Source organism: Neoarius graeffei, chromosome 2, assembly GCF_027579695.1.
Source record: "Neoarius graeffei isolate fNeoGra1 chromosome 2, fNeoGra1.pri, whole genome shotgun sequence".
In the NCBI taxonomy this organism is placed as follows: Eukaryota; Metazoa; Chordata; class Actinopteri; order Siluriformes; family Ariidae; genus Neoarius; species Neoarius graeffei.
The window spans coordinates 36,811,532-36,883,620 of record NC_083570.1 but is presented as its reverse complement, the minus strand read 5'-3'; positions in this window follow the sequence as shown (position 1 = coordinate 36,883,620).

The window sequence follows — 72,089 nt, the reverse complement described above, 5'->3', positions numbered from 1 at the left end:
CCACTTTTACACTCCCCTGACTTCTCTCTCCCTTTTTTGTTACAGACAGATGCGTCGGACAGAGGGCTGGGGGCCGTTTTGTCCCAGCGGGTGGAGGGGGAGGACCGCCCGGTCCTATACATCAGCCAGAAGCTGTCAGTGCATGAGGGGCGCTACAGCACAATTGAGAAAGAGTGCCTGGCGATCAAGTGGGCGGTCCTCGCCCTCCGTTACTACCTGCTGGGGTGCTCTTTCACCCTCTGTTCGGACCACGCGCCCCTCCAGTGGCTCCACTGGATGAAGGATGCCAACACGCGGATCACCCGTTGGTATCTGGCACTCCAACCCTTCAACTTCAAGGTGGTCCACAGGCCGGGGGCGCAGATGGTCATGGCGGACTTCCTCTCCCGTCAAGGGGGGGGGAGTCGGCTGCGGGCCGGACGGGCGCCCGGCCTGAGTCGGGCGGTGGGGGTATGTGGCAGCGGGGGCGTGGTCAAGCGCCGGTCTGTGACAGGAGGGTGGAGCCAGGGAAGGTGAGTGGCAGAATCGCTACACCTGACAGTAATTAACCTGTGTTTTGTGTGTGTTTTCCCAGTAAACTGCTCCCTATTTAAGGAGGCTGAGAGATAGCAGAAGGAGCGCAACCCGGGATCGGATGCAGGGTGTATTTATATGTGTGTGTTTTGGCTTACGCTGCTTAGACTGAAAAGTTTGGGAAAATAAATAAGCCGTCTCTGCATCTAAACGTTGTCCTGCCGTCCTCTGTGCTCCACCCACACATTATCCGCGCTACACACATGTTGGTGGATTCCAGCTGTAATCAGATCTCAAACCACCAAAGCCTGGTTCAAGGTGAGGCACTGGGGGAAGTACGTTTGGTGAAGGTTTTTTGTGTGCATGGGGATGTTTCTGAATATCCACTAGTGTCCATCCACATTCAATTTTGGGAAAACATAGTGTAGAGGCAGTGGTTAGCCTATGCTTCACCCACCCACTGATTCTGGGGATAGATTGGCTGGGGTCTAAAGGTTTATGGAGCATGTAGTAGTGGGTGGGTCCTGCAGTAGCATATCATGGGGGGATCCCAGTGTGGCATTGTATGGGGAAGCCATCTCAGAGCTGTCCATGTCAGTACCATATGGAGAGAGGGAAGTGGCCCACCCCTCCTCTCTCTCTCTTTCTCTCTCTCTCTCTCTGTCACTCTCTCAGGGATTCCCTCGAGGATTTCCCTTTAGAACAAACACGAGATGAGATTCTGCGTCATGCTTTTGACCAAGTGAGAGTAGTCAATGGTCAGACTCTCCAGCCAAATGCAACACTGCCCTTTGTCCTCCCCATACTTTGCAATTATTAAAGATAGGTTATACCAAGTTATACCATAGGACACTCAGACCCATGAGAAGATAACTCAGTTGTTCATCCCAAAGAGCCATAGGGAACTCATATTCCATGTGGCTCACTTTAATCCTATGGCTGGACATTTAGGTCAGGATAAGACACTAGCCCAAATAATGGTTCAGTTCTATTGGCCAGGGATTTGTGGGGATGTCCGAAGGTGGTATGCGGCATGCCATGAATGTCAGCTGATGAATCCAGCGGTCATTCCAAAAGTGCCCTTGTGCCCTCTTCCCCAATCAAGACCTCATTCGAGAGAATTAGTATGGATCTCTTCGGGCCATTAGATTGCTCAGCATGAAGATATTGCTTTATTTCAGTCCTAGTGGACTATGCAATGTGATATCCAGAAGCAGTCCTGCTGTGTAACATTTCCACACATAATATGGCAGAGGCACTGTTTAAAATTATCTGTCGAGTTGGGATTCCCAAAGAAATCCTGATTGACCAAGGCACTACTTTCATATCACCCACATTTCACAAACTTTATGAGTTTGCAGGGGTTAAATCCATCTGCACTAGCATTTATCACCCACAAACAGACAGTTTGGTTGAACGGTTTAACCAAACTCTTAAAAAACTTTTATAGTTTATAAGTGAAGACACATGTAATTGGGATAAATGGCTTGAGCCCTTGTTATTTGCAGTACGAGAAGTCCCACAAGCCTCCATGGGGTTTTCCTCATTCAAATTATTATATGGGCATACAGTGGTGCTTGAAAGTTTGTGAACCCATTAGAATTTTCTATATTTCTGCATAAATATGACCTAAAACATCATCAGATTTTCACACAAGTCCTAAAAGTAGACAAAGAGAACCCAGTTAAACAAATGAGACAAAATATTATACTTGGTCATTTATTTATTGAGGAAAATGATCCAATATTACATATCTGTCAGTTGCAAAAGTATGTGAACCTTTGCTTTCAGTATCTGGTGTGACCCCCTTGTGCAGCGATAACTGCAACTAAATATTCCCGATAACTGTTGATCAGTCCTGCACACCGGCTTGGAGGAATTTTAGCCCATTCCTCTGTACAGAACAGCTTCAACTCTGGGATGTTGGTCGGTTTCCTCACATGAACTGCTCGCTTCAGGCCCTTCCACAGCATTTTGATTGGATTAAGGTCAGGACTTTGACTTGGCCATTCCAAAACATTAAATTTATTCTTCTTTAACTATTCTTTGGTAGAACGACTTGTGTGCTTAGGGTCGTTGTCTTGCTGCATGACTCACCTTCTCTTGAGATTCAGTTCATGGACAGATGTCCTGACATTTTCCTTTAGAATTCGCTGGTATAATTCAGAATTCATTGTTCCATCAATGATGGCAAGCCGTCCTGGCCCAGATGCAGCAAAACAGGCCCAAGCCATGATACTACCGCCACCATGTTTCACAGATGGGATAAGGTTCTTATGCTGCAATGCAGTGTTTTCCTTTCTCCAAACATAACGCTTCTCATTTAAACCAAAAAGTTCTATTATGGTCTCATCCGTCCACAAAACATCTTTCCAATAGCCTTCTGGCTTGTCCACATGATCTTTAGCAAACTGCAGATGAGCAGCAATGTTCTTTTTGGAGAGCAGTGGCTTTCTCCTTGCAACCCTGCCATGCACACCATTGTTGTTCAGTGTTCTCCTGATGGTGAACTCATGAACATTAACATTAGCCAATGTGAGAGAGGCCTTCAGTTGCTTAGAAGTTACCCTGGGGTCCTTTGTTCTCGCTGACTATTACACGCCTTGCTCTTGGAGTGATCTTTGTTGGTTGACCACTCCTGGCGAGGGTAACAATGGTCTTGAATTTCCTCCATTTGTACACAATCTGTCTGACTGTGGATTGGTGGAGTCCAAACTCTTTAGAGATGGTTTTGTAACCTTTTCCAGCCTGATGAGCATCAACAACGCTTTTTCTGAGGTCCTCAGAAATCTCCTTTGTTCATGCCATGACACACTTCCACAAACATGTGTTGTGAAGATCAGACTTGGATAGATCCCTGTTCTTTAAATAAAACAGGGTGCCCACTCACACCTGATTGTCATCCCATTGATTGAAAACACCTGACTCTAATTTCACTTTCAAATTCACTGCTAATCCTAGAGGTTCACATACTTTTGCCACTCACAGATATGTAATAATGGATAATTTTCCTCAATAAATAAATGACCAAGTATAATATTTTTGTCTCATTTGTTTGACTGGGTTCTCTTTATCTACTTTTAGGACTTGTGTGAAAATCTGATGATGTTTTAGATCATATTTATGAAGAAATATAGAAAATTCTAAAGGGTTCACAAACTTTCAAGCACAACTGTATGTCTCTCAGCATTTTGGACATGCTGTGGGAAAATTGGGAAGGGGGACTGTGGCAGCAGGGGCATGGCCAGGCAGTAGTCTGTGAATGGAGGGCGGGGTCAGGGAAGGTGAGTGGCTAAGTCATTCTACCTGCTGTCAATTAATGTGTTTGTGTGTGTGTGTGTGTGTGTGTGTGTTTGTTTGTTACAGGGACAGAGCATAAAAAAAGAGGGAGAGAGCAGAGAAAAGGGGCTCCCTCCCGACCACAACGCATGTGTGTGTTGAGTGAGTGAGTGAGGGAACGAATGAATGCAAGCTGAAAAGCTAGTAGTAAAGGGAAATAAAGAGTTTGTGTGTGACCATCAACTCACCTGCCATGCTTCTGTGCTCCAGCCACATCAGGAACTGCCACAGTGGTGCCAAAACCTGGGACGCACAAAAGGGAACCACCCCATGGAGTCCTCCCCATTCGAAGAGCTCATCCTTGCCCTCGCTACTGCCCAGCAGAACCAGCATCAAGCGCTGACCGTCCTCTGAAAGGAACAAGAGCAACGCTTCAAAGCCTTGATGCTGGCCCAGCAGGAAGATCGCTAGGCATTCTGGCACCTGCTCACATCAGCAGGGGTGTCAACCATCACCACAGCTGGCACCCCCATGAAGATGGGCCTGCAGGACGATCCAGAAGTGTTCCTCACCCTTTTTGAGCAAGCAGCTGAGGCGTGGGGGTGGCCGCTGGAGCAGCGCATGGCACACCTCCTCCCACTCCTGACTGGCAAGGTGCAGCTCGCGGCGCAGCTCACAGCGCAGCAGCTCCCTGCTGACAGCCGACTGGTGTATGCTGACCTGAGGAAAGCCATCCTGCAGCGGGTCGGTTGCTCCTCGGAACAACATCACCAGCGCTTCCGGACACTGGCATTGGAGGAGGTCGGCCGGCCATTTGCATTCAGCCAGCAACTCTGGGACACCTGCTGGCAGTGGCTGAGGGCAGAAGACCGCGACACAGATGAGATCATTGATCTGGTGGCACTGGAACAGTTCAGCTCTCGACTTCCAGAAGGGATGGCAGAATAGGTCCAGTGTCATTGCCCAGCATTGCTGGAACAAGCTGTCGAGCTGGCGGAGGACCATCTGGAGGTGGCTCTGATGGCAGGCAGATGAGGTGTCTCTCCCACTTCTCTTCTCTCTCTCTTCCCCCCATCTCTCATCCCCCTCCCCACCCCATTCCCCTGCTGCAGAGGCGGTGGCCAGCTCCTCCCCAGCTGGCCCGCCGTACCCATGGTGTCCTCCCATCTCCCTCTTCCATGTCTGTGTTGTCTCCTCTTCAGGTGAGTGACACCCATAACACCAGTGCAGAGGGAAAGCCTGGGCTGCTGTGCTGGCGCAGCGGGGAGTCGGAGCATCTCCAGACTCAGAGCTCCGCAAGGGAGGTGGGAGCTGTGATCCAGATCCCCGACACACCAGAAACCACCCCCGATCGGGCCAGAACATATCATATACCGGTAAGTGTTCAAGGGGATACATATCACACTTTGGTGGATTCCGGTTGTAATCAGACCTCAATTCACCAATGCCTGGTGCAAGGTGAGGCACTGGGGAGAACACAAGCAGTGAAAGTGTTGTGTGTGCATGGGGATGTTCACAATTATCCCTTAGTGTCCGTCCGTATTCTATTCCGGGGCCAAATGCATAGAGTAAAGGCAGTGGTTAGTCCTCGTCTCACCCACTCGTTGATTTTGGGTATTGATTGGCCAGGGTTTAAAAAGCGTGATTTTGTGAATGTGCACTAATTGCTGGAAAGCAGTATTTCATCTGTTTTTCAGGACCCAAAGCTCCACCCTTCAAAAAATAAACTTAAGAGCACGAGATAGGTCATGCGACCTCATGACGTATGTTTCAGAATAACACGGTGGCATAGTCGTTGCACCTGGACTGAAGTGCGGAAAGTAATTTGAGTTGATTTAGTTACTTACAAAGACTGAGTCCAGAGTTTTAGCCTACAGTCCCCAGCCATGCCTACTTGGTGTATAATCGCAGGTTGTGGCAATACATATAAAGACGGGGTAAGCTTTCATCGCTTCCCCAAAGATGAGACCATCAAAAAATTTGCGCCAAAAATGAAGTCGTACAGATATCATGGCATCCTCAGCAGGTAAGTTCATACCTCTCACTAATCTTGATAACTCAGAATGTTGCTGTTTTCATGCTGATAATAGATAACATCACATTCAGTATCAATATTAACAGCATCAACAAAATCATTGTTTCTTTCCTATCATTTCTATCTCAGGATTCATTTGGCAGCACTACACTACAATGCAAACAGTGACAGAGAGCAGGCAAGGACAAGTAAAGGGGACCTACACTATAGTATTCGAAAACCAAACTACAAGCCAGGAAGTGCTTCAGCTAAGCCAGTCAAAGAACCATGCAACTACTGTAAGTCAAAGGTGGAAAATGTCACGTTATGTAGGTTGTGATTTCCCCCATACATCTGTCACATATTGGCTTTGCACTGATTTGTAAAACGCTTTACCTAGTGTTACAAAACAGACAGCCCACCAAAACTAAAAGCAGTAATCTTCTTTTGAATGTTTGACACGTTGTTTTAATGTGTGTAGCCTATGTTGAGGAACTCATGGCTGATGTATCGGAGCAAGACTTTGACACTTCACCACCAGAGAGGCAGCCATCACCACCACCTTTGAGCAGCGGCCATGTGTACCCCCCCAAAGAGGAGATAATCCGATGCCATCACAGCCGATTTTCCAAAAAATGATTGTATTGTGCTGTATGTACACATCAGAGAAACTTTTGATGGGCAAATGTGTGTCATGTATGATCTTGTGCCTTTTTGGGTCTTTGAAAACTTTTTCAGTTCTATTTCAACACCATACATATTTATTATTATTATTCTTTTTTTTTTTTGTTATCATTGCTGAGGTTATGTCAGGCAAGTGTTAGTGTTGATTATGGACATATAATGTATCCACACTGGATTGGGAAGGATTGCTGTGTGAATCCTTTTCCCAGGTCTTTGGACCTCTGGTTTGTCTTTGTTATAGGGTTAACAAATGCATTAGAACAAATAAATCTGATTCAAGTATACATTCAAACGTCTTTATTTGCCACATTACACCACACCCTGGAAACCTGTATATTCAGTGGATGGGAATGTCTCCCGGATCTTTGTGACTGCACAGGATGGCAGTGGAACGCGAACATGACGGCCTAGGTACTCCCAGCACCATCTAGCCAGCTGCCGATATGCAGTATGTCTGAATTTCCTGTAAATTCAATGTACTTTGTGAATTTACTTTGTGTGTGGTTTTATTATTATTTTACTACAGTAGTGATGACTTTAGCTGCAGCAATACATGAAATCTTGGCACTTTTGTTACCAATCAGAATTCTAGGGGGACAACTCACTCATTTTCAGATGGATCCTGCCTTGCATGCCCACCATCACCGTTCAAACTACAGGGGTACTCGGGGGATCCGAGATCCCCTGAAACAGACAAGAGAGCCCTTGAAAACATGATTTGGGAAATGTTGGGGGGTCTCTAAAATATTGACAAAATTATGTTTATTGACATAGCAATTGTGTGTAACGGGAAGCATTTGCATATCCGAAGTGTTGTGGAAGATTGGTTGTTGACATGATTTCCAGTGATGCTTTGGTGCTGCTGTGGATCAGATGTGTTGAGTAGCCTGACTGTTTTTTTTTTTCTTGCGTGTGGTATCATTGTTGACGCGAGGTTGTTTTTTGAACATGCCAATGCGGACACGATTTCCCCTGATGAGTTATGACTTCAGACGCGATGCGTGTGTGGAGGTGTGGAGTCCGCGTGATATGTGCGTAAGATAGGCTTCTCATGCGTTTGGAGATCCGCGCTCTGAGACAAGCGCAAGCGCACCCCCCCCCCCCCAAGGGAAAAAAAGGGACCCCCCCCCCGAAAATATCGGCATAGTTCGAACACTGCACCATACTGCTGTACATACTGGTAGTGTGCTGTCTCCAGTACCCATCTATCCAGGCAGACTGTTTGAAAGCCTGTTGCTCATTGTAGGCTTGTATTTTTGCAGCCACTTCGGGGATCTCTCTGCAGCACACTGATTTGACGGCAGTCGGCATTGACGCACAGGCAGAGCATGTGCACCTGTGTCACGGAATGAAAATAGTCAACCTACAAATCAGGGCATTGAAATAACATCTTATTTGCTACACAGGCCTACACCTTTCGTGACACAATGGAAAACAATGCACAACAAAATGTGTCCCTTTTATTTCGATCCTTATCGATCATTTCCACAAAAACTGCAGGGACTTCTTCAGGTACTTTCTGCATTGTATTCTAAAACATACGTCATCACCTGTTGTCCAATCAGAAAGGGATATTTTGTAACTTCACTAAAAATATACGATTTTGAGAAGAACAACTTTCTTGCTTTACTTCCAAGTTGGGTTTTGTTTTTTTAGGTAAGAATAAACATATTATGAAAGTTAATTTTTTTTAACTTAGTTGACCTTTAAAATGCCAGCTACAGACATAAAAATAAAACTTAAGAGACTTATTTGCAAATGTGCAACAAGCAAAAAGCCATTTCTTTCTCACAAGTACATCAGTGGGAAATGGCTGAATTAATGTGCATTGAGCTCTATATGATGCCATTGTTCTCTATCTCACAGTAAGTTTGCAAACACTACTTACACTTCTGCATTTGTAAAAAATACAAGTGTGAACAAGGTCCATAGATTTCCACATACTGTGATTGTTGCTGTAAAAATTACTGTTGCTGGTTAGGACCGCTCCTAATATTAAGACTGATATTCTAGCTTGATCCCAGATCCCGCATCCCCCCCCCCCCCCCCCCCACACACACACACATCTAGCCAATGTCAACACAATTACATTTAAACTGGGCAAGTATGCATTTACACTTCCCCTATTAAAGTCACCCTGTATATGCATATTAAGAATATTTCATTATTCAGATGGCTTATGAAGAAAATTAAGCAGCCAATATTGCAAACACAATCCAATTTCTTTTGTCTAAAAATTGCTTCTGAAGATTAAAAAAAGGACAAAATGTCTTTTAAAGGTCTCCTTGCATCGTTTTTTCATTAATTGTGCGGTGGTCTTTAGTATGAATGAATGCCCTGTGAGCCGGTTTTGGTGAAAAAAAAATGCTGTGGTTCTCCTGTTTCAGGCTGTTCTAGTTTGCTGGAGGAGTGGGTGGCAGGAGAATGACAGAATTTCAGATCTTACTCATTAATATTCATGACATGTAAACGTATTACCTCTGATTGGCTAACAGCACTGTGACGCTACCTCCAGTGAGTCAGAACAAGAGGATGTGGGTGTCTTACTACGGCGAGAGAGAAGGAACAAACCACGAAGGGAAAAATACTGCGCGCTGACATCATTGAGGTGCGACGCGAGGAAATAAGAAAAATTCAACAAATGTTTGGGTTTTTACTGAACAAACAAATGAATAAAATGAACGAGTGACAAAAAAAGAATGTGGGTGTCTTTGTAAAAACTGTTTTGATTGGCTATTATGGTCTCGACGTCGATGTTTTGACCAATAACAATGTAGATAACACGAATTTTACATCACATTCAACGAGATTTAAACGAGACTAAAGATGGCGACTTACAAATAATTTGTAAACATCGTTGGAGTTAATAAAGTTTGAACAGCATGAAGGAACATACCCCAACCCCCCGAAATTAATAAAAAAAAATTCTCAACGGATTTGGCATAATATAAAAAGGTCGTTTTTTACTCAGAACAAGCGGAAAACTCTCATCCCTGCCTAGCTTGTGACCATGTCATGCATGCTAACGTGGAGAATATGAACATGCTATTTTGTAACAAAAACCTTCGAACAAAAAGTTCATGTTTTACTTACAGCTTGTGAGCTGGTGATCGATCGTCTTGATGGCACAGATCCAGGCATTAAATGCAACCTTGAAGCAAAACCACTACTGAAGGCACCGAAGTTTGAAAAGTCACTGTGGTTGAAATGATCAGAACACAGTACTAACGCTGCATTATACTTCGCTGGTGGTGTTCCAAAGATAAACTCCAATCATTTATTCTTCACCTCTTCTGTCTTGGGCAAGAAATGCAATGTTGATGTCTTACTGCCACAAATAACACAAGCACGAACTTGTTCAGACATGTTTTCAACTTGCTGTTAGGTCCTCTTTGTTAGCTACTGACAAGATGGTCTCTGCTCAGTGTTGCCAGATACTGCTGACGTTTTCCAGCCCAAAATATGTTCAAATCTGCCAAAATGCACTTAAAACCGCCCAATCTGGCAACACTGGCTCTGCTATCTCTCCTCGCGCTTAAATCCAAACTTCCTTCCCGTGGGCGGTCGCAAGACAAGGTGGGCGAGGCCATGAATACTAATTTACGAAGTGATGTAAGATCGTATGGCTTTTTCAGATCCGCTCGTTTTTCTGACTATTTTCTTTCATAAGCTAATACAGGGAATGGGGGTAGAATTACATTTTCACATGCAGCATGCATATGCAACTCAGAGTGAACTATGGTATTTCAAAAAGAGCCAGTATTAAACGTTTTTGGTGGAAGGGCACCTTTAATAAATCAACATAAAGTTAGGGTTTAGGTTTTTGTTTGTTTGTTTGTTTGTTTGTTTGTTTGTTTGTTTTAACATATTTTATTTCCATACCAGCTCTTATTTCCTTCATAATGCCAACATTGCATCTGCCAATTAAACCTACTATCTTTAGTTTTATATAAATCAAACTGCATCTCTCTCATTCAAAGAACAGAAAAGCAGCAAGCAGTAATATAATACAAATTTCATTCTGCTCACTGAATGGGCAATTATTTTATTTATTTTAACAAGAAATACCATAATCTAACCTTTGCCCATATGTATTGGATGTCAGTGTATGTTATAATTTATTTATTATTTGCAGTGTAATTTGAGGGGGCATAAGCATCATGTTTGCACCTGCCAGCACTCAAATCTCCACTTCCCACAGTTTACTGCAGCTTCCAAACATGGCCATCACAGACTACAGCACCCAACACACATCTCACCACTCACCTGATTATTGATTTCATGCATCTGTTCACAATCACCACAGAACCGCTAAAAGGACTTTTAGTTTTCACAACCAGTTGTGACGGAAGTGCTCAGTTCTGTGTGCCTGACTTTACCAAGGCTTTTGTTTGTGTTTTTGATATTTGCTTTTTGATCTTACTTCTGATAATCTGTTTGTGCCTCATCTGACTTTTGCCTGTTTTTGGATTTTGCCTTGCCTAAAGATTTTGATTTGTTTGCTTATGTGCTTTCAATAAATTCCTTTTTGCTTTTACATCTATCTGTCGCCTGCAAACCTGATAATGAGTATCTTTGTGTAACTTTCTGAGCTGAAATATTTAATTAACCTTTACTTCATGTCAGATAATAATCCAAATTGGCTATCCCAAATGGCTCATGGACATCATCTGCAATAGATGAAAGCATCATTAAAGAGAGCAAAATAAATAAAACAGCAATCTGCTCACATAATGTGACATAATGTGACAAAAACCCTTGCCCAATAATATCCAGGCCCTTTCTTGGTATCATTTCATTTTCACCTCACTTGTACCTCAAGTGTTTTTTTTTTTTTTTTTTAATAGCAGCAATGAAATAAACACTAGTGAGCAATTGTGTGTACACTTGGATAAAGAAATTTTTTTTTTCTAAGTTTAGATGCTCTAGGACGTTGCTTCCATTTTTATTTTAAAGTAAAAGCCAACTTTGCGCCCTAGAGCTAGCTATCTATGTTTGTGTGGTCTTTTACGCGTAGAGTCCTCGAGCTAGCCTATTACTGATAAACATGCTATTTATCATTTTAAGGAAGATAGCAACAGATGAATTGGCCAATTTCATTGCTGCTGACCAAGATGCACAAAATCTGACTCATCAAAAAACTACCTGTTAACTAAAATAGATGAATATTAAAGCAGATAAAAATGCTGACAAGTCTCTGGACATTTCACACTTTTTTGGGGTGTCTGAGGTGAGCTGCAGGAAATGTGAAGTTGATATTGCAACATCATGTCACATTTGACATTGGCTATGCAGTGAATCCTTATAAAATTGTAATTTCATGGAAAAAGGCAGAAAGAAAGAGACTATATCAAACTGAACCATTATGGATGGCTTATTATAATATAAACAGGTTAAATACAATTAACAAGATAGGAACAAATTTGCTAGCAATCCCTAACTACTTACATATATGATGATAGTGACCCAAAATAGCAGCATGTGTTAAAATTCCTTGGCCTTCCTCTTGAAGTTTGTAAACTGGAAATAGTCATTTGGGTCTTACATTATAGTACTGTTCAAATGAGATAAGACTTCCAGACATACCAGACATGCAAGAGGACATACTGTATGTAGTAATTATGATTGTCTTGTCACACTGAAAGCACTATGTATTCAAAATACAAACTGCTTGCTTTGACTTTTATTGTAAGAACTTGATCATAATTAAAATGTTTATATAAATGTGTTTGTAACAACTCATAAGCCAACTGCTCAATTGAGTGTGAACAAAGAAAATTAGCTACAATCATTGATATTGTGTAGCTTCCTGAAAGGAGATGTTTATTTTAACCTTTACAGAAGGAGTTTCTAGTGCCAGAGTTTTGTAACACTTGGTACGTTTTACATCAAGTTTGTGCTCGGAACTTAATAGCATACCTAAAACTCCCTTTCTTTCCAAGCTCTTTTAAATGTTGTTAATAATTTTATTGTTCTGCTTTTGAAACTCAGTCAATAGGTGGTTTCATTCTGGCTTTGGCAAGAGACAGTAGAAAAGAATAAGCATTTCCTAGAAAAAAAACAAATGTGCAAAACTTATTTTTCCATAGGATATAGCTAATAGAACCATTATTAACATGTCAATTTGGACAGGATATATTGTATATTACCAGTGATTGTTTTACAGGTTGTAAAAGATGGCATGAAATTCTATAGATACACTGGTAATGAGGTGTTTACTGGAATTTACTATAATTGGAAGTATTTAAGGCTGCTCTGATGAATGGAATAAAGAGCTCACATTGTGCCTTTTATGAGTCCAACAAAACAATACAATCTCAAATGAGTTAACCTGTGTGAGTTCTTGTCATTTTGTTGTGTGAGACTGTGTTGAACAATAACGATGTTATTACACTGCAAAGGCAAACTGAGAATTTTTTTTTACAGGTTATGGAACTGTTAGTCCACTAATCTGATTGGTCATTCAAAGAGTGCTGATATTTTCAATAACTATACTGGGACTGGTTGTTTCACTGTGTCTGTCACACAGCTTGTCCATGTTCATCAATTAAAATTCCACTTTGTAGTTGGAAATCATTACTACAGTAGAGTTACTGACATCATTAGTGGACATGGCATATTCAGGAATATAACTTTTGACTTAAAAAATAAAATATCATTAAATGAAAATGAAAAAGAAGAAGGGAAGCTAATTTCACTGGAAGCACCTTTAACGAGAATGTAAAAATCAATATGAGCTAGCTAGCCATCTAGCCAACATGCTATAAAGTGAGTGTGGTTTCTTCAGGAGCTGTTTCCGCTTGTGGACATTTGGTCAAATTGTGTCCAAAATATCACTCAATATTAATTTATTGTTTATTGAACTGTTGTATAAAGCCAATATCATACTTATAATCATATGGTCATAACGGATCTCGGCATGGCTGTGATTACCTACAGCCAAGTCACAGCTGTGCTGATATTCATTGTGACTGCATTATAAATATATTTTTAATAATTAATAATTATAAGTACATTATAACTACATTAAAATATTTAATGTGGATTAAAATTGTGTTGAATATTGCACATAGTGCTGTAGTAATTAGTGTTATTACAAGGCTTATTTAATTTCACTACTTGCTATACACACATAGTAGAAGCATTGATTGATTGATTGATTGATTGATTGATTGATTGATTGATTGATTGATTGATTTCTCTTCATTAAGTGCTTTATCCTGGTCAGGGTTGTGATGAATCCAGAGCCTATCCCAGAGTCAAAACACTGAGTTGCTAGGCCACCTGCTAGCATTTTGGGGATTTTTGGATGGTGGATGAAAACTGGAGAACCCAAAGGAAGAACCAATACAGAAACTCATGTACATTTGGTCATTTTACATGTTATCCCTTTGGCTGATACTTTTATCCAAAGCATCTTGCAGCCACAAACAGGATACAATTGATCAGTTAAGGTTGTACTATAAGTTAGAAATACAGAAAAAAAGGACATTTATTTAGGACGTTGTGCATAGGCTAGATATTTCTTTGGAAATTTAAATCAGTACAAAAGTGAAAATGGACAGTAAAAATATGGTCAGAAGATTGGCAGCAGAGATGACAGTATAAAACGAGCCCATTACAATAATTTACTATGTGGGAAATTGACAACTGAGATATGATGTTATTTTAATTAAACTTTCAGAAAAAAATGACAGGTGAAGTGAATACCATTGATTATTTCATTACATTGGCACCTGGCAAGGGGTGGGATATATTAGGCTACAAGTGAACAGTAAGTTCCCAAAGTCGATGTGCTGGAAGCAGGAAAAATGGGCAAGTAAAGGATTTAGGCAACTTTGACAAGGGCCAAATTGTGATAGCTAGATGACTAGGTCAGAGCATGACAGAGGCAGTGTTCTGCTGGGAAACCTTGGTGCCTAACATTTATGTGGATGTTACTTTGACACCTACCACCTACCTAAATGTTGTTGCAGATCAAGTACATCCTTTCATGGCAACTGTATTCCCTAATGGCAGTGCCCTCTTTCAGCAGGATAATGTTCCCTGCCACACTGCAAAAAATTGTTCAGGAATGCTTTGAAGAATAGGCACCTAAAAATCTTTAACAAATGAAACAAGGTGCCTTGCTTGCCTTGGTACCTTGCTTGGACTAATTATACATACATTATGAATCTTACTGGTGAAAACATGTCAAATTTGAGGTGTTTATTATTTATTTAGTATTTTAAGGGTAGCTAATTAACAATTTTAGCTGGAGGCTGAAATAAACAAAGCTGACATCCAGCGCCATCATTAACTTTATATTGCAGTGCATAATGATTAGAATCTTGCAGTTCCTTGGTCACCAAGACTGTATGAAGTATAACATTTTTAGACTTACATTTTTAGTAACACTAATAAAATATGCACTATGTGCTACTGTAGCTCATGTATGCAATATTGTTTTAACATAATCAGCTTTCACTTGAACAGTTCTTTCATCAAGCATTTAAAACCATTACAAGCCCACAAATGAGCAACTACATCTTAATTTTTATTGATGACATGAAAAATGTAGATTGTTCTCTACACCCTTTTCATTCAGTAGTGCAATGCTCTGAGGTGCCATGCTTGGCTTCACAATATCAATATCTCTAGATCCTAATTGGTCACATTTGTTTGCCTGTGCGTGTGCGTGTGTGTGTTTACAATTTCATTACACTAATTTCATTCACAGTTAGTGTACCACTGCAGCTGTTACTGTGCAGACTGTTAAGAACCAATACTGTGTACTTGATAAAGCAATGTACAAAGACAGGTAGAAAAAGCAACACAGCTTGAGGAGTAAATCAATACAAAGCAATTAAAGCTTACAGTTGAGATGAAAACTTAATACAATGAAAGCGTCCACCTGCATAGTCACACACACCTTGATAAATCATTCTGCACAAAGCCAGAAATATAGCCTGGAGTGGCATATTCTTGCAAAATGCAAAGTAACCTATGATGAGAACTATAGAGAAAGTTGACTTTTCACAGAGAGCAAAGAGCAGTGTATGACTGGCCACAAACATGTAATGAGAGTCACAGAACTAAGACTCAAGGCCACTCTAAATTCAATTCAGTACTTTAAATACTCACAACATAAGTCTGTGTTTGAGGTAGTCTGCTTCAAAATGCAACACTGTCCTACAAAACTTCAATTTATTTATAATCAGCACTTCATTACTTACTTGCATAGTTCTTATTTGTCATAACCTGATACAATTACAGGATTATCATATGATAATACCTTTCCACAAGCATTAACACACACCATATTCACAGGAATACTCTATTTCCCTCTGTTTGGTTATTGGCTGTAGCAGAAAAGCGCTGACTGTCAGTCTGTAGCTGCAAGTCATTGTGTGTGCTGTGTTTTTCTTAACCATGAGCTCAGCAGAAATTAAACTGTTAATTTTCTGCCTCTATGAGGAAGGGGAGAAAGCTGATTTCCTCCATCAGGTCTGAACTTGCTGGATAGGGGATAAATTAACAGCGTGTGCAACATGTTGAATATGCTCTGAGCCTGGATTAATGGGGAATATGGGGTTATGGTACTGTGAAATTGGGCTGGCTTCTCTGCTTTTAGACAAATGAGCTTACTCTTGGCTCGTGATGACAATGAAAACAGAGCTCATGGTAGACTCTCTTCTTTGGCACTTAGATAAAGGTATATGGCCTTTATTCAAATTGTGGTTCTCCTTTTTTCTTTTTTCCTTTTTTTCTTTTAGGGCCAGTGACAATGTCTGTCTCAAGCAAAAGACTAGTTTTCTTAATATTGATAGATTTCATGGAAATTCAGTTTTAAGAATTCAATTAAAATGTATTTCTATAGCAATTTTAACAATAGACATTATTGTCGCATACAGGGGATATAAAAAGTCTACACACCCCTGTTAAAATTGCAGGATTTTGAGATGGAAAACAATAAAATCAAGATAAATTATGTCAGCTCTTTATCCACCTTTAATGTGATACAACAATCAATGAAACGCAAGTGAATAACAAAAAGAAATTATTTAGGAGGGAGGTAAAAGGAAAAGAAAAAAAACAACAAACAATAGCCTGGTTACATAAATGTTCACACCCTTTTATAATAGGACATTTGACTCTGCTCAGAATCAACCAATCACATTCAAGCTCAGGTTCAAAAGTAATTATCATATGCTATCAGTGAAGTGATTCTGATAAACCCCAAATAAAGCTCAACTGTTTCTCTAGGATTTTCTTGGAATATTCATGGTTACAGCTGACTGCTGTGTGCCATGGTCCTCAAAGAGCTCATAAAGTATATACAGAGTCTCCTTGTGGAACTGTATTGATCAGAATAGGGTTACAAAAGAATTTTGCAAAACATTAGATGTACCATGGAACACTGTGAAAGCCACTGTGAAGAGAAAATGTGGCACCACAGTGACATTACCAAGAACAGAATGTCCCTCTTATCAGAATGGCTACCAAGGGACCTACAGCAACCTTAAAGGAGATGCAGAAACATCCGGCAAGTACTGCCCACCCTATATGTGGCAACAATCTCTCATATTCTTCACATGTCTGAGCTATGGGGTAGGGTGGCTAGACGGAAGCCCTTTGTCATGAAAAAACTCCAAGCCCATCTAAATCACCTCAACCATGTGGCAGAATGTGTTATGGTCTGATAAGATTAAGGTAGAACTGTCCATCCATCCATCCATCCATCCATCCATCCATCCATCCATCCATTATCTGTAGCCGCTTATCCTGTACAGGGTTGCAGGCAAGCTGGAGCCTATCCCAGCTGACTATGAGTGAAAGGCGGGGTACACCCTGGACAAGTCGCCAGGTCATTGCATCGACACAAACAACCATTCACACTCACAATCAATTTAGAGCCACCAATTAGCCTAACCTGCATGTCTTTGGACTGTGGGGGAAACCGGAGCACCTGTAGGAAATCCATGCAAACACGGAAAGAACTCCACACAGAAAGGCCCTCATCAGCCGCTGGGCTCAAACCCAGGGCCTTCTTGCTATAAGGCAACAATGCTAACCACTACATCATCATCCCACCCTAAGGTAGAACTGCTTTTGCTTAATTCTAAAAGATATGTTTGGTGCAAAAAAGGACAGCTTATCACACAAAGAACACCATACTCACAGTGAAGCACAGTGGTGACAGCATTGTTCTACTGTATGGAAGCAATTTTGTGCCAAAATGTTCATCCAATACTTTTGAAATATCAAACGAAAACGACAAATCAAAATACAAAAAAAGAACAAAAAGTCAATTTTTTTAGACTGGCAAACAAATTATTCGTGTAATCATGCAACATATCAGTCTATTACTCTTCAGAAACCTTTTATTTTTGTTCCGCGTCTTTCTCAGTTTTGTTTGACGTAATTTATTTTGGTTGCGATTCCAGCTTTCTGGATCGAGTGGACTTCAGTGGCGACTATGATATTGAATTTACACTTTGTTGAATTAATTCAATATCATAGTCGCCACTGAAGTCCACTCGATCCTTGTTTACCGTCAATGGATCGGTCACTCGTCAAACAGTCAGCCAAAATCCGAATAGGGAATGGCTGAGCGTAGCTGTCAGTCAAACACAAGTTAGCCAATGGGAATGCATTCCTGGACAACCCACCCACACGTGAAGTTTGTGCCAAAACTGCAAGCAAAAAGTCAGGGAGCGCAAACGAGAAAGCTGGAATCGCAACCAAAATAAATTACGTCAAACAAAACTGAGAAAGACGCGGAACAAAAATAAAAGGTTTCTGAAGAGTAATAGACTGATATTTTGCACGATTACATGAATAATTTGTTTGCCAGTCTAAAAAAATTGACTTTTTGTTCTTTTTTTGTATTTTGATTTGTCGTTTTTGTTTGATATTTCAAAAGTATTGTATGAACATTTTGGCACAAAATACCAATCTATTTTGGCACAAAACCTGCAGGCCTCTGTTAGACAGCTGAAGATGAAGACAAAATTCACTTTCCAGCATGATAACAATTCAAAACACAAATCCAAGTCAGCAAAAGAGTGGCTTTTGAAGAAGAAGATCAAGGTTTTGGAATGGCCCTGTCAGAGCCTAGATCTAAAACCTAGTGAAAAACCTGTGGAATGACTTGAAGAAGCCTGAGTACAGGAGATCCCCAGGAGATTTATCTTGATTTCATTTTTACATCACAAAAACTATTTAAACAGGAGTATGTAGACCTTTTTTATATCCACTGTAGCAGCTTCACAGAAATCCAAATGTAGATTTCGATCTCTAATGAGCAAGACAGACAGAGATGATAATGGCAAAGACAAACTCCCTGAGATGACATGAAGGGAATCCATACTCTTCTGGTTGACACCAGATAATGGAATTATTAATCATTATTCTCCACAACTTTATACTGTATAGTCAAACAGTATAGTGCATGTATGTTGAAAGGTTGTTGAAAGGAAAGCAATATCACCAAAAATTAATTTGCCTTAAGCATAATCTTAGCATTAGGAGTTCAAATAAATACTTATGAATTCTCAGTTATCAGGCATGAGAATTTGTTGGACAAAGAGCTACTAAGTTGAGTAGGTAGCTGCTGAACAACATCATGTATTATGCCCTTCCAACATACTACATACATTTCAATCTACAATCCCATAGTGCTTTGTTCTGGCCTTAGAAAACAGCATATTCGAGGAAGCTTCTATGGAATGATGGTTTCCTTGAATTCTAGTTTGTAATTAAGTTGAAGCATTTTTCCCAAGCATCCTGAACTGTACTGTTTTAATCACAACAATTGAGAGTACAGGACCTTGGCCATGAATCTCTGTGGAGAATTTGGCCAAATTTCCTCTGCCATGTATAATGAATCCTCTCTCTCGACCACAAGCCATAAACATCTCTCTCAATTCTCCATCTGTACTTCACTGAAGGAATAAATGGGGACAAAAGCACCTGGGGTCAGAGAACCTTAAGAGCTGCATAAAGTCCCTGCAGTGCAGAATAATCACATCCTCATGCCTTTGGTGCCACAATTAATCAATTGTAGTCAATTCAACCAAACCCTTCTCCATTTGTAACAGTGTCTTTTCTTTTTTGGCCAAAATTAGGACTGCCTTTTTTCCAACTCTGAGCTTTAGTTAGAACTGCAAGCTCTTTTAACTTCTGTGAAGATGATGTAACAGAAAAGCAATACCATAGATTGACAGCATCTTAGCATCCCTTTAACATATATCAAATATGTTGTTAGTTTAAACAGTGAGTGATCTGACAGTGACTATCGATCTGGTTTTAACTGCTTGCAAGCATAACCTGTGCTGTAGATTTGCTTTTGAATTTTTTTCTGCATTTTTGATTAAAAGAAAAAATGGGCTGTACATTTCTCATTACTAGGGCTATCATAGATGGGATATTCTAGAGACATTTAAGAGAGCAACGCTTATGAGCCAATTGATATGCTGAAGAATACAAAAAGAGGTTTCCTGAAATATCCTGTCAATGTAGCTTTTGTTAGCCATCTAACTAGAATACTGTGTCATGTATAATTATGAATTAGATCATCCATCCATTATCTGCAGCTGCTTATGCTGTTCTACAGGGTCGCAGGCAAGCTGGAGCCTATCCCAGCTGACTATGGGTGAGAGGCAGGGTACACCCTGGACAAGTCACCAGGCTGATACAGAGACAAACAACTATTCACACTCACAATTTATCGCCACCAATTAACCTAACCTGCATGTCTTTAGACTGTGGGGGAAACCGGAGCACCCAGAGGAAACCCACACAGACACAGGGAGAACATACAAACTCCACACAGAAAGGCTCCTGTCGGCCACTGGACTTAAACCTAGGACCTTCTTGCTGTGAGGCGACAGTGCTAACCACTACACCACTGTGCCGCCAATTTAGATCATGTCTGAGAAATTAATAAGTTATCTAGCTGGCTAATGTTATTACTGAAGAAATCGTTCATGAATTTTCATGAATAAAACTTTAAAATCCTATCAGGAATTTTGTCAGGTAAGCTAATTTAGTTAGCTTGCTGTCTTAAAAACTACACACTTTCCCATCTGTGGTCCTCACCAAGAATTAATCTTTACGTCATCTTTTTATTTGAAACTTAATTCATCAACATGTTCTTTTAACAATGTTGTATGTTGCCCACAATACTATTTGATGACCTGCTGTGAAATTTAGGAATTTAGCTTGTAGATCTTTAATTATCTGAGCTGAGTTTCTGCACAACTGCATCGCACAGCTGCTTTACATTCTGGGAGTTTGAACCCAAAGAATGCTAGCTACACAACTTTGAATTTCTCATTAATATGATGCTGAATGTCACAGGAAAATAGTGAGTGGGAAAAGAAACTCTTGCTCTTTTTGTTGGTTTTTTTAGGATGTGACAGCAACCCATGACAGTTAACCTTTATGTTTCAGATTGTTTAATTAAACAGCATTGTAACATCCCACTGTGATATCGGAGCAACACAATCACTAACTTCTCATGGAACAGTAAAAGTAGAGCATTGATTTAATAAATTTGCACCAGAATAGCCAAACACATTACAAATATTTCATTATAAACATATTCAACATGTTTCAGGTTGGAGGTTGCTTTATAAGGCACAGATACTCAAAACTCCTTCTGTGGACTGAATGACACTCCCACATTTCCATATGTGTCTCTAAGACATACATCCATAGTAATATTTTGTGGTAAACTTAGACCAGTAGTCATGGCTTTTTTTTTTTTTTAAATTTAACACCAAACATGCATAAGCAGCCAGTTGGTGGAAGAGGAACCTGACAGGAAGTTGGCAGCTACCTAACAAGACATCTAGCAGACAATAAAGTGACATATTAGGTGTTGTGCCTGGAAAGGAAATCAATGATCTCAAAGAACCTACAGTGCTGTGCTGAATGTGAGGGTTTGAAGGATGCCAATGGCATTTGAAAGTGTACTTGAAGTCCAATATTGCATGTACACAAGCCACAACATAAACAATGTCTCCAAACAAAGCAGAATCAATATGGAAGTGACCCTCTGAAATGAACAAGATGAAGCCACATTTCTTTTTGGCAATAGCTTCCCTTCTTTTATTTCTTGTCCTCCCATTTTCTTTCTATTCTTGCCTCTGTGGTGACAGAGCAGCAGGAGGTTAGTAGAGACTCCAAGGCTGCTTTATGCGTCATACAGATAATTTAAAAAAAAGCCCTCAAATTACAGAGACCTTAAATAAATAATTGGATTCCACCATAAGTAGAAGACTAGAAGATGAAGTTCAAATTCAAATGGTCCAATTCCTCAACTGATATGGTGCTACAACAACATGGATCTAAAAAGGAAATCTATTTAAAAATAAAATAATGTTCCAAAACTCAGTGACAGGCAGCACGGTGGTGTAGTGGTTAGCGCTGTCGCCTCACAGCAAGAAAGTCCAGGTTCAAGCCCCATGGCTGGCGAGGGCCTTTCTGTGCAGAGTTTGCATGTTCTCCCCGTGTCCGCATGGGTTTCCTTCGGGTGCTCCGGTTTCCCCCACAGTCCAAAGACATGCAGGTTAGGTTAACTGGTGACTCTAAATTGACCGTAGGTGTGAGTGTGAATGGTTGTCTGTGTCTATGTGTCAGCCCTGTGATGACCTGGCGACTTGTCCAGGGTGTACCTCGCCTTTCACCCATAGTCAGCTGGGATAGGCTCCAGCTTACCTGTGACCCTGTAGAACAGGATAAAGCAGCTAGAGATAAAGAGATGAGATGAGAACTCAGTAACAAAGCAACCTTACCTATCTATCTTACCTTCTAAAATTTTGATGCTTTTTGCTGATATCACTGGCAAACCAAAAATCAATATTAGTAGGCTGTCTTCGGACGCATGTCCATGACATTAGTGCAAGAGGTGACACCGCTTCTTGTGGCTGAAGAGCCCGATCCTTGAACGGCAGGGTCGACCACAGCCAACGCACATGAAATCCAATGTTGATGGAGCATTTCTAGCCGCCTTTCTTCTCTCACTTTTCGCCACGGCCTCGTTCCTTATGCTCCTCTCTCCTGCTTCAAGGGACATGCTGCAACTGGTCTTCCATCTGGTGTGATCTGCAGCAAGCAGCTCCCAGTTATCAACAACCAGGCTGATTGCAATCATATCTCTCTTGCATATGTCCCTGAAGCGAAGCTTTGGACGACCCACAGGCCTTGAACCATATTCCAGTTCGCCATAAAGGAGGTCCTTTGGGATTCGACTGTCCATCATCCGACGTACGTGGCCCAGCCACCTCAACCTGAGTTGCCTGAGTAGGGTGAAAAGCGAGGGGACACCAGATCTCTCGAGTACATCGTTGTTGGATACTTTGTCCGTCCATTTAATCGAAAGGATATGGCGTAGACATCTCATACGGAAAGTGTGTAATCGCTTTTCCTGCCCTGCGTAGGTGGACCATGATTCGCTGCCATAGAGCAAGGTGCTCAAAATACAGGCACGGTATACGGCAATCTTCATCTGGGTAGTCAGTTTCTTATTTTCCCACACTCGGGAGGAAAGCTTTGTCATGTTTGTTACTGCTTTACCAATTCTTTTCCCGAGTTCCGCATCCAGGGATCCATTTACAGTGGTGGTGGAATCAAGATAGGTAAACTGTGGGACGACTTCCAGGGTGTAATCATTGATGGCTAGAGTAGACGTGGCTTCAGAGCCTTGGTGCATGACTTTCGTCTTCTTCAGGCTGATAATAAGACTGAATGCCGCACAAGCGCTTGAAAATTGATCCAGGAGGGTCTGCAGCTCTCTTTCACTATGTGCAACAAGAGCATCATCATCAGTGAATAGAAGGTCGTGTAGCGTACACTTGCGGACTTTGGTCTTGGCTCAGAGACGAGCTGGGTTGAATAGTTTCCCGTCTGATTGAGTACGTAACAGGACACCTTCATCGGCTGACCCAAAAGCATGTTTCAGGAGAATGGAGAAGATGTTGAAGAGAGTTGGAGCTAGTACACATCCTTGTTTAACACCATTGTTAATGTTGAAGGCCTCGGACGTGTTGCCGTCGAATTTAACAGTGCCTCGGGTCCCGTTGTGAAACGACTTGATGAAGTTGAGGGGTTTAGGAGGGCAACCAATTAATTGCAAGATGTTGAACAAACCTTCCCTACTGACCATGTCGAAGGCCTTTGTTAGATCGATAAAGGCGATGAAGAGGGGTCTTTGTTGCTCTCGACATTTCTCCTGTAGCTGCCTCAGAGAGAATATCATATCCACTGTTGAGTGATTGGGATGGAAACCACATTGAGATTCAGGGTAGACCCTCTCGGCGAGTTTCTGTAGGCGGCACAAAGCTACTTGAGCAAACAGCTTATCAACAATGCATAGTAGTGAGATACCACGGTAGTTATTTCGATCACTACTGTCTCCCTTGTTCTTATACAGAGTAGTAATAGAGGAATCTCTCATCTCCTGTGGGACAGATCCTAACTCCCAGCACTTGCAGAGAAGCTGATGGAGGGTGTCGAGGAGCTTGCTTCCGCCACATTTGAAGACCTCAGCCAGGATGCCATCTATTCCAGGAGCCTTGCCGGAAGATATTTCCGTGATAGCCTTGGAGAGCTCTTCTTTGGTGGGAATCACATCTAACTCGAACGATGTGGGGAGCCTTTCGATTTGGTTGAGAGCAGAAGGTGAAATGGAGCTAGTGCCACCATAGAGGTCGCTATAATGCTCAACCCATCACTCCATCAGTTTAGACTTTTCAATTATGATCTTTCCAGTTGACGACTTCAGTGGGGCGTACTTCGCTTGTGTAGGTCCAATGGCCTTCTTAATTCCATCGAACAAACCCTTGACATTGCCAGTGTCAGCTGCAGCCTGGATCTTAGCACAGGGACTCATCCAATAGTCGTTAGCACATTCCTTGCATTTTTCTTTTGCACGTCTTCTGGCCTCACGTAGTACATCTAGGGACTGTGGTGTAGGGTTGCATTGGTAATTCTGCAGGGCAACTCTCTTTGCTTCGATAAGGGTTTGCAAAGTCGTGATGTTTGCATCGAACCAATCTTGACTTTTGGGTTCCTTCTTGCCGAAAGCCTGCATTGCTGCATCATGAGTTGCATCTTTAACATGCTGCCAGTGGTCCTCTATTCCAAGCGCATGGTAGTTCTCTAGCTTGGTTTGGAGAAGTTCTCGAAAGGCTAGGACCTTCCTGGGGATTGCAGTTGCAGCAATATTGATGCGAGATTTGGCAGGGTTCTGAGCACGGTGAAGTTTCTTTGGGCACGACTGGACCTTTGAGCAGACAAGGGAGTGATCAGTGTCACAATCGGCACTGTGAAAAGATCTTGTGATGCGGATGTTATTGAGATAATCCCGTCATATGATAATAAGGTCCAACTGGTGCCAATGTTTGGATCTGGGGTACATCCACGAGAACCTGTGTTGCAACTTCACAGCAAAGAAGGTGTTTGTGATACAGAGATGATGGTAAGAACAAAGTTCCAACAGGCGCTGCCCATTTTTGTTGCACTTATCAACACCAAAGTGGCCCAAGCAGATGGGCCAAGACTCCTGATCCTTTCTCACCCTAGCATTAAAGTCTCCTAGAAGAAACAGGGCCTCATTCTTTGGGATGCGTTTGATAGTTTCATTGAGCTCACTGTAGAAAGCATCTTTGGCGTCCGAGGTAGAGGTCAAGCTTGGGGCATAAGCAGAAAGCAAGTTTGTGATGCCTTCATCGGTGTTAAGTCTCATGTGCATGAGGCGCTCTGATATAGTTGAGCCAGGCTCCGCTAACTGGAAAAGTTTGTTTCTTATAGCAAAACCAACACTCTGTTCCCTAGGTTCATCCTCGCCTTTACCATGCCAGAAGAATGTGTATTCCTTTTCTTTGAGGCTGCCAGAGCCAGCAAGATGGGTTTCCTGCAATGCCGCAATGTCAACATTAAGCCTTTCCAGCTCTCTGCTAATTATGGCAGTCTTGCGCAGGCCATCAGTGTTTCGTATGCCCTTGGTCAGGCTGGTCAGCATCGTTCACACATTCCAACTCCCAAAGGTGAGAGTTGGCCTTTTTCTGGTAGATCCTTTCTTCTTGGGTGAAGTAGTCACAGTCCACTTGTCAGTCTGTTTCCAGGCTTCAGTTCTGCTCACCCCAGCAGAACAGGCGGACGGTGGCGGGAAGCACCTTATTGACTGGGGGCTGCCCAGTTTAAGCGGGTGGTAGCTATCCAATGGGGCTAAACAGCCCCTCCCACTGTCAGGAGTGGCCCCAGGCATCAGGCCATATGCCAATTTAGCCATGATTTTTAACCGGTAACTATACACTCCTCGGTTTGATTTCGTGTCAGGCAGAGCCAAGCGACACACTGAAGTTGCATTTCCAGGCGCTAGCCAGGGCAGTGTATGAGGAGAGACTGGTTCGCCCATCTCCCAGAATCCCCCTCTCGGTCTTGCTGGTAGGGTCCAAAGGAAAGGTGTAACCAATACGTTTGGAACCAGGTCGACTGCAGGAGTTGCCAGTAACTGAAGTAACATCAGACTGCCTCACGGGGCTCCACTCCGGGTTTTTCGGTAGGGGTTTGCTCCCTTAGCCTTTGACTATCCCTATAGGCAATAGGAACCATATCCATGGTCGAGGGAGGCTAAGGGTGTACTAACACTTGCCCAAGGTGTCCACCCAGGCTAGTGGAGGGAAGGAGGTGCCTTACATCTCCATTCTAGACCAGTTCCAAGCAATATTAACTTTATAGATTCTGTGTCTTTCCATTTAGAATTATAGGATGATTATGCTCAGCTTCCCCCCAGCAACAATGAAGCCAATCTTGGTTTAATGAATTGATTAATAAAAGGAAAACTCATTCCAGAAATATGGTCATATTGAAATATTTGTGATGTTATAAACAATTTAGGTGTGAATATTTTGGTTGTTGGTGTTGCATTTTTGGTAACAAGATAAATATTAATATTCAACCTGTATTTGTGAGCCACAAACTCAATGATGCATGAAAGCTGCAAGAGGAAAAAACACTGATTATAAATCAGCAACAAGTGGTATATACACTGTGTGCACAATTATTAGGCAAGTGAGTACTCTGACCCTACCATTATTTCTATGCATATTTTCCAACCCCGAGCTATATACACATGAATTCTAATTGGGTTTAAGCATTCTTAAGTGGTATTTATTTGTGTAGTGAGGGAGGGTGTGGCCTAAAGTCATTAACACCCTATATTAAAGTGTGAATAATTATTAGGCAGCTTCTTTATCTCAGGCAAAATGGGCCAAAAATGAGATTTAACAGACACTGAAAAGACAGAAATTATAAAATACCTATCAGAGGGATGCAGCACTCTTGAAATAGCTAAGGTATTGAAATGTGACAACAGAACAATCAAATGTTTTGTTGCAAGTACAACCCTGATTCCAAAAAAGTTGGGACAAAGTACAAATTGTAAATAAAAACAGAATGCAATGATGTGGAAGTTTCAAAATTCCATATTTTATTCAGAATAGAACATAGATGACATACGTATCAAATGTTTAAACTGAGAAAATGTATCATTTAAAGATAAAAATTAGGTGATTTTAAATTTCATGACAACAACACATCTCAAAAAAGTTGGGACAAGGCCATGTTTACCACTATGAGACATCCCCTTTTCTCTTTACAACAGTCTATAAACGTCTGGGGACTGAGGAGACAAGTTGCTCAAATTTAGGGATAGGAATGTTAACCCATTCTTGTCTAATGTAGGATTCTAGTTGTTCAACTGTCTTAGGTCTTTTTTGTCGTATCTTCCGTTTTATGATGCACCAAATGTTTTCTATGGGTGAAGATCTGGGCTGCAGGCTGGCCAGTTCAGTACCTGGACCCTTCTTCTACACAGCCATGATGCTGTAATTGATGCAGTATGTGGTTTGGCATTGTCATGTTGGAAAATGCAAGGTCTTCCCTGAAAGAGACGTCATCTGGATGGGAGCATACAGTATGTTGCTCTAGAACCTGGATATACCTTTCAGCATTGATGGTGTCTTTCCAGATGTGTAAGCTGCCCATGCCACATGCACTAATGCAACCCCATACCATCAGAGATGCAGGCTTCTGAACTGAGTGCTGATAACAACTTGGGTCGTCCTTCTCTTCTTTAGTCCGAATGACACGGCATCCCTGATTTCCATAAAGAACTTCAAATTTTGATTCGTCTGAACACAGAACAGTTTACCACTTTGCCACAGTCCATTTTAAATGAGCCTTGGGCCAGAGAAGACGTCTGCTCTTCTGGATCATGTTTAGATACTGCTTCTTCTTTGAACTATAGAGTTTTAGCTGGCAACGATGGATGGCACGGTGAATTGTGTTCACAGATAATGTTCTGTAGAAATATTCCTGAGCCCATTTTGTGATTTCCAATACAGAAGCATGCCTGTATGTGATGCAGTGCCGTCTAAGGGCCCGAAGATCACGGGCACCCAGTATGGTTTTCTGGCCTTGACCCTTACGCACAGAGATTCTTCCAGATTCTCTGAATCTTTTGATGATATTACGCACTGTAGATGATGATATGTTCAAACTCTTTGCAATTTTACACTGTCAAACTCCTTTCTGATATTGCTCCACTATTTGTCGGTGCAGAATGAGGGGGATTGGTGATCCTCTTCCCATCTTTACTTCTGAGAGCCGTTGCCACTCCAAGATGCTCTTTTTATACCCAGTCATGTTAATGACCTATTGCCAATTGACCTAATGAGTTGCAATTTGGTCCTCCAGCTGTTCCTTTTTTGTACCTTTAACTTTTCCAGCCTCTTATTGCCCCTGTCCCAACTTTTTTGAGATGTGTTGCTGTCATGAAATTTCAAATGAGCCAATTTTTGGCATGAAATTTCAAAATGTCTCACTTTCGACATTTGATATGTTGTCTACCGTATGTTCTATTGTGAATACAATATCAGTTTTTGAGATTTGTCAATTATTGCATTCCATTTTTATTTACAATTTGTACTTTGTCCCAACTTTTTTGGAATCAGGGTTGTAGTCAACAGGGTTCAAAAAATGAGTGGAGAAGAAAAAATGCAAATTAACCACAAGACTTGAGAAGGATTAAACATGAAGCTACCAGAAACCCTCCAGTGCCACCATATTCCATAACTGCAACCTACCTGAAGTGTCCAGAAGTATAAGGTGTTTGGTGTTCAGAGACATGGCCAAGGTAAGGAAGGCTGAAACATGACCACCACTAAACAAGACTCACAAGTTGAAATGTCAAGATTGGGCCAAGAAATATCTGAAGACAGATTTTTCAAAGGTTTTATGGGCCGATGAAATGAGAGTGACTCTTGATGGACCAGATGGATGGGCCCGTGGCTGGATAACTAATGGACACACAGCACCACTTTGACTCAAATGCCAGCAAGGTGGAGGAGGGGTACTGCTATGGGCTGCTATTATTAAGGATGAGCTAGTTGGACCATTTGGGGTTGAAGATGGACTTAAAATCAACTCCCAAACCTACTGCCAGTTTCTGGAAGATACATTCTTCAAGCAGTGATACAGGAAGAAGTCTGCATCATTCAAGAAGGCCATGATTTTTATGCAGGACAATGCACCATCACATGTATCCAAGTACTCCATTGCTTGGCTAGCAATCAAAGGCCTTAAAGATGACAGAGTAATGGCATGGCCCCCTTTCTCAACTGACTTAAACCCTATTGAGAACTTGTGGGCCCTTCTTACACATGAGATTTACAGTGAGGGAAGACAGTACACCACTCTGAACAGCATTTGGGAGGTTGTGGTTGCTGCTGCACAAAAGGTTGATCATCAACAAATCAAAAAACAAACAGACTCCATGGATGGAAGTCTCATGGCAGTTATTGAAAAGAAAGGTGGCTATGTTGGTCACTGAATGTTTTTGAAATGCCAAAAGTGTTTATTTGTTAATTCTGAGTTATTTGTTACACTTACTGTAAAAATTAAATTAAACAAGTGAGATGGGAATTTTAGCTTTTCATTTAGTTGCATAATAATTCTGCACACTAAATGTTGCCTAATAATTATGCACACTGAGAAAGCCTAAATTCACTTTTTCTTTGTTAAACATTTGGGTTTAAGGTTTATTAACAATTTGGATTGACTGAGAGCACTGCATTTGTTCAACAATAAAATTACTCCTCAGGAACACAACTTGCCTAATAATTGTGCACACAGTGTAGTTTCAAATGTGACTCTTGTGATGAGAGTTATATAGGTTACACCTGTAAACACTTGCATCTGTGGCAGTGGGGACATGGTCAAGTATCAGTTTGTGAATGGAGGGAGGGGTCAGGGAAGGTGAGTGGCAAAGTCAATGCACCTGTTGTCAATTAATGTTGTGTGTGTGTTTGTTGCAGTGACAGCAGGGGGTAGAAAAGGAGGGAGAGACTGAAGAGAAGAGAGCTCTCCTGACCAGAACACTTGTGTGTGTGTGTCTGAGTATTGAGTGAGCGAATGAATGAAGCTGAAAAGCGACAATCATAAAGTGTGTGTGAACATCATTTCCCACCTCCCATGCTTCAGTACTCCACCCATGTCAGGGCTTACTACAGTGATGCTGAAAGCCGGGATACTGAAGGGAACCACCCATGGAGTCCTCCCCATTCAAGGACCTCATCCATGCCCTCACTACCACTCAACAAAACCAGCATCAAGCACTGATCGCCCTCTGAAAGGAACAGGAACAATGCTTTGAAGCCTTGGTGCTGGCCCAGCAGGAAGGTCGCCAGGCATTCCAGCACCTACTCACGTCAGTGGGGTCTTCAACTGCCACTGCAGCGGACCCTCCCCACATCACCCTTATGAAGATGGGACTGCACGATGATCCAGAGGCCTTCATTGCTCTCTTCGAGCAAGCGGCCGAATCAAGTGGGTTGCTGGTCAAGCAGCGTGCAGTGCTCCTTCTTCCACTACTGACCAGTGAGGTGCAACTCGCTGTGCAGCAGCTCCCCGCCAACAGTCAGCTTGTATATGCAGACTTGAAGCGAGCCATCCTGCAGCATGTTAGCCTCTCCCTGGAACAACACCATCAGCGCTTCCTGATGCTAACATTGGAGGAGGTTGGCCAGCCGTTTGCATTCAGCCAACAGCTCCAGGACGCCTGCCGGCGGTGGCTGAGGACAGGTGACCACAACACCAAGGAACTCAATGACCTGGTGAGAGTGGAACAGTGCATCACGCAAGTTCAAGACGGAATGGCAGAGCGGGTCCAGTGTCATCGCTCGGCGTCATGGGAACAAGTCATCACATTGACAGAGGACCATCTGGCAACGGTTCTGATGGAAGGTGGACGTGTTGCCTCTTTTCTTTTGCTCTTTCCTTCCCCACTCTCTTCTTCCCTTCCCCAACCTGTTCCCCCACCACGGAAGTGGGGGTCAGCTTCTCCCCAGCTGGCCTGTTGCACCTGCGGTGTCCTCCTGTCTTCCCCTTCCATGTCTGTGTCTTCTCAGGTGAGTGACGCTTATAACACCAGTGCAGAGGGGAAGCCTGGGCTAGTGTGTTGGCACTGGGGGTAGCTGGGACATCTCCAAAATCAATGCTCCGCAATGGAGGTGGTAGTGGTGATCTGGATCTCTGACATGCCAGAGACCGCCCCTGATCAGACCGGGGCGTATCACACATTGGTAGATTCTGGCTGTAATCAGACCTCAATCCACCAAAGCCTGGTGAGGTGAGGCATTGGGGAGAGCACAAATGGTGAAGGTTCTGAGTGTGCATGGGGATATTCACAACTACCCAGCAGTGTCCATTCACATTCTATTCCAGGGAGAAAAGCATAGAATAAAGGCGGTGGTTAATCCTTGTCTCACCCACTCTCTGATTTTGGGGACTGACTGGCCAGGATTCAAAGGATTGATGGAACACATAGTAGGGGGTGGGTCCTGCATTAGTACATCACGGGGAGATTCCTGTGAGACAGTGACTGGGGAAATTGTCACAGAGCCATCAACATCAGCACCGCATCAGGGTGATACGAGGAGTGAGGAACAGCTTGCTCCTCCTCCCTCTCTTGGGGATTCCCTTGAGGATTTCCCATTAGAGCAGTCATGAGATGAGACTCTGTGTCATGCATTTGACCAAGTGAGAGTAATAAATGGTCAAACTCTCCAGCTAAATGCAGCACCTGCCTTCCCATATTTCACTATTATTAAAGGATAGGTTGTACCAAGTGACACAGGACACTCAAACTGGTGAACAGTTAACCCAATTGTTAATCCCTAAGAGCTGTAGAGAACTCATGTTCCATGCGCTCACTTTAATACCACTTAGGGAAGAATAAGACACTAGCCCAAATAATGGCTCAGCTCTATTGGCCAGGATTCGCGGGATGTCCATCAGTGGTATGCAGCATGCTATGAATGCCAGTTAGTAAATCCCACAGCCACTCCAAAAGTGCCTTTGTGCCCTCTCCCTCTAATCAAGACCCCCTTTGAGAGAATTGGTATGGATCTCGTCAGGCCATTAGATCAGTCATCATGTGGATATTGCTTTATTTTAGTTGGAATGGACTATGCAACGCGATATCCGGAAGCAGTGGCTCTCTGTAATATTTCTGCATGCAGTATTGTAGAGGCGCTCTCCCATGTTATCTCCCTGGTCGGGATTCTGAAAGAAATTCTGACCGAACAAGGCACTATGTTTATGTCACACACACACTACGTGAGTTGTACGAGTTGTTGGGAATTAAATCTATCTGCACCAGCATTTATCACCCACAAACGGATGGTTTGGTAGAGCGCTTTAACCAAACCCTCAAAAATTTAATTCAGAAATTTGTAAGTGAGGATGCACGTAATTGGGATAAATGGCTTGAGCCCTGTTATTTGCAGTACAAAAGGTCCCCTAAGCAGTGTTGCCAGATACTCCTGACGTTTTCCAGCCCAAAATATGTTCAAAACCCGCCAAAATGCACTTGAAACCCCCCAACTGGGCGGAGAACCGCGCAATCTGGCAACACTGCCCCTAAGCCTCCACGGGATTTTCCCTGTTTTAATTATTGTATGGGCAAAAGCTGTGCAACATTTTAGACATCTCATCTCATTATCTCTAGCCGCTTTATCCTTCTACAGGGTCGCAGGCAAGCTGGAGCCTATCCCAGCTGACTACGGGCGAAAGGCGGGGTACACCCTGGACAAGTCGCCAGGTCATCACAGGGCTGACACATGCTGTGAGAAAATTGGGAGGAGGGACCTTCACCTAGAAAAACAAAATTCAATATGTTCTCGATCTGCACGCAAAGGTCCACAACCTTATACACTTAACCCAGGAGAATTTGCGGCAGGCACAAGAGCATTAAGCTTGGCTGTATGGCAGGGGAGCGTGCCTTAGGGAATTCATGCCGGGAGACAAAGTACTCGTGTTACTGCCCAAGTTGAGCTCCAAATTAGTTGGCAAGTGGCAAGGACCCTTTGAGGTCACACGGCGAATCAGATAGGGGTGGGGCTCTCCAAATATACCACCTCAACCTATTAATACGTTGGAATGAGGGGGTCCCTGTGACATTGGCATTGGTAGTTCTGGAGAAGGCGGAGCTATGAAAAAACAACTAAAGCGAACACTCAAACTGCTCCAGTCCCTTGTGGAGACCACCTCTCACTGGCTCAACTCACAGAGGTTGCCAGGTTGCAAGAGGAATTTTCCAATGTGTTCTTGCCACTTCCCGGCTGCACCCACCTCATAGAGCACCACACTGAAATGGCCCTGGGAGTGGTGGTGTGTAGCAGCCCTTACTGCTTACCTTAACACACAAAAAAGGTGGTTTGGGTTGAACTCTAGGCCATGTTCGACATGGGCATAATCGAGGAGTCACACAGTGAGTGGAGCAGCCTGGTGGTCCTGGTATCCAAGACCGACGGGATGGTCCAGTTCTGTATAGATCACAGAAAAGTCAACACGGTATCTAGATTCAATAAATACAGTGGTGCTTGAAAGTTTGTGAACCCTTTAGAATTTTCTATATATCTGCATAAATATGACCTAAAACATCATTAGATTTTCACACAAGTCCTAAAAGTAGAGAAAGAGAAACCAGTTAAACAAATGAGACCAAAATATTATACTTGGTCATTTATTTATTGAGGGAAATGATCCAATATTACATATCTGTGAGTGGCAAAAGTATGTGAACCTTTGCTTTCAGTATCTGGTGTGACTGCCTGGTGCAGCAATAACTGCAACTAAATGTTTCCAGTAACTGTTGATCAGTCCTGCACTCTGGCTTGAAATAATTTTAGCCCATTCCTCCATACAGAACAGCTTCAACTCTGGGATGTTGGTGGGTTTCCTCACATGAACTGCTCACTTCAGGTCCTTCCACAACATTTCGATTGGATTAAGGTCAGGACTTTGACTTGGCCATTCCAAAACATTAACTTTATTCTTCCTTAACCATTTTTTGGTAGAACAACTTGTGTCCTTAGGGTTGCTGTCTTGCTGCATGAGCCACCTTCTCTTGAGATTCAGTTCATGGACAGATGTCCTGACATTTTCCTTTAGAATTCACAGGTATAATTCAAAATTCACTGTTCCATCAATGATGGCAAGCCATCCTGGCCCAGATGCAGCAAAACAGGCCCAAACCATGATACTACCACCACCATGTTTCATAGATGGGATAAGGTTCTTATGCTGGAATGCAGTGTTTTCTTTCCTCCAAACATAATGCTTCTCATTGAAACCAAAAAGTTCTATTTTGGTCTCAGCCATCCAAAAAACATTTTCCCAATAGCCTTCTGGCTTGTCCATGTGATCTTTAGCAAACTGCAGATGAGCAGCAATGTTCTTTTTGGAGAGCAGTGGCTTTCTCCTTGCAACCCTGCCATGCACACCATTATTGTTCAGTCTTCTCCTGATGGTGGACTCATGAACATTAACATTAACCAATGTGAGAGTGGCCTTCAGTTGCTTAAAAGTTACCCTGGGGTCCTTTGTGATCTCGCCTACTATTACATGCCTTGCTTTTGGATTGATCTTTGTTGGTCAACCACTTCTGGGGAGGGTAACAATGGTCTTAAATTTCCTCCATTTGTACACAATCTGTCTGACTGTGGATTGGTGGAGTCCAAACTGTTTAGAGATGGTTTTGTAACCTTTTCCAGCCTGATGAGCATCAACAACGCTTTTTCTGAGGTCCTCAGAAATCTCCTTTGTTCGTGCCATGATACACTTCCACAAACATGTGTTGTGAAGATCAGACTTTGATAGATCTCTGTTCTTTAAATAAAACAGGGTGCCCACTCACACCTGATTGTCATCCCATTGATTGAAAACACCTGACTCTAATTTCACCTTCAAATCAACTGCTAATCCTGGAGGTTCACATACTTTTGCCACTCACAGGTATGTAATATTGGATCATTTTCCTCAATAAATAAATGACTAAGGATAATATTTTTGTCTCATTTGTTGAACTGGGTTCTCTTTATCTACTTTTAGGACTTGTGTGAAAATCTGATGATATTTTAGGTCATATTTATGCAGAAATATAGAAAATTCTAAAGGGTTCACAACCTTTCAAGCACCACTGTACCCAATGCCTTGTAATGCCTGTGTGGGGGGCCACTCTTACACTCCCTTGACTTCTCTCTCCCCTTTATTTTGCAGATGGACACATCAGACAGGGGGCTGTTTTGTCCCAGGAGGTGGAAGGCGAGGTATGTCCAATGCTGTACATCAGCCATAAACTCTCGATGCATGAGAGTAAGTACAGCACCATTGAGAAAGAGTGCCTAGCCATCAAGTGGGTGGTCCTCATCCTCCAATACTACCTGCTGGGGTGCCCTTTTACCCTCTGTTCGGACCACGCATCCCTCCAGTGGCTCCAGTGCATGAAATATGCCACTCGTCTCGTCTCGTCTCGTCTCGTCTTCTTCCGCTTATCCAGGACCGGGTCGCGGAGGCAGCAGTCTAAGCATGGAAGCCCAAACTTCCCTTTCCCCAGACACCTCGGCCAGCTCCTCGGGAAGAACACCGAGGCGTTCCCAGGCCAGCCGAGAGACATAGTCCCTCCAGCGTGTCCTGGGTCTTCCCCGGGGCCTCCTCCCGGGGGGACATGCCTGGAACACCTCCCCAGGGAGGCGTCCAGGAGGCATCCGAAAAAGATGCCCGAGCCACCTCAGCTGGTTCCTCTCGATGTGGAGGAGCAGCGGCTCTACTCCGAGCTCCTCCCGAGTGACTGTGCTTCTCACCCTATCTCTAAGGGAGCGCCCAGCCACCCTGCGAAGGAAACTCATTTCAGCCGCTTGTATCCGCGATCTTGTTCTTTCTGTCATTACCCAAAGCTCATGACCATAGGTGAGAGTCGGAACGTAGATCGACCGGTAAATTGAGAGCTTCGCCTTTTGGCTCAGCTCCTTCTTCACCACGACGGACCGGTAAAGCGACCGCATCACTGCGGAGGCTGCACCGATCCGCCTGTCGATCTCACGCTCCATCCTTCCCTCACTCGTGAACAAGATCCCGAGATACTTAAACTCCTCCACTTGAGGCAGGACTTCTCCACCAACCTGGAGAGGGCAAGCCACCCTTTTCCGGTCGAGAACCATGGCCTCGGACTTGGAGGTGCTGATTCTCATCCCAGCCGCTTCACACTCGACTGCAAACCGCCCCAGTGCATGCTGAAGGTCCTGGTTTGAAGAAGCCAACAGGACAACATCATCCGCAAAAAGCAGAGATGAAATCCTGTGGTTCCCAAACAGGATTCCTTCCGGCCCCTGGCTGCGCCTAGAAATTCTGTCCATAAAAATTATGAACAGAACCGGTGACAAAGGGCAGCCCTGACGGAGTCCAACATGCACTGGGAACAGGTCTGACTTACTGCCGGCAATGCGAACCAGACTCCTGCTCCGTTCGTACAGGGACCGGACAGCCCTTAGCAAAGAGCCCCGAACCCCATACTCCCGAAGCACCCCCCACAGAATACCACGGGGGACACGGTCGAATGCCTTCTCCAGATCCACAAAGCACATGTGGACTGGTTGGGCAAACTCCCATGAACCCTCGAGCACCCTATGAAGGGTATAGAGCTGGTCCAGTGTTCCGCGACCAGGACGAAAACCGCATTGTTCCTCCTGGATCCGAGGTTCGACTATCGGTCGAATTCTCCTCTCCAGTACCCTGGAGTAAACTTTCCCTGGGAGGCTGAGAAGTGTGATTCCCCTATAATTGGAGCACACTCTCCGGTCCCCTTTCTTAAAAAGAGGGACCACCACCCCAGTCTGCCACTCCAGAGGCACTGTCCCCGACCGCCACGCGATGTTGCAGAGGCGTGTCAACCAAGACAGCCCCACAACATCCAGAGACTTGAGATACTCAGGGCGGATCTCATCCACCCCCGGTGCCTTGCCACCGAGGAGCTTGCAAACCACCTCAGTGACTTCGGCTTGGGTAATGGACGAGTCCACCTCTGAGTCATCAGCCTCAGTCTCCTCAGTGGAAGACATGACGGTGGGATTGAGGAGATCCTCAAAGTATTCCTTCCACCGCCCGACAATGTCCCCAGTCGAGGTCAACAGCTCCCCACCCGCACTGTAAACAGTGTTGGCAGAGTACTGCTTCCCCCTCCTGAGGCGCTGGACGGTTTGCCAGAATTTCTTCGAGGCCGACCGATAGTCCTTCTCCATGGCCTCCCCGAACTCCTCCCAGTTCCGAGTTTTTGCCTCCGCAACTGCCCGAGCTGCAGCACGCCTGGCCTGCCGATACCCGTCGGCTGCCTCAGGAGTCCCGGAGGTCAACATGGCCCGATAGGACTCCTTCTTCAGCTTGACGGCATCCCTTACTTCCGGTGTCCACCACCGGGTTCGGGGATTGCCGCCACGACAGGCACCGGAGACCTTGCGGCCACAGCTCCGAACAGCTGCGTCCACAATGGAGGTAGAGAACATGGTCCACTCAGACTCAATGTCCCCCGCCTCCCTCGGAAGCTGGGAAAAGCTCTCCCGGAGGTGGGAGTTAAAGACCTCCCCAACAGAGTGCTCGGCCAGACGTTCCCAGCAGACCCTCACCATACGTTTGGGCCTGCCAGGTCTGTCCAGCTTCCTCCTCCGCCAGCGGATCCAACTCACCACCAGGTGGTGATCAGTTGACAACTCAGCCCCTCTCTTCACCCGAGTGTCCAAGACATAGGGTCGGAGATCAGATGACACGACTACAAAGTCGATCATCGACCTCCGACCTAAGGTGTCCTGGTGCCACGTGCACTTATGGACACCCCTATGCTCGAACATGGTGTTCGTTATGGACAAACTGTGACTAGCACAGAAGTCCAATAACAAAACACCACTCGGGTTCAGATCGGGGAGGCCGTTCCTCCCAACCACGCCCCTCCAGGTGTCACTGTCATCGCCCACGTGAGCATTGAAGTCCCCCAGTAGCACAATGGAGTCCCCAGTCTGAGCACCCCTCAGTACCTCTCCCAGGGACTCCAAGAAGGCCGGATACTCTATACTGCTATTTGGCCCGTAGGCACAAACAACAGCAAGAGCCCTCTCCCCAATCCGAAGGCGCAGAGAGGCGACCCTCTCGTTCACTGGGGTAAACTCCAACACATGGCGGCTGAGCTGGGGAGCTATAAGGAAGCCCACACCAGCCCGCCGCCGCTCACCATGGGCGACTCCAGAGAAGTGGAAAGTCCAGCCCCTCTCGAGGAGCTGGGTTCCAGAGCCCAAGCTGTGCGTGGAGGTGAGCCCGACTATCTCTAGCCGGTACCTCTCAACCTCCCGCACAAGCTCAGGCTCCTTCCCCCCCAGCGAAGTGACATTCCATGTCCCAACAGCCAGCCGCTGTGTCCGGGGGTCAGGTCGTCGAGGCCCCTGCCTTCGACTGCCACCCAATCCACACTGCACCAAACCCCTACTGCTACCTCTGTGGGTGGTGAACCCACAGGAGGTCGGGCCCACGTCGCCTCTTCGGGCTGAGCCCGGCCGGGCCCCATGGGCAAAGGCCCGACCACCAAGCGCTCGCATACGAGCCCCAACCCCGGGCCTGGCTCCAGGGTGGGGCCCCGGCTGCGTCCTACCGGGCGACGTCACGGTCCTGGATTTTTTCTCCATAGGGGTTTTTTGGTGAACTGCTCTTGGTCTGGCCTGTCACCTAGGACCTGTCTGCCTTGGGAAACCCTAACAGGGGCATAATGCCCCCGACAACATAGCTCCTAGGATCATTCAAGCACACAAACCCCTCCACCACAATAAGGTGGCAGTTCTAGGAGGGGGAAATATGCCACTGCGCAGATAATCCATTGGTATATTGCCCTCCAGCCTTTTAAATTCGAGGTAGTCCACAGGCCAGGGGTGCAGATGGTGATGGTAGTAGCAGACTTCCTGTCCCGTTGGGGGGGGAGTCCACTGCAGGCTGGATGGCTACCCGGCCTAAGTTAGGAGGTGGGGGTATGTGGCAGTGGGGTTGTGGCCAAGAATCAGTTTGTGAAATGGAGGGCAGGGTGAAGCTGAACAAATGAAGCTGTAAAGTGACAATCATAAAAGTAGTGTGTGTGAACATCATTTCCCACCTGCCGTGCTTCAGTACTCCACCCACATCAGGGCTTACTACAGTATCAAATGGCCCTTTTCCACTACCCTTTTTCAGCTCACTTCAGCTCACTTCAGCTCACTTCAGCCCGACACGGCTCGCGTTTCGACTACCAAAGAACAGCACGACTCGGCTCGCTTCAGCCCTGCTTAGCCCCTAAAACTCGCACGGTTTTGGAGTGGGGCTGAAGCGAGCCAAAGCGAGCCAAGTGAGGCTGAGGGCGTGAGCAGACACTCCCCTGTGCACTGATTGGTGAGGAGGAGTGTCCTCACATGCCCACACATGCCCCGCGAGCACGCTGGGATCTGTAAACACCGTAAACCCGGAAGAATAATAATTACGAATTACGAGAATTTCTGAAGCCTTATGCGCCTCGCCTCATCTATACGCTCTTGCCAGTATCTGTTGGCGTTGTCGGTAACAATAAGCCACAGCACCAAGACCAGCAACACTAACGACTCCAAGTCCTCCATGTTTATTGTTTACTATCCGGGTCGTGAGACTACCGCTTAAAAGCTCACTGATGTCACTGTTTGCGCTGCTTAACGACATCACGTGACGTCCACCCACTTTCGTTAACTCCACCCAATGTGTCCACCCACTTCCAGCCAGCACGGTTCAGCGCGGTTGTAGTCGAAATGCAACTTCAACAGCCCTGCTCAGCTCGACTCAGCCCAACTCAGCACGGCACGGCTCAGCCCGACTCAGCCGCGTTTGTAGTGGAAAAGCGGCAAAAGAGCACAAAGGCATGTCTTCAAGCATTGGTAAACACTATAGGCTGGCACATAGTATTGCACCTAAAGACATTAACAAGAACTTTGTTGTCTTAAGAAAGCGTCAGGGTAAATTTGACTGCTTATTGTACAAAATGCTCTACATTAGAGAAAGAGGACCAACTCTTAATGTGCAATCGGATTCCCTACAGGCCAAACTTTTTGTTTCACATTATTCTAATCTATTTATAATCCTTTCTGTTTTGACATTAACTTTGCTTATGAACACTTGCTTGATAATTGTATCCGAGCAACACTGCAACATAGCACTTTTTTCCTTAATTTATAGTACACTTTTTTTTTATTTTTACTTATAAATTTTTGTTATTCTTGTGAGAAGATAGTGGTTATGTGTGGCTGGACACTGCTAGCATGGCTATAATAGTGTTTAATAGGTGGAAAAATACTTCAACAATCTCACACATAAGCTGTTAGCTTGTAAAAAAATGCTTCTTTTTGCACTCACCATTTTCCAGTGATGTTCAATATAATATTAATGAAAATGTAGAATTAGTGGAGAAAGCAAAAGTTGGACACAAAATTCCAAAATGCTATGCAGCTATATGATGCAGAGTTGAGTTGCAGCAGAGACTTGACTTGGCTAGTCAGTGAGCTATGAGATGATTAGCCTGAAGGTTGAAGCTTTGAAAGTTTGATCTGTTTAACCTTCATCCTACCAAGTGGGGTCCATCTGGACCCCGCACCTATATGTTTGTTTGCCATTTTAAAAATATGTGACATACTGCCTCACCGTTTTATGAATTTATCGGAATTTATGTCTTAATTAAAACACTAAAGCGCCGGAAGATCAGCTTTTTGCATTGTGAAGGTATAATTAATTTGTTACTGGGGTCCAACCGGACCCCAGAGTAAAGTTTATCTGTCTTTCATTTTATAATTGAATAGCACACTGAAAGTTAACCTCTTTTATTTCTTTTATGTTCCATAATGAAACTATCAAGGCATTCCTTATTGGGGTCCGTGTGGACCCCACTGCTGCAATAAGCACAGGCTGCAAAAAAAAAGCCCTAAATTATTTTACAATTACTTTTTTGTTTTAAATTCTGTAAGAAAAGACCTAAGTTGTAATCCAGAATGTTTTACAGCTGCATGAGCTGCAAAAATCATGTATATAATGCCAATTTTTTTTGTGGCGCTATAATTTGCTACATGTATGCTAGTTATTGCAATATTATTGCAATGTTATTGCATTTATAATACATCATTGATATTCAGCCATAGTGGATTTTGTTCTTCAATAAAGTTATGTTTGTTTGCTGCATTGAATTGGTTCTTACTGCATTGATTTCAAGGTATTCCCTCCTGGGGTCCATACGGACCCCGCCTGGTAGTTTGTGTATGTAAAATTGGCTGGTAGGATGAAGGTTAAGTGTGTTCTTTATGCCTTGGGCCCTTTAGTGTATTGCTGTTATTAATACAAGATGTTCTGAACAAAACTTATCTGGTGATTTTGTCTTTATAAGCTTTAATTTTAAAGAAAAGTATTGGGGTCCAAACGGACCCCACATGGTAAGATTAAGGTGTAAAATAGCATGGTAGGATGAGGGTTAAGCAGAGTCCAAAGGACTAATGCACTGCTGCACGGTCTCTTTAGGTAGAGATGGAGCAAGGGCTGATGTGCACTCAGCAGGTAGTCAAATGGCATTGTGGACAATGTAGGGTACTGCTAACCAAAGTAAAAATCGATTTATTCATGAAAAAAAGAATTTAATTCCAAAATAAATCTTGGCTGCCACTGCAGATCACATGGCAACTCTCAATATCAATATACAAGTCCCTCAGGGTGGATTTTTCTTTCGAGAGCATCAATAAAATCTGCAAACCCTAGCCCCTCAGTACAGTACAGTGCAGTTAGTTTTTATTATGGATCAACAACTAGAAAAAGCAGGTGAATATAATCACTGTAAGCCATAATACCCCACTATTCTTGTTCAGAGTTGAGGTTGGCAGGCTTTGTGCTTCCACTGAATCAGATTTAGTCAAGTGGAAAATTAAACAAAGATGGGTTGGGCTGCAGATTGCAGATGCTATCAGGCAACATTTTGGCTTTCACAAGAAGAGGGAATCAAATTTTCATTTACCCTGTTGGCAATTTCCATTAAAGAGCTCTTTTCTTTGTGTTCAGCAGGTGCATTTTAGTGTACCTGCTGAACACAATTCTTCTGTCAACTTATTAAAACATTAACCTCTTAATAGTGGCATGGCATGCACAGTGGATGCCACAAGAACAGCACCATAATCTTTGGTATGATACACAAGACATGTCAATAGTTGCCACCATCTTGTTGGAGAGATCTACTATCTTTCTAAGCTGACAATAGTGTAAATGTGTAAAATGTGAAGACTGACAATGTGTCTGTTTTCATTTTCTAAGGAATTTCATGTTGGAATTAAGGCACCGGGGTTGCTGGTGATATCTATCGATCTATTATTTATTTATTTTTTAATTTGCTCTCACTTCCAAGATAAATGTCTTTAAAATTTGGTGGTATATGCAGTATGAAGATAGGTATAATTTACTAGTGTATAGGTGTAGTAAGAGCCAGCTTCACTGTAACATTTTTGCTTTGAGTTAAATTACTCAATGATGATTTTAAAATGATTCATAATTCCAACATAATATGATGCATATGTTTGCTTCTTTTATCAAATGCAAGTTTACCCAAATTCTCAGCAAGTACTGCACATTGTGACAGAGTCCTGAGTCCTACAAAGTGCCACAATTGCAATGCCACTCGAAAAAATGTTGAGTATATCAATATTAAGTGATTCAAAATAATAATTAAATATCCATTACATATAGGCAGAGAAGCACACACAGAACAATCACCCATGTAAGCACATTGAACTATTAGATTAGATTAGATTAGATTAGATTAGATTAGATTAGATTAGATTAGATTAGATTAGATAAAACTTTATTGATCCCTTTGGGCGGGTTCCCTCAGGGAAATTAAGATTCCAGCAGCATCATTACAGATAAACAGGGAAAATAAATAGAGAAAACTTCTAGATAAATTAAAATAAATTAAGTATTTACATATACAAATATAAAAAGAATAAGATATGGAGAAGAGAGGAAGGGGGGAAGGAGGGGAAAAAAGTGGGAGGCGGCGGCAGGAGAGATATTGCACTTTATATTGCACATTATATTGCACATTGTCCAGTATTGCTTATTGTTAAGGCCCGGTCACACAGCGCTTTACGGCTTTATCACGGCCAAAACCCGTCCAAAAGTGCTCTCCCGTGAAGCAGACGATGTTGTTCGTGTTGATGTCGAAGTTAAGACGTGTTACAGTCGATATACAGACGTGACAGGACGCAGGGGAAAATCGGAACGGCGTCGGACGCGGCAAAAAGTTTTGGACTGCTCAAAACTTTAGACCGCGGACAACCACGGCCGGCACACGTGGTAAAGACGTGCAACACAGGTGAAAAACACGTGATAATCAGTGTCCCGGCCGTTATTAAAACTTGGGGAGACGTGGTAAGACGCGAAAGTTTGGCGGTCTATCACGGGCAGAGCACGGTCATCGGACGGGTGTTACGCGTTGGTATCACGGGATATAGCGTGTGTTTAGCGGCTTATCACTGAGAAATGGATTTTTCCGCGTACATAGCTCTGTCTAAGCCCGTTAAACGACGTCTCAAACAAGTTCTAAATTCGATTGATCACTGTCTAATCACTTCTGCATCACTTCTGATTTGCGGCATGTAAATACCGTAATTTTCTGAGACCTCGGCACTTGCAGTCTAGATGTCAAGGGGTGAACATGAACCCTCAACGCTGTGATGTCCTCATCTTAATGCTCCAGCACCAACAGAACCAACTGATACAGGCTCAACATATCCTACCGCTTTTATATGCGCAGCAAGCCGCTCTTCCAACGACGCTGAGCCGCGGTTACCCGTGATTTGGCAGTGCTGCAGCAGTGAAACAGCCGCCGACGGCCATACCCCGTACAAAGCACGGCAAAGCCAAAATTGACCAAAAATTACCACTTACGACCACGTCCACCAGATTTTTGTATCTTTTTGTACGTGATATAGACGCGGAGTGCTGTGTGACCGGGCCTTTAGGATAGGCTACTGCTCCTTCCCGTCCTCTGTCCTCCTGTTACCCCTCCTCCCCCCCAGAGAGGAGTTGTACAGTCTGATGGCGTGAGGGACAAAGGAGTTTTTAAGTCTGTTCGTCCTGCACTTTGGAAGGAGCATTCTGTCACTGAACAGGCTCCTCTGGTTGCTGATGACGGTGTGCAGAGGGTGACTGGCATCATCCATGATGTTCAATAGTTTGTCCATAGACCTCTTCTCTGCCACCGTCAGCAGAGAGTCCAGCTTCATGCTGACCACAGAGCCGGCCTGCCTGATCAGTTTGTCCAGCCTGGATGTGTCCTTCTTGGACGTGCTGCCCCCCCAGCACACCACGGTGTAAAACAGGACACTGGTGACCACAGACTGACAGAACATCCAAAGGAGTTTCCTGCAGATGTTAAAGGACCGCAGCCTCCTAAGGAAGTATAGCCTGCTCTGTCCCTTCCTGTATAAGTGTTTCGTGTTGCAAGTCCAGTCCAGCTTGCTGTCCAGCCACAGCCTGGGGTACTTGTAGGAATCCACAGCCTCCACCTTGACTCCCTCGATCAGAACTGGTCATGACCTTGGTCTGGACCTCCCAAAGTAAATGACCAGCTCCTTGGTCTTCGAGGTGTTGAGCTGCAGATGGTTCCTGTTGCACCACACAGCAAAGTCCCTCACCAGGCTCCTACACTCCTCCTTTCTGTTGTCACTGATACACCCGACAATGGCTGTGCCAACAGCAAACTTCTGAATGTGACACAGCTCCGAGTTGTAGCAGAGGTCCACGGTGTACAGGGTGAAGAGAAGAGGGGCCAGCACCGTGCCCTGGGGTGCTCCGGTGCTGCTAATCACAGTGTCAGAGATGATGTCCTTCAGCCTGACATACTGCGGCCTGTCAGTGAGGTAGCTGGAGATCCAGGTGACCAGGTAGGGGTCCACTCACATCCTGTTCAGTTTGTCCTGAAGCAATAGGGAAATGTGTTGAAGGCACATTTCATAAATCTGTTTTTTTCTTTGTTTTGTATTTCATTCTTGTTATATCATAGTAACCAGGATTATCCATCCATCCATTATCTGTAGCCACTTATCCTGTAGATGGTCGCAAGCAAGCTGGAGCCTGTCCCAGCTGACTATGGGTGAAAGGTGGGGTACACCCTCGACAAGTCACCAGGTCATCGCAGGGTTGTAACCTGGATTACTTATAATATAATAGATGGTTACTATGGTTTAACCATTATGCTATGATTAAAAAAAACAAATAAAGGAGGTTTCTGAGCAATGTATTGACTGCAATTTATCCTTATATAAATATAAGCATGAACTCACACATTAGTTAGTGCATCTTTTCTGTACTTCTGTTTTTTCTAAAATAGACATAGAATTGATGAATTATAGTTCCAGACAGGGCCGTCGACAGGGGGACAACCGGGTATTTTGTCCCGGGCCCAGGCATGAGGGGGGGCCCAGAACTGGTCCCTCATGAAGATGCCATTAATCATTCTGTTTCATTTCAAAATGTGTTGATTTGGGGGAGGAAAATGTGCTATATTTGCATTCAATGAATGATTTCTGGTTCTTTTGCCTTTATTGTCTTCGAAAATAGATTCAAGAACCCACCTACCACCCCTAATGCAGAAATGGTTTGGTCTTTGATTAAGGCGCCAAATACCACGGCACTATTCCATCATAACGCTTCGACAATAAGCGTGCAAGCCCGTTTGCCAACATGCACAAGTCAGGAGCAAAGAAAAGAAAAGAGAAAAAGAGATGAAGAAGCCAAGAGCCTCAGGGGCTCACTGCATAGATATTTTAGAAAAGATTCAGATGATGCAGCAGGTGGTGAAGGCAGTGGGGCAGCTGAGCCAGGTAAGACACAGATAACTTTTTTCCAGCCCCGTAATGTAACCCCAGCACACGCGACGCTCCATTCATAATTATAAAGTAGGGGATAGCAGGGTACACTGAGTGAACACTGAAATGCACAGGGCACTGAATTATTTCATAAACATATCAGTTTAATAACACTGTGTTGCTTATATCTCAATGAAGCAAAGAATAGCACATTGGCCCGCAATCATATCCAAATGTTTTAGGCACGCTTGCTGAGCTGCGCTGAGCTGGACTCCGGTTAGCTGAAAGCCCGTGGAACGCTGCCTCTTGTTAATTAAACCTTATTTTGTTGGAAATCATCCCGTGTAGATACGACGGTATGTGAAATTGCCAGCTAGATAGAGTTTAATGTAACGAATGGGCTATAAATGGGGTGTTTTGAGGTTAGTCTGTTGCAAAACATTAAACTTTCGCTTAGACTGGATACTCTTCAAACAATTCCCTTGCTCAAGTGAAAAATGATAGGCCTGTATGAAAAGCGCAATTAATGAAAGTAGCCCAATAAGCCCTAAATGAATAAAACAACCTCTGTTTTATTGTTGTTGCTTACACATTAAGATTTTGAAATCTTCTCGGTCCAGTTCTATATCCAGGGAACATTGTAATCCTTTTGGTTTATCCATAATAAACGTGTCAGCCCCCAGGTCAGATAGGCTAATGTTACGTGGTTGGGAGGGTGTAAATTTTTTTTGTAACATTCTAAATTGAGTACGGAAAGGACGTTTATGAAAAACAAGACAAAAAAATACACTGAAAAACTCACTGTACACATCACTAGTGGTGATGCTTCTATGTTCAGATTTTGGGAAAGCCATAACTCCGTTCTCATTGAGGCCCAGTTCCATCCCGTAAACAATCATTTTGGTTTATCAACTACCTGCGCTCAAACATGTCACAGGAGAGGCTCAATGGGCTGGCTATGCTCTCTATAGAGCGTGAACTTGCAAAGAAGCTGGACTTCAATGACCTTATTGACGACTTTGCCACAGCAAAAGTCTGGCACATTGCATTTCGCACCTGAATAGTTGCAGACTAAGGAAATGTTCAAACTGTAAATATATTGAAATGTTGAAATAAAATGGTTGACTGTTATAATGGGCTTGGAATACCTGTTATTTAAGGGTTGGAGTGAATGGAGACTGTGAAAAGAGGGGTTGGGTGTGGGTGGTTGCTGTGTGGCGATGTGCGTGCGCGCGTATGTGTGTGTGTGTGTGGGGGGGGGCACTCAGATTATTTGGGGGGGGGGGGGGGGCCCACTCAGATTATTTTGTCCCGGGCCCAGCCAAAGCTGTCAACGGCCCTGGTTCCAGACATCCATTTAGAGCAGAATTCCAAACAGGGGTTTTCAAACCCCAAGGGGTTTGTGTTAGCATTCGTGAAAATGTGATGGGGATGTCAATACTAAGCTAATTAAAAAAGAAATTAGTTAAAAGCATCAATACTCTAGCATGTTACTGCAACCTCAAAAATAAAAGCTAATAGAAGTTGATTGAATTATTCATGGTTCATGTTATAGTAGTGCTTCACATGTAAGAGCTCAGTGTAAGCTAGTTAAAATCATTCTTTGTGTTTAAAAGCATAATCTTTAACATTCCTTAAAATCACTTTGACTGGACAGCCACATTGTCAGTTAATGAAAATCACAAAAGGAGGAAGATCCAAGCTCAGGTTAGATAATAAAAGCTCCAAAGTGGGGAAACTTTCTGTAAGTACAGTGAGGAATATTTAATATTTGGATTTATGCTCATGGACAGTGGCAAGGCCAAACACTTTCCCAAGTGTGTGATATGTTTGAAGCAGCTTTCTCATGAAGGTAACCGAAGGACCAAGGACACTTTACCCAGGGCTGTTTTACAGAGTAATGGCACTACAGAAAAAGAAACAAATCTACCAATAGAATACATCACAAACAGTTGACACAGAAAACAAAATGACAATTTACGTGAGTATAAAAATAACAGACTAGCTCAAAGCATTGAAAAAGATAGAAAAGTTAGTGATCAGGAGAGGAGGGATAGCAGAGAGACAAGAGATAAGATGGAAGATTATTTTTGAATTTGGGAAGAGATGGAAAAATCCTAAAGACACTGGGGGAGAGAATTCACAGCTTGGGGGCTGCAACCCTAAATGCCCTGGAACCCATGGTGAATAATTTAAATTTGGGAATGGACAATAGACCAGAATATGAAGATCTGAGACAGCAATTGAGAGAGTAGGGTTGTTAGTGTGCTTTAAATATAAACAGAATAATTTTATACTGAATGCGTTATAGAACAGGGATCCAGTGGAGGTTCTGGAGGGCAGGGGTGATGTGTGCTGAGCATTTAGTATGGATAAGGACTCTGGCTACAGATTTTTAAATATATTGAAGCCAAACAATGGACTTGGCTGGAAAACCAATGAACAAAGCATTATAATAATCTAGTTGTAACATAATACATAAAAGCATGGATGAGTGTTTCAGCATCTTTGGTGCTGAGTCCAGGACAGAGACATGCAATGTTGCAAAGGTGAAAAAAGGCCATTTTATATGAGGAGTTTATGTGATTTTCAAAAGAGAGGGCAGAATCAAAGATAACACCGGGGTGATGTACAATGGGTGAAGGTTTAATAACAGTCCCATTAATGACCAGATTATAACTACTGTTGGAAGAGGTTATTGATTTGGACCCAATCAGAAGAACATCTGTTTTACCAGTATTAAGTTTTAAAAAGTTAGCATTCATCCACAGCTTTAGGCTTTGGATGCATTCAGAGAGGGAGGGGGTGGGGTGGGGCAGATGTAGAAGGCCTGCAGCTGATGTAAATCTGCATATCATCTGCATAGCAATGAAAAATCAAACCATGATGGTGGATAATTTGGCCCAGGGTAGCACATAGATAATGAACAGAAGAGGATCTAAGACAGAACCCTGTAGGATGCCACAAGTGATGCATGCCATGGAAGACTTGTACTTGGTGATGGAAATAAACTTCTGTCTATCTGTGAGATAGGATTTTAACCAGGAAAATGCAGAACCAGAAATACCAATAGCAGAGAAACAGGAGACAAACAGTGTCAAAAGCACAGCTAAGGTCCAAAAGAAAGTGTATATTAAGAGCCTCAGCACCAGCAGAGGGGAGGAGGTTATTAACTACCTTAAGAAATGCAGGCAATTACTGTGAGATGAGCAAAACCCATATTGAAATAGTTCATAAAGATTATTACTGGCACAATCTAGGTAGAGGCAAATAATTCAGGAAGAACCTGACAAAAAAGGTGGGAACTTCGTATTTAGAGAATACAAGTGTCTTACAACTGTGTCATGGGGAAGCCATGGCCTCAAGGTTAGAGAACCAGCTTTTGGACCAAACGTCCACTGGTTCGATTCCTTAGACCAGCAGGAATGGCTGAAGTTCCCTTGAGCCCCAACTGCTCACTGGGCTGCAACCCAGGGTGCCACTGCTGTGGGTATGTCAGGGTCCTGTTGTATGTTGTTCTGGATAAGAGCATCTGTTCAATGCCTGTAATGTAATGTGTCATGTTACGGATGTTACAGTTTAATTTATATATATATATATATATATATATATATATATATATATATATATATATATATATATATATATATATATTATACAGTATCTATCTATCTATCTATCTATCTATCTATCTATGTAGATAGGTCCATATATATTTGTTATATGCAGTTAGGTCCATATACCGTATATTTGGACACTGACACAAATTTTGTTTTTTTTACCTGTTTACTGAAACATATTCAAGTTATAGTTATATAATGGACATGGACATAAAGTCCAGACTTTCAGCTTTCATTTGAGGGTATCCACATTAAAATTGGATGAAAGGTTTAGGAGTTTCAGCTCCTTAACATGTGCAACCCTGTTTTTAAAGGGACCAAAAGTAATTGGACAATTGACTCAAAGGCTATTTCATGGGCAGGTGTGGGCAATTCCTTCATTATGTCATTCTCAATTAAGCAGATAAAAGGCCTGGAGTTGATTTGAGGTGTGGTGCTTGCATTTGGAAGATTTTGCTGTGAAGAAAACATGCGGTCAAAGGAGCTCTCCATGCAGGTGAAACAAGCCATCCTTAAGCTGCGAAAACAGAAAAAACCCATCTGAGAAATTGCTACAATATTAGGAGTGGCAAAATCTACAGTTTGGTACATTCTGAGAAAGAAAGCAAGCACTGGTGAATTCATCAGTGCAAAAAGACCTGGACGACCACAGAAGACAACAGTGGTGGATGATCGCAGAATAATTTCCATGGTAAAGAGAAACCCCTTCACAACAGCCAACCAAGTGAACAACACTCTCCAGGAGGTAGGCATATCAATATCCAAATCTACCATAAAGAAAAGACTGTATGAAAATAAATACAGAGGGTTCACTGCACGGTGCAAGCCACTCATAAGCCTCAAGAATAAAAAGGCTAGATTGGACTTTGCTAAAAAACATCTAAAAACCCAGCACAGTTCTAGAAGAACATTCTTTGGACAAATTAAACCAAGATCAACCTCTACCAGAATGATGGAAAGAAAAAAGTATGGCGAAGGCGTGGTACAGCTCATGATCCAAAGCATACCACATCATCTGTAAAACACGGCGGAGGCAGTGTGATGGCTTGGGCATGCATGGCTGCCAGTGGCACTGGGTCACTAGTGCTTATTGATGTGACACAGGACAGAAGCAGCTGGATGAATTCTGAGGTATTCAGAGACATACTGTGTGCTCAAATCCAGCCAAACGGATTGGTTGGCGTTTCATAATACAGATGGACAATGACCCAAAACATAAAGCAAAAGCAACCCAGGAGTTTATAAAAGCAAAGAAGTGGAATATTCTTGAATGGCTAAGTCAGTCACCTGATCTCAACCCAATTGAGCATGCATATCACTTGTTAAAGACTAGACTTCAGACAGAAAGGCCCACAAACAGCAACTGAAAACCGCTGCAGTAAAGGCCTGGCAGAGCATTAAAAAGGAGGAAACACAGCATCTGGTGATGTCCATGAGTTCAAGACTTCAGGCAGTCATTGCCAACAAAGGGTTTTCAACCAAGTATTAGAAATGAACATTTTATTTACAGTTATTTAATTTGTCCAATTACTTTTGAGCCCCTGAAATGAAGGGATTGTGTTTAAAAAATGCTTTAGTTCCTCATATTTTTATGCAATCATTTTGTTCAACCCACTGAATTAAAGCTGAAAGTCTTAACTTCAACTGCATCTGAATTGTTTTGTTCAAAATTTATTGTGGTAATGTACAGAACCAAAATTAGAAAAATGTTGTCTCTGTCCAAATATTTATGGACCTAACTGTATGTTCTAGTGCAGGGGTGTCCAAACTGATCCATAAAGGGCCGTGTGGCTGCAGGTTTTCATTCCAGCCATGCAGCAGCACACCTGATTTGGCTCATTCAATCAACTGACACACCCACCCTTTAATCAAGGGTGGGTGTGCCTGCAAGTATTTGACTGTGTGAAGACAGTTCAGTTGATTGAATGAGCCAAGTCAGGTGTGCTGCTGCATGGCTGGAATGAAAACCTGCAGCCACACGGCCCTTTATGGATCAGTTTGGACACCCCTGTTCTAGTGCATCTCAAAAAATTAGAATATTGTGAAAAAGTTCAATATTTTCCATCAGGGGGCGGCACGGTGGTGTAGTGGTTAGCGCTGTCACCTCACAGCAAGAAGGTCCTGGGTTCGAGCCCCGGGGCCGGCGAGGGCCTTTCTGTGCGGAGTTTGCATGTTCTCCCCGTGTCCGCGTGGGTTTCCTCTGGGTGCTCCGGTTTCCCCCACAGTCCAAAGACATGCAGGTTAGGTTAACTGGTGACTCTAAATTGACCGTAGGTGTGAATGTGAGTGTGAATGGTTGTCTGTGTCTATGTGTCAGCCCTATGATGACCTGGCGACTTGTCCAGGGTGTACCCCGCCTTTCGCCCATAGTCAGCCGGGATAGGCTCCAGCTTGCCTGCGACCCTGTAGAAGGATAAAGCGGCTAGAGATAATGAGATGAGATGAGATTTTCCGTCAGTTATTTAAGAAAGTGAAAATGTTATATATTATAGACTCATTACACATAAACTAAAATGTTTCAAGCATTTTTCTATTTTAATTTTAATCAGTATGGCATACAGTACAAAAACATTAAAAAAAACCATCTCAAAATATTAGAATATTTCATTTCGAGTTTGAGTAAAACAGTATGAACACAGTGTATCTCTCGGTCTAGTTCAGTACACACAACCACAATCATGGGGAAGACTGCTGACTTGACTGTTGTCCAGAAGATGATCACTGATGCCCTCCACAAGGAGGGTAAGCCACAAAAGGTCATTGCTGAAAAGGGTGGCTGGAAAAGGTGCACAAGCAACAGGGATGGCCGCAGTCTTGAGAGGATTGTCAAGAAAAGTTGATTCAAGAACTTGGGAGAGCTTCACAAGGAGTGGACTGAGGCTGGTGTCAGTGTATCAAGACCCATCACGAACAGACATCTTCAAGAAAGGGGATACAACTTTCGCCTTCCTAATATCAAGCTACTCCTGAGCCAGAGACAATGTCAGAAGTGTCTTATCTGGGCTAAGGAGAGAAAGAAATGGACTGTTGCTCAGTGGTCCAAAGTCCTCTTTTCACATGAAAGTACATTTTGCATTTAATTTGGAAATCACAGTTCTAGAGTCTGGAGGAAGAGTGGAGAGGCACAGAATCCAAGGTGTTTGAAGCCCAGTGTGAAGTTTCCACAGTCTGTGATGATTTGGGGTGCCATGTCATCTGCTGGTGTTGGTCCACTGTATTTTATCAAGTCCAAAGTCAACACAGCCATCTACCAGGAGATTTTAGAGCACTTCAAGCTTCCATCTGCTGACGAGCTTTTTGGAGATGCTGATTTCCTTTTCCAGCAGGACTTAGCACCTACCCACAGTGCCAAAACTACTACCAAATGTTTTGCTGACCATGATATTACTGTGTTTGATTGGCCAGCCAACTTGCCTGACCTGAACCCCATAGAGAATCTATGGGGTATTGTCAAGAGGAAGATGAGAAACACCCAACCCAAAAATACAGATACGCTGAAGGCCACTATCAAAGCAACCTGGGCTTCAATAACACCTCAGCAGTGCCACAGACTGATCACCTCCATGCCACACCGCATTGGTACAGTAATTCATGGTAAAGGAGCCCCAACCAAGTACTGAGTGTATAAATGAATATACTTTTCAGAAGTTGGACATTTCTGTATTGTAAATCCTTTTTTTGATTGATCTTAGGGAATATTCTAATAATTTGAGATATTAGATTTCTGATTTTCATGAGCGATAAGCCATAATCATCAAAATTAAAACAAAAAAGGCTTTAAATATTTCACTTTACATGTAATGAATATAGAATATATGAAAGTTTACCTTTTTGAATTAAATTATGAAAAAAAGGAACTTTTTCATGGTATTCTAATTTTTTGAGATGCACTAGTATACATTATATATATATATATATATATATATATATATATATATATATATATATATATATATATAGTGTGTCACCAAAGTTTGCAAGTTTAGCCAGGTCTCTCACATTCAATAGTTATGTTATTCAGTCAATTTATGATGAATATGTTCTCATCTCTCATCTCATTATCTCTAGCCGCTTTATCCTTCTACAGGGTTGCAGGCAAGCTGCAGCCTATCCCAGCTGACTACGGGGAAAGGCGGGGTACACCCTGGACAAGTCGCCAGGTCATCACAGGGCTGATGAATATTTTGTTTAAGGTAATTTTATAACCATACTTGAAACCTTTACTATGAGAGTTTATGTAATTTCCTTAACAATCTTGGTGATTTCTGGGATTCTATTCACAAATATTACTATGAGACTACTTGTATCATTCTTAGTAGATTACTGTAAGTGCATGGAAAAAAATGGCAGACTAGCAGAACAGGTTTAATGTTATTTATGAACAACTTTTAAATTTTTTCATTTACCTGACAATAATGTTTTGCTGACATTTTATAGGAGTTAGAATATTGACAGTGTATGCAGAAATTTAAGATGTCTGTAACAGAAAATTTGGTAAAAATGAGATGGAGCAGATTCTAGATAGGCCAACCCATATCTCTTTATGGTTTATAATGAAATATGCCAAACAATTTGACTTATCACAGTTGGATAATATGGCATCTAGTGATGGTAAGAATATCAACTGAAAAGTAGGTGCAGTACTGTAGCTATGGTGTAGCATCACCAAGCCTTTGTATTTTTTCAAGATTTCTAGATTATGGAGTTTTGGTTTATGGATGGTCTATTTCATATAGAGAGATTGAGAAAGTCTTGAGTGTTGAATCCTTAGCTGTCTTAGACAAATTTTGTGGATTTTTCTGAGAAGTAACAGAAGATTGCACCACCCAGAGGTATTTATATGCAAACAAACATCCATCCATCCAACCATTATATATAACCACTTACTCTGTGCAGGGTCATGGGCAAGCTGAAGCCTATCCCAGCTGACTATGGGTGAGAGGTGGGGTACACCCTGGAGAAGTTGCCAGATCATTGCAAGGCTGACACATAGAGACAAACAACTATGCACAGCTATGGTCAATTTAGAGCCACCAGTTAGCCTAACCTGCATGTCTTTGGACTGTGGGGGAAACCAGAGCACCCAGAAGAAACCCACACAGACATGGAGAGAACATGCAAACTTCACACAGGAAGGCCCCGTTGGCCACTGGGCTCAAACCCAGAACCTTCTTGCTGTGAGGTGACAGTGCTAACCACTACACCACCGTGCCACCCAACAAGCAAGCAAACAAACAAACAAACAAACAAACAAACAAACAAACAAACAAACAAACAAACAAACAAACACACACATGTTAAGCTATATAAGGTGTAGTATTACCTGCATTTGTTGCAAGACTAGATGTATAAACTTGGTGTGATCTTTGCACATGTATAAAAGTCTAAAATTACAATTCAAACAGGTGATTGATCATAGCTAAAGAGCTAGGCATAAAGAGCTAAAGTAAAATGAGGACTGACCGTTTAAGCTTTTTGGCATAAAAACTCATCAGAACTGACCACAACCCCAGACACAGGTTGCTATATATAAATAGCAGGTGTTTCATCTTTCAAACAAGTTTTGCTAGGCAAAACAAACCTCGCCTGGCTGCACTAATTTTATAGCTATATGTTGATAATGGTAATATTTCTCAATCATCAACTGCCAGGTTATGGTCCTATGAAAATCCATGACCTTGAGTATGACATTTCAAAGCCATTCAAGGTCAAAGGTCATGGTGGCAACTGAAAGCCCATATGGGACTTCTTATATGTTGATAATGGTAAACATCTGGCTATCATGAACCATTTTAAAGTTATAGCCCTTTGAAAACCCATGACCTTCAGTTTGACCTTTCAAGGTCACTCAAGGTCAAAGATAATGGTGCAAAATGAAAGCCCATATGGCACTTCCTATAAGTTGATAATAGTAAATATCTGTCTACCATCAACCATTTTCAAGTTACAGCCCTCTGAAAATATGTGACCTTGAGTTTGACCTTTCAAGGTCACTCAAGGTCAACAATCATGGTGCCAAATAAAGGCCATATGGGAGTTCCTATCTGCTCATAATAGTAAACATCTGTCTATTGGCAACCATTTATAAGTAACAGTGGAAAATGTTGTTTTGACCAAAAGATTAGATTAGATTAGATTAGATTAGATTAGATTAGATTAGATTAGATTAGATTAGATTAGATTAGATTAGATAAAACTTTATTGATCCCTTTGGGAGGGTTCCCTCAGGGAAATTAAGATTCCAGCAGCATCATTACAGATAAACAGAGAAACGAAATAGAGAAAACTTCTAGATAAATTAAAATAAATTAAGTATTTACATATACAAATATAAAAGAATAAGATATGGGGAAGAGAGAAGGGGGAGGGGGGAAAGAGGGGGAGAAGTGGGGTTAGGGTAAGTGTGTGTGGGGGGGGAGCAGGAAAGATATTGCACTTTATATTGCACATTATATTGCACGTTGTCTGGTATTGATTATTGTTAGGCTAAGCTACTGCTCCTTCCCATCCTCTGTCCTCCTCTTACCCCCTCCTCCCCCCCAGAGAGGAGTTGTACAGTCTGATGGCATGAGGGACAAAGGAGTTTTTGAGTCTGTTCATCCTGCACTTGGGAAGGAGCATTCTGTCTCTGAACAGGCTCCTCTGGTTGCTGATGATGGTGTGCAGAGGGTGACTGGCATCGTCCATGATGTTCAATAGTTTGTCCATAGACCTCTTCTCTGCCACTGTTACCAGTGGCATATATATAATATACCAGTCCAGCTTCATGCCAACCACAGAGCCGGTCCGTCTGATCAGTTTGTCCAGCCTGGATGTGTCCTTCTTGGATGTGCTGCCCCCCAGCACACAACAGTGTAAAACAGGACACTGGCAACCACAGACTGATAGAACATCCACAGGAGTTTCCTGCAGATGTTAAAGGACCACAGCCTCCTAAGGAAGTATAGCCTGCTCTGTCCCTTCCTGTATAAGTGATTGGTGTTGCAAGTCCAGTCCAACTTGCTGTCCAGCCACAGCCCAAGGTACTTGTAGGAATCCACAGCCTCCACCTCAACTCCCTCAATCAGAACTGGTCATGACCTTGGTCTGGACCTCCTAAAGTCAATGACTAGCTCCTTGGTCTTCGAGGTGTTGAGCTGCAGATGGTTCCTGTTGCACCACACAGCAAAGTCCCTCACCAGGCTCCTATACTCCTCCTCTCTGTCATCACTGATACACCCAACGAAAGGTTGACCTTTTCAGTGACCTTGACCTTCATCTTGACCCGATTATCCCCAGAATTTAATCAGGTAATCTACGGACCATTGCCCACCTACCCTGAAAATTTGAATTCAATCAGTGCAACCGTCTAAATGCTAGTTTGTTAAAAGACAGACATACACAAACAAACAAACGGCACTGATTACAATACCTCACCCCGCTTACTCTGTTGTGGGTGAAGTTATAAAAATGATGTGGTAAACAAACTTCAGTGCCAGACAGATGTATCTGATATCACAACATACATCACCTCTACTGTTGTAGGTAATACAAGCTGTGCTACATGTAAGGTGTAAAAGTTGCCTTGTTTGGGTCTTCTTTTTCTCATTGTTATAGCATGATGAATCGGTGGAATCTTTACAGAAGTAGACATTGTAGCTTCTGATTAAATTTAGAGCTGATTCTACTCCATGTTCTATAAACACTTTGAGCATGGTTGGTCTGGTTAGCTATAATTAACCTGGCATTTTACAGGTTAGTTTCAGAGTGTAGGTTGTTGAATTAAATGAAATGGATTTTCTCAATATTTTGCATTTAAAAATATGGATGTTTTTTGGTTGACCTCAAGTTACATGAACTTGAACTGAACTAAAATGATCCAATATTACATATCTGTGAGTGGCAAAAGTATGTGAACCTCTAGGATTAGCAGTTAATTTGAAGATGAAATTAGAGTCAGATGTTTTCAATCAATGGGATGACAATCAGGTGTGAATGGGGACCCTGTTTTATTTAAAGAACAGGGATCTATCAAAGTCTGATCTTCACAACACATGTTTGTGGAAGTGTATCATGGCATGGACAAAGGAGATTTCTGAGGACCTCAGAAAAAGCATTGTTGATGCTCATCAGGCTGGAAAAGGTTACAAAACTATCTCTAGAGAGTTTGGACTCCACCAATCCACAGTCAGACAGATTGTGTACAAATGGAGGAAATTCAAGACCATTGTGACCCTCCCCAGGAGTGGTTGACCAACAAAGATCACTCCAAGAGAAGGTGTGTAATAGTCGGCGAGGTCACAAAGGACCCCAGGGTAACTTCTAAGCAACTGAAGGCCTCTCTCACATTGGTTAATGTTCATGAGTCCACCATCAGGAGAAGACTGAACAACAATGGTGTGCATGGCAGGGTTGCAAGGAGAAAGCCACTGCTCTCCAAAAAGAACATTGCTGCTCATCTGCAGTTTGCTAAAGATCACATGGACAAGCCAGAAGGCTATAGGAAAAATGTTTTGTGGACGGATGAGACCAAAATAGAAATTTTTGGTTTAAATGAGAAGTGTTATGTTTGGAGAAAGGAAAACACTGCATTCCAGCATAAGAACCTTATCCCATCTGTGAAACATGGTGGTGGTAGTATCATGGTTTGGGCCTTTTTTGCTGCATCTGGGCCAGGACGGCTTGCCATAATTGATGGAACAATGAATTCTGAATTATACCAGTGAATTCTAAAGGAACATATCAGGACATCTATCCATGAACTGAATCTCAAGAGAAGGTGGGTCATGCAGCAAGACAACAACCCTAAGCACACGAGTCGTTCTACCAAAGAATGGTTAAAGAAGAATAACGTTAATGTTTTGGAATGGCCAAGTCAAAGTCCTGAGCTTAATCCAATCGAAATGTTGTGGAAGGACCTGAAGCGAGCAGTTTATGTGAGGAAACTCACCAACATCCCAGAATTGAAGCTATTCTGTACAGAGGAATGGGCTAAATTCCTCCAAGCCGGTGTGCAGGACTGATCAACAGTTACTGGAAACATTTATTTGCAGTTATTGCTGCACAAAGCAGTCACACCAGATACTGAAAGCAAAGGTTCACATACTTTTGCCTCTCACAGATATGTAATACTGGATCATTTTCCTCAATAAATAAATAACCAAGTATAATATTTTTGTCTCATTTGTTTAACTGCATTTTCTTTATCTACTTTTAGGACTTGTGTGAAAATCTGATGATGTTTTAGCTCCTATTTATGCAGAAATATAGAAAATTCTAAAGGGTTCACAAACTTTCAAGCATGTATGTATGTATGTATGTATGTATGTATGTATGTATCTATGCATTGATTCATAAGATACTTTCAGTCATGAGAGAATATCGTTAGATGTTGTTGTCATTGAAGATGCTGTTTTTAAGAAGCTTATGTGTAAATTCAGTTCATTTATATAGTGCTTTTAGCAACATACATTGTCGCAAAACAACTTTACAGAAAAATAAAGACATTAAATATATGAACTTATTTTATCCCTGTAGATCATTTGATAAAATGATCATCTTGCATTGTTTGTTTGCTACAGGCCACCGTACCCAGGTTATATGGTCCAACCAGAATGCTCTGTTGTTTGTTTTCTAGGATCTGATCTGTAACCGAACTCAGTCAAGTTTTCAAGTGATTAAACTACAGTTGAGGTATTTTCAGTGTGATCATTGACTCACGCACCATCAACTGAATTTCTACATGGTGTCAGAAGCTAGAACAAACTTCTCGCCTGCAAGTATTTTTTGTCTTCGGATAGCGTATTGCCTACTCTGAACCGTGCTAGCAGAGCTTAGTTATAAACAACGATAAAGTTGCGGGGGGGTTTCATCAAGGCGGACGGCTTTCACAGACCCGAACCTCTTGTTTTTGATGAGAATATCGCCGAGAATTGGCGTGTTTTTGAGCGGGAGTATGACATTTTTATAGCTGCAGCACATGCTGACAAGCCAGCAAGAACCAGGGCTTACATTCTTCTCAACATTGCTGGGCCAGATGCCATTGAGTGGGAGCGTTCATTCGTCTATGCCCCAGAAGTGCGTGCGGCTGGTGAAGGAGGAGGGATACTTACCTCTGCTGAGTCTAGAGAGGATCCCGAGTGTTTGAAGAAAAAGTTTTGTGAAACCTGCAATCCGCAAAACAACAGGACAATGGAAAGACATAAGTTTCATACCAGACATCAGAAGCAAGGTGAGACTATCAAATCATTCATCGGCGATTTAAGGATAAAGGTTAAATGTTGCCACTTTGGAGACCTAACCGACGAGCTAATCTGTGACCGCATCATCTGTGGTGTTACTAGTGACACTTTAAGGAAAGCTCTGTTGAGGGATAGTGAGTTAACACTAGCCAAAGCCATTTCAATCTCTCAAATTCACAAGATGACTGAGGAAAGTAGCAAGACACTAACAACACAAGCTACCAGTGTTGATGCAGTGAAACCAGCTCCAAATAGCAAACACAAGCTGAAACTCCAGTCATCCCTACAGACTATTACAGATTGCTCTAATTGTGGAGGTAGCCACGCGGCTAGGTGGGAAAACTGTCCAGCATTCGGAAAACAGTGTCACAGTTGTAAAAAGCTGAATCACTACAAAAGTTGCTGCAAGTCTAAACCATGCAGCCAGTTAGGCAAACCCAATTTAAACAAGACTGTAAGACAGTCAGTGAATGAAATTGAAGTAGATGAGTCAACTTATAAAGAAGAAACATTTTATGTGAATGGTGTTGAGGTCGACAGCCAGGTTGATTGTGTCTGTTTCAATGCGAATGAAAAGGATGAGGGATAAGTCACTGTGGACAAAAATAGCAAGCCCATTGAAATGAAAGTTGACACAGGAGCGAAATGCAACATAATGTCACTCAGGACTTTCAAAAGAGTGACTAGCGGAGAACAACTTGTAAAGCAAGGGAAAACTGCAAGCCTTGTTGCTTATGGAGGCACCAGAATCGAAACCAGTGGCATAGTCACACTGCCATGTCGCTTAAAGGAGCAGTGCCACTCTTTGCCTTTCTTCGTAGTGGACAGAGAGGTACAGCTGCTGCTAGGATTTCGTGCATGCAGGAACATGGGCATTGTGAAAATGAGTCCCGATGTCCACCATGTCAGTGTGGAGAGCAACACAGACTTCAGCTCACAGGTACTCACCCAGTACAAGGACCTGTTCAGCGATGAGCTGGGGGAACTTCCAGTCACATACTCCATGACACTGGATCCCAACATACAGCCAGTGGTCCGCCCAGCTCACCGCATCCCTGTTGCGATGCAAGAGAGAATCAAAGCTGAACTTGAACGCATGCAACGCATAGGTGTCATAACACCAGTCACAGAGCCAACCGACTGGGTGTCATCCATGGTAGCAGCACATATGAAGGACAAGCGTGAGATCAGACTGTGCATCAGTTCAAAAGACCTCAACACACCATTGAAGAGGCCCCACCACCCAATGCGTAGCGTTGAAGAAGTGGCAGCACAAATGTCTGGGGCAACAGTGTTCTCCATTTTGGATGCCAAGAATTCTTTCTGGCATTAACTCCGCAAGTGAAGTGTTTCAGCGCTCCATGGAACAGCTGTTTGCGGGCTATCCATGCTCAGTTATCGTCGATGACATCATCAATGGAGGCCATGGTGTTGCTGAACATGATGCCAACTTAAAGAAAGTGCTAGAACGTGCAAGAGAGGTCAATCTTAGGCTAAATCCGGACAAGTGCAAGTTTTGCCTAGACCAAGTAGCCTATGTAGGGCACATCTTCACAAGTGAAGGCCTAAAGGCAGACCCCACTAAAACTGCAGTGATCAATGCAATGGGAGTGGGGAGTTAAACTCTCGTGGTTACCAGAGGACTGGCCCCCCACTGTAACCCTAGCTATGTAATAGGCGAGAGGCCAAGGGCTACAGAAACGGAGATCGGCGCTGCCCGACGCGCCACATGGCGCGGGGAAGGACTTTGACTTTGACTTTGATCAATGCAATGCCAGTCCCCACAAATGTCACATCTTTACAGCGATTCCTTGGCATGGTGAATTACCTTGGCAAGTATATCCAGAACCTCAGTGACATCACAGCGCCTCTGAGGAAGCTCACTCACAAAGAGACTGCATGGTGCTGGTTCCAGCAGCATCAGGAGGCCTTCGACTGCCTTAAATTTTGTTTGTCCAGCCCACCAGTCCTGGCATACTATAATGTCAAAGAGCCAGTCACACTTACATGTGATGCATCATGCTATGGACTAGGAGCTGCATGTTTGCAAAATGGCAGACCAATAGCCTTCGCGTCACGTGCTCTCACAGACACTGAGACACGATATGCTCAAATCGAAAAGGAGCTACTAGCTGTTGTATTTGCCTGCACTAAATTCAAGGACTATGTCTATGGAAAACCAACCATTGTGGAAACCGACCACCAGCCCTTGGTGACCATAATGAAAAAACCTATCCATGTCGCCCCTGCCCGTCTCCAGAGGATGCTACTCCGGCTGCAGAGCTATGATATCAGCCTGGTCTACAAAACACATGTATCTAGCTGACACTCTTTCCAGAGCTCCGTGCACTAAGACTTTACAGAGCCCATCTGAAAACACTGACTATGAAGTCATGGCCGTAAGTTACATCTCCATAGCCCATCTGGAGGAACTCAGAAGGCACACAGCGCAGGACGAGGTGCTACAAGCCCTCAGCTCAGTCATTCAATGAGGATGGCCCTCCAGAGAAGGCCAACTCCAGCCTGCCATCGCCCCCTTCTTTCCATAGAGGGATGAGCTCAGTGTGGAGGATGATATTGTCATGAAAGGTCACAAAGCAGTCATCCCCCGTTCCCTGCACAGTGGGTACATCACGACCAAGGTCATGACCAGCTCAGATCGAGGGAGTCGAGGTGGAGGCTGTGGATTCCTACATGTACCTTGGGCTGTGGCTGGACAGCAAGCTGGACTGGACTTGCAACATCAATCACTTATACAGGAAGGGACAGAGCAGGCTATACTTCCTTAGGAGGCTGCGGTCCTTTAATGTCTGGAGGAAACTCCTGTGGATGTTCTATCAGTCTGTGGTTGCCAGTGTCCTGTTTTACACCGTAGTGTGCTGGGGTGGAAGCACATCCAAGAAGTACACATCCAGGCTGGACAAACTGATCAGGCGGGCCAGCTCTGTGGTCAGCATGAAGCTGGACTCTCTGGTGATGGTGGCAGAGAAGAGGTCTATGGACAAACTATCGAACATCATGGACAATGCCAATCACCCTCTGCACACCGTCATCAGCAACCAGAGGAGCCTGTTCAGTGACAGAATGCTCCTTCCCAAGTGCAGGATGAACAGACTCAAAAACTCCTTTGTCCCTCATGCCATCAGACTGTACAACTCCTCTCTGGGGGGAGGAGGGGTAACAGGAGGACAGAGGACGGGAAGGAGCAGTAGCCTAGCCTAGCCTAACAATAAGCAATACTGGACAATGTGCAATATAAAGTGCAATATCTTTCCTGCTTCCCCCCCCCACACACACACACTTACCCTAACCCCACTTCTTCCCCCTTTCCCCCCTTCCTCTCTTCCCCATATCTTATTCTTTTATATTTGTATATGTAAATACTTAATTTATTTTAATTTATCTAGAAGTTTTTCTCTATTTCTTTTCTCTGTTTATCTGTAATGATGCTGCTGGAATCTTAATTTCCCTGAGGGAACCCTCCCAAAGGGATCAATAAAGTTTTATCTAATCTAATCTAATCTAATCTAATCTAATCTAATCTAATCTAATCTAATCTAATCTAATCTAATCTAATCTAATCTAATCTAATCTAATCTAATCTAATCATGCACAAAGGCCACCCAGGTATTGATGCAACTAAGCGTAGAGCTAGAAGTGTCATCTTTTGGCCAGAAATGTCAAAGAACATTACAGAGGAGTTACTCTCTTGTGCAGTGTGCAATAGCACCAAGGCACATCAACAAAAAGAACCACTCAAGCTCCACCCTGTCCCAGACCTCCCATGGTCCACAGTAGCCACCGACATTTTCGATTGGCACGGAAAACACTACCAAGTCCTTGTTGATTCGTACTCTGGCTGGTTTGAGGTCGACCTCCTCCATGACTTGACCTCAGCAGCAGTCATCTCCAAGCTAAAGAGACATTTTTCAGTACATGGCACACTCCATACACTCTTCACTGATAATGGCAGACAGTACACATGTCAGCAGTTCAAAGATTTTGCCAAACAATGGGACTTCACTCATTCCACAAGTAGCCCAGAGTTTACACAGTCAAATGGACTTGATGAAAGAGCAGTATGCAGTGCCAAACAGCTTATGGAGAAATCACATAGGGACGGGACTGATGTTTTCTTTAACCTGCTGAACCTCAGAAACATTCCCCGTGATGCAAAACTAGGCTCCCCTGCTGAATGTCTCATGTCCCGGCAGACTCACGCTGGCATTCCTGTGAGCAGCAAGTTGTAGCAGCCTGCTGCAAAGAACGCCAGGCAAATCTGTGACCAGCTTCTCAACAAAAGGCTCACACTGAAGCATCATTATGACAAATCAAGCCACCTGCTACAGCCTTTACAGGAGGGACAAGTTGTCCGCATGCAGACAGAAAAAGGATATGACAAGCTTGGAACTGTGAAAGAGATGAGTGAGGAGCCACGGTCCTACATCATTCAGGCCAATGGGAAAACTTACAGGAGGAATCGTCGCCACATCCTCCCTGTGGCAGAGCTACCACCACCACCGCAACTTCAGCCCTATGATCCAGAGTGTCAGGATGCCAGCTCTTCTGCAGTGGATGGTTCAACACACACACCTGAACCAGACACAACAAGACCACAGCACTCTTCCTCTCCCATAGCCAAATCACCAGTTCAGGTCCCCATTCAGAACAGTGCACCATACACTATGCGTTCAGGTTGCATCTGCAGAACAAACCCAAAATATTTGTAAAAAAAAAGTTTTTCTGTCATGTTTAATGTAATTTGAGACAATATGTCTAATGTCAATATGCTGTGGTACGAGGTTTACTAGGTGTGTACCAATATTAATGCTAGAGTGGCATGTTCATCTTATGCCAAGCACTATGAGGTTAAAATTGTGTTAAGAATCAATATCGGACCAGTGGTGTTTGGAAAGTAATGCAGCAAAGGAAATGATTTGTGCTATATTAGGTTTATTCAGGGTTTTTTTTAGGTGCTAAGGACTAAAAATAAGGGATGTAGATCATTTGATAAAATGATCATCTTGCATTGTTTGTTTGCTACAGGCCACCGTACCCAGGTTATATGGTCCAATCAGAATGCTCTGTTGTTTGTTTTCTAGGATCTGATCTGTAACCGAACTCAGTCAAGTTTTCAAGTGATTAGACTACAGTCGAGGTATTTTCAGTGTGATCATTGACTCACGCACCATCAACTAAATTTCTACAATCCCCAATAAATTTATTTATCCCTGATGAACAAGTTTGAGGTGATGGCAAGGAAAAACTCTCTTAGACAACATGATGAAGAAACCTTGAGAGGAACTAGACTGAAAAGGGAACCCATCCTAATTTGGGTGATAACAGATAGTGTGATTTATAAATAACTTGCTTCTATAGCTGGGTTCTATATAGTCACAAAGTACAACTGTGTAACCAGGAAATTCATTATGGTTTCTTGTGAAGTCTATTTTGTTGAAATCATCAACTGTTCATTGATGGAGACTTGAGTGCAAAAATGCTCATGACAGCTGCAATCCTAAAGTTATCATGTCAGTTGTACAGTAATCCTCAGCCAATGTAGCAAAACTGTAAGTGTCCAGAGCCATCTTCTAAGTGTGTCTTTCGATTGTCCATATAGGGCCATCCTAAGCTGCCAAATAACAAGGATGGAAGCCATATTACTAAATTAGAACATGTTTTTAAAAAAGAAGGAATTAATGTGATAATTATAACTAGGATTATTCATGCAGCAATTCAGCATATTGTAACTCTTCTTAGATGTTTGTTTCAGTGCTTGCCATCTTTAAATTAATATGAAAAAATCGTGTCTGATACTCTTTATTTTGGATTTTAAATTAAAAAGTTGGTGCTTGTGCGAAAACACAAAAGTCCAATTTCTTGAAAAATTCCATGTCTGATGCTTCGACTCAAGAAACACTGGTCAACCTCAGAGACCGGCATGCATTATCTGATTGATGAACCCAGAAAATAGACTTCACTTTAACGGTGTTTCCCAACTCTTAATTGGAAAAACTTTCCTCATGGTAAATACCGATGTAACTTTTGGACTTATGTCTCCGTGTCAGAATATATCTGAAGATGTATTAAGGTTTTTTTCACATGCACGTAATCTTCAAGACTATCTACAGTATTTAGATCAGAGAGGATGTGTGATACAGGCTGGAATTACACTGATCCCTATGGTAGTGACAGATACACACACACACACAGTGTGTTTACATGCACATAGAGAGAATCGAATTTCTGCCGTTGCTCGACTGAAATCAAAGTTCAAAATGCCATGTATACACCTTAATTCAGCTGAAATTGAACTGAACTTGATTTCTCGGAATCGAGCTACACGACCTAGATTATGCGATTTCTGCCGAGCTACTTAGTGCATGTATACCCTATTGAGGTTTTTCACCCACTTGACCAAGTCATGTGATGCATCGTTAGGCTGCCATTTTGGACGTCATGGCTCGAATCAGTTTGAATGCGAGGAAGGCGACAAACGAAAAACATAAAAGAAAAAGGAGTGAGATGCAGAAAACACCTTCACTATCCAGCGACGTAGGGCATTTACAGGGCGAGCAGAGGGAGAGGTATTTGCAAAAATTGAGGTTAGCAGGCTTAGAGAACGACGTTTACCTGCTTCCACCAGGATTGTTCACTGACGTACGGAAGTACACGAAGCCCTCGTCTTTACCTGACTTCGGCCCACATGATCTGTATACCTATGTCGTTAAAAACCCATCGCCATACACAGGTATTGATCTGAAAGCGTATAAGAGTTTGGATGCCTACAAATATTTTGTGTCAGGTTGGGTAACATGCCTACATCAGTGGGTCATCCCTGGAGCCGGTGGTCGCCATCTTATTACAGCTAAGGTTTGTTCACATTTTCATTTACTTTCGGTCCTCAGGATAAACAAAATGTTATTAAATGTCATTGAAATAACTTCTTAGTCTGTTGAGACATGGCCCGTTATAAATTTGCTGTTACCAGGCAATGACCAAGAACTGTATTATTAGGGTCGGTGTCTGTGTTGTAGCAGTGTACTAGCAGCTAGCTGTTAGCACTAGCTAATGTCAACAACATAGTAGCTAGTATGTTACTGTAGCAATGTTTACGTTCAGTCATTTGGATGACTGTTAAAACCTTTCAGTCTCAAGTTTTTCCTTTACTGTATTTACTAGTTTACTGTAATTATGATCCGGCAGCTATTTACACGGGATCCAGTGTAAATAGCTGCCGGAGCACGCTCCGGAACCTCGGCCGGAGCACTCCGGGAGCAAGCCGGAGTGCGCTGCTTAATTTGAGGGGGAGCAAGCCGGAGCGCGCTCCGGAACCTCGGCCGGAGCACTCCAGGAGCAAGCCGGAGCGCGCTGCTTAATTTGAGGGGGAGCAAGCCGGAGCGCACTCCGGAACCTCGGCCGGAGCACTCCAGGAGCAAGCCGGAGCGCGCTGCTTAATTTGAGGGGGAGCAGGCTGGAGTGCGCTGCTTAATTTGAGGGGGAGCAAGCTGGAGCGCGCTCCGGAACCTCGGCCAGAGCACTCCGGGAGCAAGCCGGAGCGCGCTGCTTAATTTGAGGGGGAGCAAGCCGGAGCGCACTCCGGAACCTCGGCCGGAGCACTCCGGGAGCAAGCCGGAGCGCGCTGCTTAATTTGAGGGGGAGCAAGCCGGAGCGCGCTCCGGAACCTCGGCCAGAGCACTCAGGGAGCAAGCCGGAGTGCGCTGCTTAATTTGAGGGGGAGCAAGCCGGAGTGCACTGCTTAATTTGAGGGGGAGCAAGCCGGAGCGCACTCCGGAACCTTGGCCGGAGCACTCCGGGAGCAAGCCGGAGCGCGCTGCTTAATTTCAGGGGGAGCAAGCCGGAGCACGCTCCGGAACCTCGGCCGGAGCACTCCGGGAGCAAGCCGGAGCGCGCTGCTTAATTTGAGGGGGAGCAAGCCGGAGTGCACTGCTTAATTTGAGGGGGAGCAAGCCGGAGCGCGCTCCGGAACCTCGGCCAGAGCACTCAGGGAGCAAGCCGGAGTGCGCTGCATAATTTGAGGGGGAGCAAGCCGGAGCACGCTCCGGAATCTCGGCCGGAGCACTCCGGGAGCAAGCCGGAGCGCGCTGCTTAATTTGAGGGGGAGCAAGCTGGAGCGCACTCCGGAACCTCGGCTGGAGCACTCCGGGAGCAAGCCGGAGCGCGCTGCTTAATTTGAGGGGGAGCAAGCCGGAGCGCGCTCCGGAACCTCGGCCGGAGCACTCCGGGAGCAAGCCGGAGCACACTGCTTAATTTGAGGGGGAGCAAGCTGGAGCGCTCTCCGGCAGCTATTTACACTGGGTCCCGTGTAAATAGCTGCCGGATCATAATTACAGTAAACTAGTAAATACAGTAAAGGAAAAACTTGAGACTGAAAGGTTTTAACAGTCATCCAAATGACTGAATGTAAACATTGCTACAGTAACATACTAGCTACTATGTTGTTGACATTAGCTAGTGCTAACAGCTAGCTGCTAGTACACTGCTACAACACAGACACTGACCCTAATAATACAGTTCTTGGTCATTGCCTGGTAACAGCAAATTTATAACGGGCCATGTCTCAACAGACTAAGAAGTTATTTCAATGACATTTAATAACATTTTGTTTATCCTGAGGACCGAAAGTATATGAAAATGTGAACAAACCTTAGCTGTAATAAGATGGCGACCACCGGCTTCAGGGACGACCCACTGATGTAGGCATGTTACCCAGCCTGACACAAAATATTTGTAGGCATCCAAACTCTTATACGCTTTCAGATCAATACCTGTGTATGGCGATGGGTTTTTAACGACATAGGTATACAGATCATGTGGGCCGAAATCAGGTAAAGACGAGGACTTCGTGTACTTCCGTACGTCAGTGAACAATCCTGGTGGAAGCAGGTAAACGTCGTTCTCTAAGCCTGCTAACCTCAATTTTTGCAAATACCTCTCCCTCTGCTCGCCCTGTAAATGCCCTACGTTGCTGGATAGTGAAGGTGTTTTCTGCATCTCGCTCCTTTTTCTTTTATGTTTTTCGTTTGTCGCCTTCCTCGCATTCAAACTGATTCGAGCCGTGACGTCCAAAATGGCAGCCTAACAATGCATCACATGACATGGTCATGTGGGTGAAAAACCTCAATTCGAGCTACTTACTTCAGCACTGCCCCTTCTGGAAGTGATGAGTGACGAGACCACAAGCGGGAAACACAACAGCCTTGGTCGGCATGACAACGAATCATGACAACGGCATGAATCTTTTCTTTTTGTGGCATTATTTGCACTGTTAAAATTTAGCTCACTTACTGTATCACCAAATACATCTGTACAGCTGTTGCATAGCTGTGAATTGTGTACATAAACAAGACATTGTATTTGTGTATATATGTCCAACATCTGAAGAATGTCAATAAAAACAAAACAATTGAACTTTTTGTGTGTTTATTAAGACACAAGTTAAATTGTAAGCAAAAAAAAAAATTTTTTGTAAGCAAAAAATGGACTTTAGAAAAATATACAATTGTGCAAAATAAGTTGTCTTACAAAACAGTGGTCTGCGCAGGACAGTTTGTAGCCATACAGTCTGTTAGAGCAAGCATAACAGCTTGAGCACGGAACTTGTGAACACGGAACTGCCAGTGTTGCCAGATTGGGCGGTTTTAAGTGCATTTTTGCGGATTTGAACATGCTTTGGGCTGGAAAACGTCAGCAGTATCTGGCAACACTGCTGATAACTTTGTTTATACTCTTGAATAGCTCTTCTTCATGACGACAACCGGAAGTGTACCAACACAATGGGGCGTGTAGCGCCACCTGTGGCTCGGGTGCACAATGTACCTCACACAATAGCTCGATTTCCTTGTGTGCATGTGGGGTTGGATTTCTCTGGCACCCCTGCTGGGACCCTTAGCTCGATTACCGACAGTAGCTCGATTTGGATGTGCATGTAAACACACTGACTCTCTGATAGTGGTTGCAATTAGCCCAGCGGCAATATTTTCTAAATCTTTAGCTTTACACTCGGCTACCAAATTAGATTTAGATTTAACATTTAAATTTAGATTTAACATCTAGATTTAGATTTAACATTTAGATTTTTTATGTATACACATTTTTAACAATTATATATAGCATGCTGTTTTACATGAATTTCTGTCTCAAATGAAAGAAAAATGAGCTAAATGTGAAGAAAGTGAGCTAAATATCCAAAATATGTCAGCTATATAACTGTAACTGAATTTTTACATTCGGCACCCGATACTGATGCTCCTTCAGTTCTGTATGTTACATCAAAATGTTCAGCTTCTTCTACAGTCACTCACATTTCAATATCTAAGCGATGTGACTTCTAGGCTTTAAGCTTCCATATGCCGCTTTTCCACTACAAACACGGCTGAGTCGGGCTGAGCCGTGCCGTGCTGAGTCGGGCTGAGCGGGGCTGTTGGAGTTGCATTTCAACTACAACCGCGCTGAACCGTGCTGGCTGGAAGTGGGTGGACACATTGGGTGGAGTTAGCGAAAGTGGGTGGACGTCACGTGATGTCGTTAAGCAGCGCAAACAGTGACATCAGTGAGCTTTTAAGCGGTAGTCTCACGACCCGAATAGTAAACAATAAACATGGAGGAGATGGAGTCGTTAGTGTTGCTGGTCTTGGTGCTGTGGCTTGTTGTCACCGACAACACGGACAGATACTGGCAAGAGCGTATAGATGAGGCGAGGCGCATAAGGCTTCAGAAATTCTCGTAATTCGTAATTCTTCTCCTTCCGGGTTTGCGGTGTTTACAGATCCCAGCGCGCTCGCGGGGCGTGTGTGGGCATGTGAGGACACTCCTCCTCACCAATCAGTGCACAGGGGAGTGTCTGCTCACGCCCCCAGCCTCACTCGGCTCGCTTCGGCTCGCTTCAGCCCTACTCCAAAACGGTGCGAGTTTTAGGGGCTAAGCAGGGCTGAAGCGAGCTGAGTCGTGCTGGTTTTTGGTAGTCGAAACGCGAGCCGTGTCGGGCTGAAGTGAGCTGAAGCGAGCTGAAGTGAGCTGAAAAAGGGTAGTGGAAAAGGGTCAATAGTTTCATACTCTCCTTGTGGTGATTAATAAAGTTCATAGACCTCAGCTATGTTTATTCCTTCAATAGTTTCATTTAACAGTGAATTCCAGCTTCACCTTTTAAATATATGCAGAAACCACATACTAAGCCCCAGGGAACACACGGAGATGCCCAGCAAAACCCTAGGAACCACCTAATGGTAGCCTATAACAACTTGCATTGTGATACAACAGCTGTATTGCTCACGAAACTAAGCATTGGGTGATAACTTCTGTATCTAACCCACTTTAGATTTTCTCCAGGAAATTTGCATTCTACAAATAAGTAAACAAATATTCTAAATATATTTAATTTTTCACTGGTTTGATGATAATAATAATGATCTGACCTTAGTACCTCCAATTTACAGTGTGGATTCTCCAGTCCAGCAGATAGTAGCTTCAATCTTGGATCTATAAGGCAATTAACACTCAAGTCCATTTTTTTTTTTTAATTTGGAGGAGTTTGAGCTGAGAACCAAGGACAGAACTTTACAGATTGTCTTCATGAGATCACAACAACAAAGTCTGGAAGAGAAATGAAATACTTGAAATTATCCAACTGACTGGGAAATTATGTGTTTTCATTAGCTGGGAAATAAACTGTCTAAATAAAATACAAGGTTCTAACATAAGCTTAAAAATATAAAATTAACAGCTTGGTTATAAACTTTGACTGCTCTTGGACAGATCCACGTGCCTGTGCTCATACAACTCCAATTCCAAAAAAGGTGGGACGCTGTGTTAACTGTAAATAAAAACAGAATGCAATAATTTTCAGAGCTTGGAAACCCTATATTTCATTGAAAATAGTACAAAGACAACATATCAAATGTTGAAACTGAGAAATTTTATTGTTTTTTTAAAATATATGCTCATTTTAAATTTGATGTCAGCAACATATTTAAAAAAAAGTTGGGACAGGAGCAGATTTACCACTGTGTTGCATAAGCTCTACTTTTTTTTAATGATTTTTTGGGGGCTTTTTTCACCTTTATTGGATAGGATAGTGTAGAGACAGGAAATGAGTGGGAGAGAGAGACAGGGAGGGATCGGGAAATGACCTCAGGCCAGAATCAAACCCAGGTCCCCGGATTTATGGTATGGTGCCTTATCCAACTGAGCCACAACGCCCCCATAAGCTCTACGCCCCCATAAGCTCTACGCCCCCATAAGCTCTACGCCCCCATAAGCTCTACTTTTAACAGCACTCTGTAAATGTTTGGGAACTGAGGAGAACAACTGCTGTAGTTTTGAAAGAGAAATGTTGTCCCTTCCTTGCCTGACATACAATTTCAGTTGCTCAACAGTTCAGGGTCTCCTTAGTCAGATGTTGCACTTCATAATGCACCAAATGTTTTAAATGGGAGACAGGTCTGGAGGCAGGCAGGCAAGTTTAACACCCGGACTCTTTTTT